The 72,089-nt window shown below is 42.8% G+C and overlaps 1 protein-coding gene across 1 annotated transcript; it reads left to right on the top strand.

The window, feature by feature from the left end:
* The first annotated feature begins 21,068 nt into the window (after positions 1-21,068).
* On the top strand, positions 21,069-24,086 carry LOC139839188 (uncharacterized). The gene is made up of 5 exons (XM_071829235.1): positions 21,069-21,406; positions 21,505-21,678; positions 21,772-21,882; positions 21,966-22,080; positions 24,033-24,086. Exons 1-5 carry the CDS (start codon positions 21,069-21,071, stop codon positions 24,084-24,086), a joined length of 792 nt encoding a protein of 263 aa, XP_071685336.1.
* The last annotated feature ends 48,003 nt before the right edge of the window (positions 24,087-72,089 follow it).

Below are 72,089 nucleotides of genomic sequence, written 5' to 3'. Positions count from 1 at the left end.
TGGTGCTAGCGTCTAAATTTAAATATGAGTACAATCACTCAACTAATTCAATGGCTATTCCATACATCACATATATTCACACAAACTATTCTAAGCGCACAATTAATCTAATTATGGTGCATTGGTTGTGTTGCTTGAGGAGAAATAATTTCCTTTTATTTGATATGTAAATGATAGTTTCCATAGGGTTCTTGACAAATAATTTCCTCTCATTGAAATCTTCTTAAGATTTAATTTCTCAAACAATCATACATGAACTTATATTGACCTAAGTCAAACATTCATTATCATCATTTGAGAAAATGATTTAAATGAGGTAGACCACCTCATACCATTTAATAATGCTACAAATGATTTAAATCTCCAAGTAATTCATATAAGAGAGTTTGGCCAGGGGTCCAAACATCACATGAATTCATTTGGGACAAGATTTAAATGAAGTAAAATACTTCATATGATTTGCATAATAGTTTTGGACAATATCACTTAGATAAACTAGCCATATTGTCCATTAATTAAACTAGGGCATGATCATGCAAAGTGACCACACCAATTTCTTGCAGAAACAATTAGTGTAAGTCAAATGTGAGCTATTGGAGTTGTAATTAACTTAATATCTATTTTGGTTGATTTTTAATAATTATTTGAATAGGGAAAAGTCCCTGCCTTCATATTTTTATCAGATTAATTATACAACAGATCTTGAAGTGGGACCAGTGGCATATTGTAGATCTTTTTAGTAGCTTTCCAACAATATGAAATTTGTTAAATTTGGCCAAGCCAAACAGATTCTATGGATTTTCAAAGTTGGAGCCAGTATTGAATTTAAATGGATTTGGAAATTTCTATTTGAATAAAAAGGGCCGGCGGGAAACGAGTTTGGGCCGAAACGGTTTGAAAAAGGGAAAAACGGCCCAGCAACGCATCCAGTGCGCGTGGGCCTGCTGACAGGGTGGGGGCCACTCGTCAGCGAGTCATAAACACCGAATCGGTATGATTTAACAGGGGGCGTTGGATTAGAACAGAATCGGACGGCTCACGTGCATCGTCGTCTCCGACGAGATGCCGTGGCTTCTCCGGCGAGCCTAGGGGGTTGGAGCGCTCACCGAGGCTCCAGCAAGGGTTGTCAGTGTGCGCGAGGAAGTTGTGGACGACGGCGAAGCAGCCTGTAGCAGTGGTGGAGCTCGAGGCGGCCTGGATCGATGGCGATTCCTCCAGGGCTTCCGTGGCTCCGATCTTCCGATTGAGCTTGCTCCGGCGACGATCGAGGTAGCTAATGGGTTGAGGAGAGGCAGTGGACGATGGGGAACGAGGTGGTGTGCTCAGCTTCGTCCAGGGAACGCTCTATTTATAGAGGCGAGAAGGTGCTGCGGGGCAGGGTTGAGGTCGACCATGGCGCGGCGATTCCGGCGAGCTGTTGGGCTAGGCAACGGTGCGGTGACGTTCTCCTCGTCCAGGCGAAGCTATAGGTGGTGGCGGTACGGTCGGGCGACGTCTGTGGGCGACACATTGCTTCCGTGTCGAGCGGCGACGTCTACGGGATCTTGTCATCGTCTCCGGCGGCGGCGGTCCAGGGTCTCGGTTCCGCGGGTGTCTGGTGGTGTCGTGGTGGCGCAGCGAGGCTCAACGCAGCAAGAGAGGGGCCAGGGTGAGTGCGAGACGGTGGAGTGGCGCGTGGCCAGTGGCGTCCACGCGCGACGCGAGCGGCATCTGGCGGCGATCTTGGCGCGCGATCTCCGGCGAGTGGTCATTGCTTCCTCGACCAGGGCTGGTGTAGGCGTGGCTAGGGTGGTGCGGTGGCGCGGTTTGGCACGGTGGCCAGGGCAGGAGAAGAAGGGAGAGAGGGGAGGTGCGTCGGGGTGGCGACATGGCCGGCATGGCCATGCCCTAGCTTGCCCTCCTCTCTCCTTAGGGTTACTATGGGTCATTAAGGGTGAGAGGGAACCAGGGGACCAAGTAGGATAGTTTGGGGTAGAGTAGAGTAGTGTAGATCACTATTTATAATAGTGTCAAATAGTTCCATATTTGGAATTTGTAAATTTGTCCAATTTTTGAGTGAGTTCAAAAGGTGGCAAGATTTGAATTGTGTGTGTTTAGTTAAGTTGTATTTGACCAAAGAGAATGAGAGGTGGTGGTGGAATTGTTAAATTCAAAGAATTGCAAATTTGGCTAAGTGTGAGAATGTTCCACTTAATAAAATGTTGCAACTTTGGATGATCATAGCATTTGATCTAACACGAATTTGGCATGGTGATCTTTACAAAAGTTGTTCACCTTGATATGCTCTTGGATGAGATGCAAAGGTTTAGCAAAGTTTAGTTTGGAAAATTTGAATTGCAAGGGCTCAAAGTAGTGATCAGACTAAAAATGGCAGATTTGACCATTATCATATGTGATCCCAATTTAATTTTGAAATTCATTTGATTTGTGTTTCTTTGATTCCAAAAGTTGTAATAAGTGTTTAGTAACATTATTCAACTAGTGGTGAAGACCAAAATGGTCTAGGGTCAAAATTTATAAAAAATGGCATAAGCCATATGTGAGGGTTTTAGGGTTTTTTCTTTTATTTGATTTCTTTCTCTTTTTGATTTATTTGGTTGGTGATCTTCACATGATCACATTAGGGTTTTAGGGTATAGCATATACACATAATAACAATCATCATGGCATATCAATCAAATGCACAAGTCCTATGCATGGCACTATATGCAATTTAAAAGTTTTTGTTGGTTTGAAATTTTGCTCTCTGGAATTCTTCTAACTTTCTTTTTATTGAAATTTGGGATGTTACAAACCCTTCCCCCTTACAAAAGATCTCGTCCCGAGATCTAAAAGAAAGTTAGGTACTAAAGAGATCTGGGTACTCCTTCTTCATGAAGTCTTCGCGTTCCCAGGTGGCTTCATCTTCAGTATGATTGCTCCATTGTATCTTCAGAAACTTGATGCTTCGGGTACGGGTGGTTCGGTAAGCTTCCTCCAGAATGCGAATCAGCACTTCGCGGTATGTCAGGTCCTTGTTGATATCCACCGATCGGTGATCGATGTTCTTGAACACTTCGGTCTTCTCAGGGACTTCAATGCACTTCCGGAGGAGTGAGATGTGAAACACGTCGTGCACAGCCGACATTTCTTCGGGCAACTCCAGTTGATAAGATACTTCGCCTTGGCGACTCAGAACTTTGAAAGGTCCGACATATCGGGGTGCGAGCTTTCCTTTCAGCTGAAATCTCTGCATTCCTTTCAAGGGGGATACCTTGAGATAGACGAAGTCTCCGATCTCGAAGGTCATCTCCCGACGTCTCTTGTCGGCGTAGCTCTTCTGTCTTGATTGCACCGTCTTGATGTACTCGTGAATCTTGTGCACTTTCTCTTCGGCTTCACGAAGAACATCTGGGCCAAAAACTTGGCTTTCTCCGACTTCCGACCAGTTCAGGGGGGTACGGCATTTCCTTCCGTACAAGGCTTCAAAGGGGGCCATCTGCAGGCTAGCTTGATAGCTGTTGTTGTAAGAGAATTCTGCGTAAGGTAAGCAGTCTTCCCACTTGGATCCATATTCCAGTACACATGCTCTCAGCATGTCCTCCAATATCTGGTTGACTCTCTCAGTCTGTCTGTCGGTCTGAGGGTGATAGGCGGTGCTGAAATTCAGATGGGTTCCTAGTCCTTCGTGCACTTTCTGCCAGAATCTTGAGGTGAACTATGATCCTCTATCGGACACTATCGACTTCGAGGTTCCGTACAGGGCGACTATTCTGGAGATGTACAATTCAGCTAACTTTGGGCCTTGGTACGTGGTCTTGACGGCGATGAAATGGGCGACTTTGGTCAATCTATCGACCACTACCCATATTGAATCATTGCCTTTGCTGGATTTGGGCAGTCCGGACTGAAAAAGTCCATTCCTACGGAGTCCCACTTCCATTCTGGAATCTGCAGTGGTTGTAGTAGTCCTGCAGGTCGTTGATGCTCTGCCTTGACTCTCTGACAGATGTCACACTTGGCGATGTAGCTTCCGATTTCTCTCTTCATTCCATGCCACCAGAATTGCTCCTTCAGGTCTTGATACATCTTGGTACCTCCGGGGTGGATTGAATAAAGGGTGTCATGGGCTTCTTGCAGGATGACTTGCTTCAAGTCTGAGTCCGATGGTACGCAGAGGCGTTCTTTGTACCAAAGAACTCCGGCTTCATCAAAAGTGAATCCGGGGGCTTTTCCTGCGGCTATCTGTTTCTTGATTCCGTCGATGCTAGCGTTGTCCTTCTGGGCTTCCTTGATCTGGCTAACCAAGGTGGGTTGCAGTTCTATGCTGGCTAGGAATCCTTCACTAACCAGTTCCAGGCGAAACTATTCAAACTCTTGATACAAGCTGGGCTGCTCGGTTGCGATCATGGAGTTCAACTGACACGGCAGTCGACTCAAAGCATCCGCTACCACATTGGCCTTGCCGGGGTGGTAGTGAATCTCCATGTCGTAATCCTTGATCAATTCGATCCATCGGCGTTGTCTCATGTTCAGCTCCTTCTGGGTGAAGATATATTTCAAGCTCTTGTGGTCGGAGTAGATCTCGCATCGGTTACCCGTGAGGTAATGACGCCAAACTTTCAAGGCTAGGACCACGGCTGCAAGCTCGAGGTCATGGGTTGGGTAGTTCTGTTCATGTTGCTTCAGTTGTCTTGAAAGGTAGGATACAACTTTGCCTTCTTGCATAAGCACACATCCAAGACCAGTCTTGGAGGCGTCGCAATATACGTCAAAGGGCTTAGCGATGTCTGGCATGGTCAGGATTGGGGCTGTTGTCAGTCTACTCTTGAGCTGTTGGAAGCTCTCTTCACATTTATCAGTCCACTCAAACTTCTTGTCCTTTTTCAACAGTTGGGTCATTGGTCGAGCGATGCTCGAAAAGCCTTCTACAAATCTGCGGTAATATCCGGGTAATCCAAGAAAAGCGCGGACCTCGGTTTGGGTGGTTGGGGCTTGCCATTCCATAACGGTTTTGATCTTGGCGGGATCTACGGCAATTCCTCCTGCAGACAAGATCTGTCCCAGGAATCCTACTTTCTCCAACCAAAACTCACACTTGCTGAACTTGGCATACAACTGGTGGTGCCTAAGGGTTTCTAGGACTGTCTCCAAATGCTGTTCATGTTCCTCTTCGGACTTGGAGTACACAAGGATGTCATCGATGAAGACAACGACAAACTTGTCCAAAAAGTTCATGAAGATCTTATTCATGAGATTCATGAAATAAGCGGGGCATTGGTTAATCCGAACGACATGACATTGTACTCATACAACCCATATCTAGTGGTGAAGGCAGTCTTTGGAATGTCGGTGGCTCGGATCTTCAGCTGATGATATCTAGTTCTAAGGTCTATCTTGGAGAAAACTTTGGCTCCGGTTAGCTGATCGAACAAGTCTTCTATCTTGGGTAGGGGGTATTTGTTTTTGATGGTGACGTCGTTAAGCTTACGATAATCCGTACATAAACAATTTGCCCCATCCTTCTTGTCCACAAACAAAACTGGGGATCTCCAGGGGATGCACTAGGTCTAATCAGACCCTTGGCTAACATATCATCTATCTGTTTCTTCAGCTCCACAAGCTCTGTTGCGTTCATGCTGTAGGCTCTCTGGGCTATAGGTCCAGTCCCGGGTATTAACTCGATGATGAACTCGATATCCCGATCCGGGGGCATACCGGGTAGATCATCCGGAAACACATCAGGGTAGCGACAAACGACCCTGATTTGATCCAGAGTTGGCTTGAATACACTTTGGTTGCAGGTGAATTTTCTGGGTAGTCTTTCAGAGACATGTTCTACTATGATACCGGTGCTGCTAGTCATGGTGATGGCTTTCTTGGCACAGTCTATCAATCCATTGTGTTTTGACATCCAGTCCATTCCTAGTACGACTTCCAAACCTTTGGTTCCCAGAATTATTAGATTGGCATAGAAATCTACATCATGGATTTTGATGGGTACATTTTTGCAAAATTTTCTGGCTTTGGTGGTTGATCCGGGGATTTGAACTATCATAACATGCTTCAAACTGATGGGTTGAATTTTACTTGTTGATGCAAAGTCTTCAGTGACGAAAGAATGAGATGCTCCGGAATCAAACAACACTCTGGCAGGGATGTGGTTGACAGAAAACATACCCAGTACAACATCTGGTGCTTCCTGGGCTTCTTCGGCGTTCATTTGGTAGAGACGGCCGTTGCGGTTATTGGGGTTGTTGGGGGTGAACTTTTTGCCGGTGGAGACACGGCGTTGCTGCTGAGCAGGTGCAGCGGTGTTGCCGGCGAGCTTGGCGAGCCTCTTGGGACACTCGTTGGAGTAGTGCCCCACTACACCACACTCGTAACAAGTGATGGTGGCCTTGTCCTTGGTTGCAACGGGGATGGCGTTGCTTCCGGTTCTGGGAGCGGTGTTGGTGTTGCTGTTGTTGTTGTTGGGGGCTCTGGGCGGAGCGCGGTTGTAGTAGTTGTTGTTGTTGTAGTTGTTGTGGTTATAGCCTCCTGGCTTGGAGTTTCCTCCACTCCGGTTCTGATAACCGGGGCGCGAGTTCTGCATCGGGGGCTTGTTGTTGTTGTTTCTCGGAGTGAAACCTCCGCTTGAGCTGGGGCGGTACTTCTGGGCATTGCTAGACCCACTCTAGTGCATCATGCGGCGCTTGCGGTTCTCATTGGCTTGGTTCAGCTTGCCCTCCATCTGGATGGCGGAGTCAACAAGGGCTTCAAGGTCGGCGAAGGGGATATTGACGAGGACAGTCTGCATCTCATCATGCAGTCCGTTCAGGAATCTCTCCTGCCTCTTCTCAGTTGTGTCAGTCTCGTCGGGGGCGTACCTTGACAGGGTAAGGAACCTATCGCTGTATTCTACCACCGTCAAGCGACCTTGCTTCAGTTCACGGAACTCATCCCTCATCTTTTTGATAAGACCCAGGGGTACATGGTACTTGCTGAACTTGAGCTTGAAATTCTCCCAAGTCATGAACTGACCTCCGTTCATGGCACGGGTGCTTGTCCACCAAGTGCGGGCTGGTCCAGCGAGATAATGGGTTGCAAACAAAACCTTCTCATTTGCTTCCACTCCGGCTACTTCCAAGTTGTTCTCCATAGTCTGGAGCCAGTCGTCGGTGTCGAGTGGTTCTTCAGTCTTGCTAAACACTGGAGGGTTGGTGTTCTGAAAGTTCTTGAGCTTGGATCCGGGGTGGTCATGATTTCCAGGGCCTTGATTGGCAATGTTCTGCAAGGCTGCGATGTTGGCTTGGCGTTCAGCTCTTTCTGTCTCCCTGTCGGCAAGCAGGGTTTGCAGCAGTTGCATCATCGCATCGTTATTGGTGCGATTGGGTGGGGCCATCTGAAGATAGAGAAGATCATGAGATAAGAGGGAAATTGCTATGGTTTATTTTGAGTAAGTTTGAAAAACACTTGACACTTGTAATCTTTTCATGACAAACATAACATTCGTTCATTCATTCATCACATAGTACAAACTAACACACTCATACTACCATGGTTTTAAGAACCATTCTCATGCTACGATACAAAGGACGGGATACAACTCACACCTACATAAGTGAAACTAGTGCAACTACTCCTCATCCTCGACGTCGATCGGGACGTAGTCGTCAGGTCCTGCCTCCAGGAACTCGTAGTCCTCCTCCTCGGTGAACTCGTCCTCCTCAAAGTCGTCGTCGTCGCTCAGGAAGGCTCCTCCTCCCTGAAGGTCGATACCTCCGTCGTCGTCCTCCATCTCTCTAAGCTGATCCTCCTGGGCCTTGACAGTGGCCTCAAGTGCTGCGATCTTGGCGCGAAGGTGCACAATCGTAGCGTCCTTCTTGGCACGCTGCTGGCGAAGGGCCGTGCGGTCGTTGTTGAGGAGCTTGATCGCCTCACCCTGCTCAATGATGTGAGCATGGGTCTGGTTCGCGTAAGCGCGAGTGGCGTCGAGGTCCTTCTGAGTCTAGTAGAGCATGAAGTCCAGGTGCTCAGCATGGTGCCTCAGCTGCGGGTGCGGCTGCAGCTCCATAGGCACCCCCATGGCATCACGCCTCACGAGATGCGCGAAGCGCGAAGCGAGGATGCGCACCACGTTCTGTCCACAAAGGCGCGCAAGTGCCTCCTGAAGGCCACGTGCGAGTCCGTCGAGCCAGTTGCTCTCGCGGAAGGAGAAGAGGATCCTCTCCGAGGTGGGAGGCTCCATCTTCCCCTCAAGTCGGCAGTGATGATCCACTGCAACTCTCCTCCAGGAGTGTCATCCACCTGAATTCCGTGGAACTCAGGGTGTGGGCGCTCGAGGAAGTCCGAAAGGGCGTTGAGGTCGTGCTCGAAGATCAGACTCCCCCCATTCCCAAGTTGGTAAAACTTGGTGTTGATGGGTTCATTCGGCTCCATCTGAAAGCGAAAAGGATGAGTATAAGTTAGAGAGTGAACAAGTGTGGCAAAGTTTTAGGTAGATTCAAATAAGAGAGAACATGATTCATCAAATTTTGGAAAAGTCTCAAAGACAAGAGTGTAAGTAAATTTTCACAAATATTCTCTTCATTTTGGTTTCAAAGTTAAGTTTTTCAGAACGCCCATTCTAACTAAGGTCTTCTAAGGTCAAACAATGGCTCTGATACCAACTTGTCAACACCCGGATTTTTAAGCCCGGATGCCTATTATGTCATACATCGCAATCCCAGGAATATTGTTGTTGGGAGGCATAATAGTTAAGTATCACAGTCATCATTCATTACAAACCATATTGTCTTACAATTGGAATCACATCATCCATATTACACGAATAGTTGATCTATTGATCAACGAACAAACACAAGTTCATAGCGGAAACGTAAGATACAAGGACTCTCTAGTCCACAGGCCAACGCTTGACGTCGGAAGACTCCTAGTTGTCGTAGGCGTCCTGCTGGTCATCTCCTTGTTCATCTTCATACTCTGGCCATTTGAATAGCCAGGGACAAAGCCGTGGGTACTTCAAGTACTCGCAAACTAATACTAGTGTAAGTGCTAGACATTTCTAGTAAAGTTTGCTAAGCTCTAGTTTATTTGCATAAAGCCAATTTTTGTTCACAAGTATTTGAGAAAAAGCTTATTCATGTGCTAACTAACTCAAGTGGGAACATTAGTGTCATTCCCACCATTCAAGTGGTGATTTCAATTCAATTCACCACTTCACAATTCATTTCACCATCATTTTCAAATATTTGACATCGGAAACTGTATGGCCTTTCCAACCGTCCGTAACCGTGGACGCGGCTATTCGAATAGATTTACACTCTGCAGAGGTTGCACGCTTGTGCCACAACATTTGATTTCATCCGTCGGGATTACCCCGAATCCTCGTAACACAGTACGCGGATCATCAACCATAACCTTTCACTTACAAATCCTAGTATGAGCACCTCTCCCCATGAGCTTGGCCTCCCAGTGAAAACCAACTGTCAACCTGGGAACTGCACAGGGCTTGGCCGTACAATTCACCTCAATTCACATCATTTCTCAACAACGGAGGCAGCCTCAAGCATAACCCCTATGATGTGTGTTCAGAGGGAACCCATACTAAGATGCTTAAAATTCCAGTTAAGCCCTACCCATAATCAGGTATTGTGGGGGTACTCAATATTGGAAAGGTATCGCATTCAAACCAATATCATTTTATCAAAAATCACCATCTTCTCTTGGTCATATTCACCTTCAAAAATCATTCAATGGAATGCTTTCTCATTCCAAGGTTTAAAAATTCAGTTCAAGTCACATTGTTCCCATCTAGAGTAGTCAAGTTTTAATTCATTAGCACTAGCTCTAAATCATGAGGGGTGCTATCTTGCTTTGCTAGATTGAGACTAACTTTACTACTCTAGTAACCATCTTTAACTTAGACCAAAGTTAACTATAAAAGTAACTCTTGGAAAACAACAAGTAAAACTTGTAAGGTAGAAACTTGGGATAGGCTTATGGTAAGAAAAGATAAGAATAATGGTGTCTTGTGATACGCGTACAGCACGCGTCCGTTGGGAACCCCAAGAGGAAGGTGTGATGCGTACAGCGGCAAGTTTTCCATCAGTAAGAAACCAAGGTTTATCAAACCAGTAGGAGCCAAGAAGCACGTTGAAGGTTGATGGCGGCGAGATGTAGTGCGGCGCAACACCATGGATTCCGGCGCCAACGTGAAACCTGCACAACAAAACCAAAGTACTTTGCCCCAACGAAACAGTGAGGTTGTCAATCTCACCGGCTTGCTGTAACAAAGAATTAGATGTATAGTGTGGATGATGATTGTTTGCAGAGAACAGTAGAACCAGTATTGCAGTAGATTGTATTCGATGTTAAGAATGGACCGGGGTCCACAGTTCACTAGAGGTGTCTCTCCCATAAGATAAACTAGACGATTCCCCGCGCGTTGCGGCGGGAATTTATAGGATATAATTTTAAGAAAAAAATTATTTGTATAGTAATGATATCTGAACAAACCGTATGAAGGATTCAACTTGAAACAACTTATCTATCTACTAACTTATATATATACACATAAATTATTTTGTACAACAAAATAAAAAAAGAGTATGGTACATACCCAACAATATATATATGTACATCGAACATGTAAATATGCGATTAAAATTTTACTACGTGTATCGATAGTAAGTATGAAAATTTATGCACATCGGATAAACTGCCCTTCTGCCAGGGTTACCTGGTACAAAAAATGATATAATTAAAATATAATACACGCGGGGAAATTGATAAGAATAACAAATGTCCGAGTAAGTGATAGTGGGAGTATCAAAGAATCACTTCTACATCGAGTAACTTAAGTCAAAAATAATATCTTAGAATTTTGCATCCTTTATATTCAGAACCGGCTCAATTAATTATCACCTTAAGCAAAAGATACTCATTTTCTCAAAACATGCAGTTACCACATGAAAACCTAACTTTCCATTACCATGTGTCATACTCGAACACTAGTGGAAAACAGGGCTTCCGTGGGAGCCTTTTGTCGCGGGCGCGCCTGCACCCGCGACAAATGGCCTGGCCACGTCGCCCCGAAACCATGTGGAGCGCGCGGAGGCTTTTGTCGCGTCCTTTTGTCGCGGGCCGTATTACGACCCGCGATAAAAGGGGTAGGAGCGACGTGGCCACCCCTTTTGTCGCGGGTCGGAATAAGGCCCGCGACAAAATGTCCCCCCTATATATATATATAGAAGCAGCCAGCCACCCCCCCACCTCATTTTTTCCTTGGTGGTGAAGGTGGAGGTGTATGCTAGCTCATTTTTTCTACATGTGCACAAGAGGTGTTTGATGGAATGCTTGTGAGAGGGATGCCACTTGGTTTTATTTGATAAGATTTCTCCTCTTTTTGATCCAAAAAGGTTAGCAACTATTTTCTCGACTATATATATATGCATAGTCCGTACAATATTAATTTTAGCAAGGTGATTGCATCTGATACATATATTATTGTGCTTATGATGCAGATGAGTCATCCATGGATGTACGGTAACCGATGTGCTCCCGCTTTCAGAGAGGGCGTGAATTCTTTCCTGCTTGTGGCCGAGGCCAACAAGTCGAAGCAAGGTTTTATGTGCTGTCCATGTCTAAAATGTAAGAACGAGAAGGATTACTCTTGCTCAAGAGATATTAAGAGCCACCTGCTTCGGTTTGGGTTCATGTCCAGTTATAATGTTTGGACCAAGCACGGAGAAGAAGGGGTTATGATGGAAGACGGCGATGAGGAAGAAGATAATGATGAGAAGTATTATCGATCTATGTTCTCTCGAATGCTTTGATACCGCAATGGACGACAATGAAGAAGAAGGAGGTGAAGAACAGCATCGATGATCCTGTTGATGATGATCTTCGTCGGGCCATTTCTGATGCAAGAAGAGACTGTGACACGGATAAGGAGAGGTTGCAGTTCGACAAGATGTTAGAGGACCACCACAAATTGTTGTACCCAGGTTGTGAAGATGGGCATAGAAAGCTGGGTAGCATATTGGAATTGCTGAAATGGAAGGCAGAGGTCGGTGTGACTGACTCGGGATTTGAGAAATTGATGATAATATTAAAGAAGCTGTTTCCAAGAAATAATGAATTGCCCGTCAAGACATATGAAGCAAATAAGCTTGTCTGCCCTCTAGGAGTAGATGTGCATAAGAGACATGCATGCATTCATGACTGTATCCTCTACCGCGGTGAGGAGTACGAGAATTTGAAGTAGTGACCGATAGGTGTTGCATTCCGGTCTAAGATCAGAAAAGTTGCCCCTGGTGATGTTGTGGGCGAGCCACCCAGGGAGAGGGTTCCTGCGAAGGTGATGTGGTATGCTCCAATAATACCACGGTTGAAACGTTTGTTCAGAAACAAAGAGCATGCCAAGTTGTTGCGATGGCACATGGAAGAACGTAAGAAAGACGCGATGTTGAGGCACCCCGCTGATGGTCGGCAGTGGAGAAACATCGGGAGAGAGTTTCCGGATTTTGCAGGTGAGGCAAGGAACTTATACTTTGGTCTAAGTACAGATGGCATGAATCCTTTTGGGGAGCAGAGCTGCAGTCACAGCACCTGGCCCGTGACTCTATGTATCTACAACCTTCCTCCTTGGTTGTGCATGAAGCGGAAGTTCATTATGATGCCAGTGCTTATCCAAGGCCCAAAGCAACCGGGCAACGACATTGATGTGTACCTAAGGCCATTAGTCGATGAACTTTTGGAGTTGTGGGCCAAACCAGGTGTACGTGTGTGGGATGAGCACACGGAGCAAGAATTTGACCTACGAGCGTTGCTATTCGTAACCATCAATGATTGGCCTGCTCTCAGTAACATTTCAGGACAGACGAACAAAGGATACAATGCATGCACACACTGTTTAGATGAGACTGAAAGTAAATATTTGGGAAAAAGCAGAAAAGTTGTGTACCCGTTCAATCGTCGTTTCCTTCCGCGCAAGCATCCCTTAAGGAAAAAAGGCAAGCATTTCGATGGCGAGGCAGACCGCCGTCCGAAGCCTGTCCCCCGTAGTGGTGCTGATATATTTGACATGGTCAAGGATTTAAATGTTATCTTTGGAAAGGGTCCAGGCAGTCGACCTGTTCCGAAAGACGATGACGGACACGCGCCCATGTGGAAGAAGAAATCTATTTTCTGGGAGCTAGAATATTGGAAAGTCCTGGAAGTCCGCTCTGCAATCGACGTGATGCACCTGACCAAGAATCTTTGTGTGAATATTCTAGGTTTTCTGGGCGTGTATGGAAAGACAAAAGATACACCAGAAGCACGGGAGGACCAGGAACTTCATAAAGGACGAAACGGCAATCATCCAGGGCAGTTTGTAGGGCCTGCCAGCTACGCTCTTACCAAACAAGAGAAGGAGATCTTTTTGAAGCCCTATTCAGTATCAAGGTTCCGTCTGGTTTCTCGTCGAATATAAAGGGGATAGTAAATATGAAGGAGAAAAAATTCCAGAACCTGAAGTCCCATGACTGTCACGTGCTTATGACACAATTGCTTCCGATTGCATTGAGGGGACTTCTACCAGAAAATGTTCGACTAGCCATTGTGAAGATATGTGCATTCCTGAACGCAATTTCTCAGAAGGTAATGGATCCGTAAACTTTGTCGGGATTACAGAAGATGTGGTCCAATGTCTTGTCGCCTTCGAGTTGTTGTTCCCACCATCCTTCTTCAATATTATGACGCACCTCCTCGTTCACCTAGTTGAAGAGATTAGAATTCTCGGTCCTGTATTTCTACACAATATGTTCCCCTTCGAGAGGTTCATGGGAGTCTTAAAGAAATATGTTCATAACCGAGCTAGGCCGGAAGGAAGTATCTCAAAGGGCTACGGAACTGAGGAGGTCATTGAGTTTTGTGTTGACTTTCTTCCTGACCTTAAGCCGATTGGTGTTCCTGAATCTCGGTATGAGGGGAGGCTGACTGGAAAAGGCACACTAGGAAGGAAAGCAACGGTGTGGAGGGACAAGATTTCTTTCAATCAAGCGCACTACACAGTTCTATACAATTCCAGCTTGGTGGCTCCGTACATCGAGAAACATAAGAATGTTTTACGAGAAATAAACCCGGCCAGCCCGAGTCCTTGATTACACGTCAACACATGAATACCTTCGGCGCTTGGTTGCAAAGACATCTCATTAATGACCCATCTGCGGTGGAGCAGCTGTACTTGTTGGCCAGGTTACCATCTTCAAACATATGTACATTCCAAGGGTACGAGATAAATGGGAATACATTTTACACGATCGACCAAGATAAAAAGAGCACCAACCAAAACAGCGGTGTCCGCTTTGATGCAACAGACGAGAATGGGCAGACCACCACATATTATGGATACATAGAGGAGATATGGGAACTTGACTATGGTCCCACTTTTAAGGTCCCTTTGTTTCGGTGCAAATGGGTGAAGCTCAGCGCTATACATATTGACGATAAGTACGGTATGATAACAGTGGATCCCAACAATCTTGCGTACCTGGACGAGCCTTTTGTCCTAGCCAGCGAGGTGGCTCAAGTTTTCTACGTGAAGGACATGTCTAGCAAATCAAGAAAAAGAAATCAACAAAAGAATACATCAATCGAGGAGCCAAAGCGCCACATAGTTCTTTCGGGAAAAAGAAACATCGTGGGAGTGGATGACAAGACAGACATGTCGAAGATTATAATAAGTTTAAAGAAATTCCGCCCTTCACGGTGAAAATTGACCCAAGCATCTTGCTAAATGATGAAGATTCTCCATGGCTACGGCGTAGAAGATCACAACACTAGATGGCGATGTAATAATGTATTCTTCATATATAGTTCCCAAGACAATCTCTACATTTATGTAATAATGAAGATTAAACTGTGCTTGGCTTGTTGATCTGCTTGGAAAGGCGTATCGATGCTCCTTTTATAGGCACGGCACCGCTTCTACTTTGTCTTATTCCTTCGACAGGCCGTCGTGCGCTACATGCTTTATCTCATCGAGCAGTGCGTCCACCCACGCGTCCTTATCCTGCCGACACCTTTAGTCGCGGTTGCAGCCACCAACCGTGACAAAAGGTTACCGACACATCCTTATCCTGCCGACAGCTTTAGTCGCGGTTGCAGCCACCAACCGTGACAAAAGGTTACCGACACATCCTTATTATCCTGCCGACATCTTTAGTCGCGGTTGCAGCCACCAACCGTGACAAAAGGCCCTCCTAGATAAGCCTCCCCCAGTCTTTTGTCGCGGTTTGAGCCTCCACCCGGGATGAAAGTTTCGCGCGCCACTTCGTTCCCGCCTATTTTCTTCCCGCATTCCCGCCATTTTTCCACTATATATATGTAGGCTTGGACTCTCATATCTGCAAACCTCATCACTCTCTCCCATGGCTTCCATCGTATGTCTAACACCCCGGGAGGCGGAGGCGCTTTGCGCCTCGAACTACCCCTGCCCGCCCGGCTACCGCGTCCCGACCGGCTGGTTGCTGAGCGTCGGAGGCGTACCGGTCCCTCCTATCCCTGTAGGTGTGCCACGCGAGATGGCCATCACGAACCACTACTATTTCGAGCTCACGCCTGAGCAGCGGAGGAATCCCCAGTGGCATCCCGACTACAGCCCGACTTGGGACAGCTTCTTCATCAATCGGCGTGAGAGGGCGGTTGCCAGGTACGAGGAGGACGGCCCGCCTCCTTCGAACTTCAACGAGGCCGGCCGTCGAATGTGGTGGCGCGGCCGGACTCTCCGTAGCGTCCTGGCCTATCGTGGCCCCCGCCTGCGCTACCCTCAATCCCAGCCCACGCGTGGTCATCCGCCGTGGTTCGACAACCGCGACCCCGATGCTAGCGACGATGACGTCGGCGACTTTGATGACTACAGTGGCGACGTGTATAGGACTAGGCACGACTATGATTGAATGGCTCCAACATTCGAATCTGGCCATGTATCTTATTTTTCAGTTGAGCTCTGTACTTTAATTTCAGTTCAATCGTAATAAATTTCGTGTCAACCACTTTATTGAACAAAAACAACCGACAACGACTTTATAAACTAAATTTAAACTAATAGAACCGACAACGACTTTATTGAAATTACAATAAAATAGATAAATTACTAGTCTAGTCTCTACTCGTCGTCGGAGGTTGTCTCCGTCCAAAGGTCATCCCACCGAGGGTCGTTTTCGGTCCAAGTTGTATTCGAGTTCTCGAGCTCGAAGGCGGCGACGGCCCGACGGTGGTGCCTGTTGGACCTGCGTTGTGCCCTAAGGTTAGCAAAGAACGCGTCGGGGGACCGCGCCCTCCACCGGCGCATCAACCGCTCGTCGCGCTCGGCGATGGCGATCTGCGCTGCACACAGCGATGCCGGTGGACGGTCCTCGTCGGTGACGAGGCACGGCGGTGGCGCGAGGAACTCCGCCTCCTCTAGCGATTCAACATCCGGGAAGTTCATGTCGTGCCCTGGCCGCCGAAAGCGCCACGCCGCCGCGTCGTAGCGCGCGCCGCCTCTTCCGGCGTGTTGTACGTGCCGAGGGTGAGGCGGAAGCCACCGGCGCGTATCTCGGCGGTGAACCTACCGCTCGGATGCACTCGAACGCCACGGAAACCGGACGCCTCGACGACATGGAGGCATCCCGGAGATGAATGAGCGGAGGTGGTGGCGACGTGTGGTTGCGCCCGCACTCGTCGCTCTATATAGCGCACGCGGGGCATGGCACGTGTCAGCGGTGGCTACACGTCGCACGCCGGCGTCGGCGGGGGGAGGCACGTGTCAGCGGTGGCTACACGTCGCACGCCGGCGTCGGCGGGGCGAGGCACGTGTCAGCGGTGGCTAAACGTCGCACGCCGGCGTCGGCGGGGTGAGCCACGTGTCGGCGGTGGCTACACGTCGCACGCCGGCGTCGGCGGGCGAGGCACGTGTCAGCATTTATATATGCGAGATGCAAATAGTTCTATGGATGTCATATTCATGTTCATTGGATTTTTCTGATCAATTTTCATATATAACACTTTTCTTTTGAGTTACCATTTAAAAGTTATTGAAATAATAGTTTTTATTAAAAAAAACGAGAAAAACAAAAAACAGAAAAAAACAGAAAAACAAAAAACAGAAAAAAACAGAAAAACAAAAACGGTCCAGGCCTGATCCGCGTCCAACGGCTCCAGGCCGTTGGATTCAAACGGCCGGAGCCGTTGGATGCGCTTCACGCGGATCGGCCGCCTCCCCCTCCCACCCCCTTTTGTCGCGGGTCGAGCCACGGCCCGCGATAAAGACCCCTTTTGTCGCGGGTGGGGCTTGACCCGCGACAAAAGGGGGTCTTTTGTCGCGGGTCGAGCCACGGCCCGCGACAAAAGGGGGGTAGGTATAAATACCTACCGCCGCGGGCGGAGCCCCCACCCGCGACTCCCGGAGGCCAGCACTTAGCCAAATCACGCCGCCAGCTGCCGGATCGCCGTGCCGCCATCGCCGCCGTCGCCGCCGTCGATCTGCTGCGCCGCCGCCGTCGATCTCCTCTGCCGCGCCGTCGCCGCCGTAGGCCTCCTCGAGCTCCTCTGCCGCGCGCGCCTCTCTGCCGCCGTCGATTGCCGCCGTGCCGCGCGCGCCGTCGATTGCCGCCGTGCCGCGCGCCCGCCGCCGCCGCCCTGTGCCCGTGCCGGCCCCGCCGCCGCGCCGCCGCGCCCCCTCGATCCGCAGGTACAAACCGGCCGCCATGTGCGCAGGCGCCGGCGCCGGCGCCCCCGGCCGGCCCTCTTTTTTTTTAATTTTTTTTTTCTTAGTTAGATAATTAGTATAATTAGTTAGTTCATTTTTGTAATTAGTTATTAGTTAGTTTATTTTTGTATATAGGCATTTTAGTAATTAGTTATTAGTTAGATAATTAGTATGTAATTAGTTAGTTCATTTTTGTATATAGACATTTTAGTATGTAATTAGTTAGTTCATTTTTGTAAGTATTTTGTTGTAATTAGTTAGTTTATTTTTGTTGTAATTAGTTAGTTCAAATTTGTAGTTTAAATTTTGTAAGTATTTTGTTGTAATTAGTTAGTTTATTTTTGTTAAATGTAATTACTTAGTTCAAATTTGTAGTTTAAATTTTGTCGTAACCGCCGCCGACACACCCCTCTCGCAAACACCCGCCGACACACCCCTCTCGCAAACACACCCCTCTCGCAAACACCCGCCGAGACCCCTCTCGCAAACAACTGACGTCGACTCCCTCCCCCCTCGCAAAAACCAGTCGCCGACACCCTCCCCCTCTCGCAAACACGCGCCCTCTCCCGCTCGCAAACACGCGCCGACACCCCTCTCCCTCTCGCAAACACGCGCCGCCGACACCCTCTCCCTCTCGCAAACACGCGCACTCTCCATCTCGCAAACACGCGCCGACACCCCTCTCCCTCTCGCAAACACGCGCCGCCGAGACCCTCTCCCTCTCGCAAACACGCACCGACACCCCTCTCCCTCTCGCAAACACGCGCCGCCGAGACCCTCTCCCTCTCGCAAACACGCGTCGCCGACACCCCTCTCCCTCTCGCAAACACGTGTCGCCGATTAGGGTTAGGGTTTGGTTTGTGTTTGAACATTTACTTATCGATTTAATTCTTTTGCAGAAACAATGGATCAATTCGAACGGGACTTGGAACAGGAAGACATATTCGCGGACATAATCCGCGATGGTACAGAAGCCGACCGAGCCGGCTCCGGTGATGGAGAAGCCGACGGCTCCGGTCATGGAGAACCCGACGGCTCCGGTGATGGAGAAGCCGACGGCTCCGGTGACGGAGAAGCCGACGGCTCCGGTGACGGAGAAGCCGACGACGGCTCCGGTGACGAGGTATTAATGGATTTCTATATGTACATATGTATTGAGGCATTAGTATAGAGGCATTAATGCAATTCTATATGTATTCTCTTAGGCCTCCGAAGATAAGATAGAGAAACGAGGCCCGGCAAAGAAGTTGACCAAGAAAGACCACTTCACAATTGAAGCTATATCACCGGAAGGCCAACCGGTGGTACCCGAGAATGTCGGAGTGAAGTTCAAAAATCAGTGCGGAGTTGTGGTTAGAGATCGTGTCCCGATCACTGTCAGAGAATGGAACAAGACGAAGAATGTGTCCGAAAATCAGGTTGCCGATAGGTACAAAGACACACTTTTCAGAGACCTGATGGCACATTTCACTTTGCCAGATTTGGGATCGGAGTCTGAGAATGCTAAGCAGCGAGAGCTAGTGAAGAAATGGGCTCTTAAGAAGATGGGGGAACTTTTCCGGGCGTATAAGAACCGGTTATGGAAAAATTATAAGAAAGACAAGAAGCCTCCATTATTCGAGAACTACCTAGCGAAGCAGGAGCATAATCGGGAAGAATTTGTGAGGTACAAAGACTCCGAGGAGGCTGTGAACCTGTCAGCGAAAAACAAGAAGAATGCAAGCGAGAAGAAATATCACCATCATACGGGGCGAGGGGGCTACGGAAGAGCCATGCCTAAGTGGGATGCACAAGAGGCTGAGATGGAGCTGAACGGGATCACTCCAGAACCCACGCGAGAAGGATGGGACATAAGGGCTCGAAATTGGTTCCTCGCGCATGGCTGTGAGTATGACATGAAGACAGGGAACATTGTTGAAAGTGACACCAGGGTTAGGGTACCCAGGCAAAAATGGATTGAAGTGACGACAGATATAAAGGCGGGAAAACTAAAGTTTGCTCCCGATAGAGAGAAAGACTTGCTGACGCTTGTCCTCGGTAATCCTGAGAAGGGAGGACGAACAAGAGGCTTCGGCCCTAGTGTTCCGTGGTCGCTTGGGTTTCCGGCCGACGCGGAGACTTATAGAAGCCGAGCGAGAGCTAAACAACGCCAGCTGGAGGTGCAGAATGACCGGATGGCCGAGTTCCAACGCCGACTTGACCAGCAGCAGCGGGAGCTTCAGCAGCAGCAGCGGGAGATAAATGAACTAAAAGGACAACGCCCGCCAGATAATACCGCTGAAATATCTCAGCAACGAGACAGCAGCGTGGCCGACTCGGAGGCCCCTCCTACACGGATGATGATAGATGCCGGTCCTGGCGACCCTTGGATGGAATCAAGGAGACAACACCTTGTGATCTCCATGAGGTGTTCAGGAAGGTTTCTGTTAAGGTGGCGGTCGGCTATGTCTTACCGGCATTTGGACCTGAAGGTGAGCCGGCAACATGGCATGGCAATCCGATTCCAGCTGGCTATGCTCGTGTCGGGGTGGATTCAGTTGTCCCGCAGTGGGAGACATTGGAGCTCCATATCCCTGGAGGTGATGGGGGGCTTACACTCAGAGAGGTGCTGGGAGAAATCATTCTCTGGGAAAAGAAGAACATCAGGCTGCCAGGCTGGGTAGCACCTAGTACCGGTCGTCCCAGCAGGTCACCATCACCTCCTCCAGGTGATCGCAGGCCACCATCACCTCCTCCTACTGATCACATGTCGCCACCATCACCCCGTGGGTACGACGTCGACCACGACATCGGTAGTCCATCTCCATCTCCAGCGCCGCCGCCTCCGCCCACTAAGACTCGGAATGCACCCAGCCGGAAGCGTTTCAAGAGTCCTATCCCCAAGAGGTCGCCCCTCCCAAAAGTACCAAAGGTTCCTCCCCCCCGTCCTTGGGATCTTACTGTCGAGGAAAATGCGGCCGCTGTTGCGAAACACAACTATGATCATTTCCATAAGCCAAAACCTCCAGCGCCAGAGCCATACACAGAGAAGCAAATAGAATATGCTACTAGTTTTCTGAACACACCATCGCAGTATGAGTTACACGAGAAGAAGGATGACTATACACGCACTCTTGCGAAGGTAATTGACCAAAAGAAGGATGAAAAGGCTAAGGAGAAGGACATTGTCGCACGAGCAAATCATCAGCTAGAAGTGCGAGATGAGAAAAGGTCAAGTTCAACAAGTGCACCCCTCAAGGCCAAGCAAACGACAAAAGGCAAAAAGAGAAAGGAAGTTCCCCTCCTCGGTGCTCAGCCCAAACAATCGATCCCAGCACTCAAAGTGTTTAATGTTCCCAAGGTGTACGAGGAACATGGTGGTGGTGTCAATATGGAAGAAGCTGCAACTCTAGCGGCTCAATGTGGAGTTACCGTGGACGAATTGTTTGGTGCCGCAGATGCTGCACTACCCACTGCTGATATAGCTCCTAAATTTGTCTACGGGGCCGACTTGGTCAGCAGAGAGCAGCTGCATAAACTGCCAACACATATGCGGAATTTGCATCAGTGGTACCTTGATGCATGCAAGGAGAAAAAAATGTACATCGTGGCGAGTATACCATGGGAATATTACTACCGAAAGGAGGAGATCCATATTGAGATGAATGAACTCTGGCAGTTATTCAATCTAGAAGCCCTCGACAAATCTCTCATGAGTTGCTATTGCTTGTAAGTTGTTAACTACATATAAGTTCATTTTCATTCAGTTCATGTTCGTTTTCATTGCATATATATACTCATTATATCTTATGGGTTCTCTTTTGCAGACTGAAGATCAGTGAGTGCAAAAGTAATAATATTATCAATGTTGGGTTTGTTGACCCAGATAAAATACATGTTGAAACGGTGAAGCATAAACGCGAAGAAACGGGGGGAAACCTACTAAGGTTTTTGGGGCAGCAATATTTCTGTGATTCAATATTGTTTCCTTACAACTACGAGTGAGAGTCTTAATGATCTTTTATATATGCACATTCAATTTTTCTTACTCGATGTTAAGTGTAATTCCTGACGTATATGCATAACATGTGCAGCTTCCACTGGATTCTACTAGACATTCAACCTGATAAGGGAATAGTTGAAGTAAAAGACCCACTGAGTAGAGGCCTGGACGGGTTCCAGGACTTGCAGAAGTTGCTCCAAGTGTAATTTCCTTCATCGCCGCGCTTTATCTTTCGTGAGATATCAATTAATTATCCACTCATTCAATCATTCTTTTGCATGGCAGGGCTTGGCAAGCTTTGAAGAATGTTCATAAGGAGATTACCTTTGCAAAGAAGCTAACATTTAATCCTGTACCGTGCCCCCAGCAGCCACAAGGGACAAATCTATGTGGATACTACGTTTGCGAGTCCATTCGCATGTTAACCACTGAGAAGCAGAACAGAAATAAATTCGACGTAAGCAATAACATTCACAACTTTATTTATTATCATCAATATTTCGTTATCAAGACTGATATAGTCATACTCATCTCATTTTCGTATATAGGTCGACTTCATGCGGGACAGACTCCAACCAAAGGAACACGCACTAGGAATCGCGGAGGAACTGGCGGGACTTTTGGTTAGAGAAGTCATAAACAACAAAGGCTTGTTTAGTCCAGATAGTTGTTCTACCTCCAAATAGACGGTCGTTAGTACCGTTTGTCGATCGTGAGCTCCATGTATATATGTAGGGAACCTACGAATATGTGTAAGGGGAATCGACTTCTGCTTCCAATATTTGTTTGATCGATCTATATATATATATAATGAATGAATGTGTACAACTTCTAGTAGCGTACAAATATATGCAACTTTTATTTTCGGACGAAAAAAATGAAATAACAGGCGGTCGGTGGCGGGGGGGAGGGGTGCTGCACCCCTCAAACCCTAAAGCAGAAGCGTTGTGCGCGCGCCACGTAGAGGGCCTTTTGTCGCGGGTGGTAATACCGCCCGCGACAAAAGGGCCTGTGCCCTGCGCGCCCCGCGGCTGCCACGTGGTGGACCTTATGTCGCGGGTCGTAAGTGACCCGGGATAAAAGGCCACCCTTTTATCGCGCCTTGCTTGTCGCGGCTGGCCGCCCGCGACAAAAGGCCCTAACCACCCGGATCAAAAGGCCTGTTTTCCACTAGTGGAAGGCCCAATGATGTAAGTGTCAATTTCTAATTGTTCACTTAACGGAAAATGGGAATATTAGGTTTCATTTTATATCATGAATATTTGGGTTTGAGATGTATACCAACTTGACATGCATAGATTAAATATTCATCATTTTTATGAGTAAACAACAAAACATTAGTGATAACCATTGATTCCGATGTATTCACACGTGTGGTGAGATAATGTAAGAATGGGATTTAAAACATAAGAATGTATAACTTCCAAAAAAAGATGAGAAGGTGCGTTGTACCGCTGACCAAATAATTGAATTTTTCTTACTGATCTTCCAACAATAAAACTCAACTACAGAATTTGGCCCATATACATACGGGATGAGACAGAATAGACAAAATACAGAGCCGAACCACATGGTAGAGAGACAGACGGAGATGTAATCACCATTACATACTCCTATGTTCCAGAATCTTGAAAGAGTACAGCTGTTCCTGTATCGATCCAAATAGTACAAATAATCAATGGGATAGAAAAATGGGAATCGAGAGAGGAACTTACATGGGCATGGTTGCTACATGTGGCCGATCCATTGATGACGGAGCCTTCAGCTGAGCTTGTACGGATCATGCATGGAGATGGCTCGATGTGAAGGGTACTCAAACAATCAGCTTGAGTGGTGCGAGAGCTAGATGAAAGAGTACATCTATATATACAGTGGTGCACAGATGAATGGAAAATAAGAGATGAAGAGGCTGCTAGTGGTAATGATGGTGGTTGAAGTCAAAATCAGACGAATTTAGTATGTCTCCTCATGCATCCATTAATAGCTTGGCCGAGCCTTGCTCCGGTGCTCCCCCCTAAACGGGAAGTTAAAGGGTAATAGTTGGTTCTTTTTTCTGTGTTGTGTCCGCCGAAACCTAATATGTAGCCTATGTATACCCGTATGTATTGATATAGTATATGTACCTCGCGTAAGAAAAAAAAAGGTCACGTTGATCAGTTAATGATCTCATTCGTCTAAGTACAGCCCCACGTCGTACAAAAACGGGATACAACACAACGTGGGCTATACGGACACGTACAAGGTTATATGGACGGTGGACCTACACTGAAATTACGATCGTATCCCCGCTTACAAATAGGTATGGAAAGATTTTCACCGTTATTGTGTTTAACGCATCCAAAAAAAATTCAGGGGAGGAGCACCGGAGTAGAAGTGAGCTTGGCCACTGAAACCTACTCCGCATAAAGGGAAGCACTAAATTTTGGCTTTAAAGGGAAAATAAAAATCCGCATAACCTTCAGGTATGCTTTGGCTGAAATCGTGGAGAGAAATAGAGAGCGCCAATATATACCGAGATTGGCTGAGAAGATGAAGCGCCAATGGTTGGTGGTAAGTGGCTGCAGCCTACACAGTAGAGATAGGCCGTTTTTTCCATTAGATGAGCATTAGACGTACTGTAGGCAAAGAAACAAAACGCAAAAGCATATAAAGGTGAATGCTGGAATTTAACGTGAATTAATTGTTGAGTTGGCATGCATGTTAATGTGGGTGGCTGACATGGGCATACAACTAATGAGAAACTGATAAAATGATGTGGCATGCTTGCATGTTGAGAGAATTCACATTAGTGGGTTGCTCCAATTTAGATATTATAGATAGCATGTTGGGTGAACAAATTACAGTTGGGCAATTGACAAATAGAGAGGGCATGACAATGCACATACATGATATGATGAGTATTGTGAGATTTAATTGGGCATTACGACAAAGTACATAGACCGCTATCCAGCATGCATCTATGCCTAAAAAGTCCACCTTCAGGTTATCATCCGAACCCCTTCCAGTATTAAGTTGCAAACAACAGATAATTGCATTAAGTATGGTGCGTAATGTAATCAATAACTACATCCTCGGACATAGCATCAATGTTTTATCCCTAGTGGCAACATCACATCCATAACCTTAGGGGTTTCTGTCACTCCCCCAGATTCACGGAGACATGAACCCACTATCGAGCATAAGTACTCCCTCTTGGAGTTACAAGCATCAACTTGGCCAAAGCATCTACTAGTAACGGAGAGCATGCAAGATCATAAACAACACATAGATTGATAATCAACATAACATAGTATTCTCTATCCATCGGATCCCAACAAACACAACATCTAGCATTACAGATAGATGATCTTGATCATGTTAGGCAGCTCACAAGATCCGACAATGAAGTATAATGAGGAGAAGACAACCATCTAACTACTGCTATGGACCCATAGTCCAGGGGTGAACTACTCACTCATCACTCCGGAGGCGACCATGGCGGTGTAGAGTCCTCCGGGAGATGAATCCCCTCTCCGGCAGGGTGCCGGAGGCGATCTCCTGAATCCCCCGAGATGGGATTGGCGGCGGCGGCGTCTCTGGAAGGTTTTCCGTATCGTGGCTCTCGGTACTGGGGGTTTCGCGACGAAGACTATATGTAGGCGGAAGGGCAGAGTCGGGAGAGTCACGAGGGGCCCACACGCTAGGGCCGCGCGGCCAGCACCTGGGCCGCGCCGCCCTAGTGTGGCGCCGCCTCGTGGCCCCACTTCGTCTTCTCTTCGGTCTTCTGGAAGCTTCGTGGCAAAATAGGTCCCTGGGCGTTGATTTCGTCCAATTCCGAGAATATTTCCTTACTAGGATTTCTGAAACCAAAAACAGCAGAAAACAGCAACTGGCTCTTCGGCATCTCGTTAATAGGTTAGTGCCGGAAAATGCATAAATATGACATAAAGTATGCATAAAACATGTAGATATCATCAATAATGTGGCATGGAACATAAGAAATTATCGATACGTCGGAGACGTATCAGCATCCCCAAGCTTAGTTTCTGCTCGTCCCGAGCAGGTAAACGATAACAAAGATAATTTCTGGAGTGACATGCCATCATAACCTTGATCATACTATTGTAAGCATATGTAATGAATGCAGCGATCAAAACAATGTAAATGACATGAGTAAACAAATGAATCATAAAGCAAAGACTTTTCATGAATAGTACTTCAAGACAAGCATCAATAAGTCTTGCATAAGAGTTAACTCATAAAGCAATAATTCAAAGTAAAGGTTTTGAAGCAACACAAAGGAAGATTAAGTTTCAGCGGTTGCTTTCAACTTGTAACATGTATATCTCATGGATATTGTCAATTTAAAGTAATATAACAAGTGCAATATGCAAGTATGTAGGAATCAATGCACAGTTCACACAAGTGTTTGCTTCTTGAGATGGAGAGAAATAGGTGAACTGACTCAACAATAAAAGTAAAAGAATGGCCCTTCGCAGAGGGAAGCATCGATTGCTATATTTGTGCTAGAGCTTTGGTTTTGAAAACAAGAAACAATTTTGTCAACGGTAGTAATAAAGCATATGTGTTATGTAAATTATATCCTACAAGTTGCAAGCCTCATGCATAGTATACTAATAGTGCCCGCACCTTGTCCTAATTAGTTCGGATTACCTGGATTATCATCGCAATGCACATGTTTTAACCAAGTGTCACAAAGGGGTACCTCTATGCCGCCTGTACAAAGGTCTAAGGAGAAAGCTCGCATCGGATTTCTCACTATTGATTATTCTCAACTTAGACATCCATACCGGGACAACATAGACAACAGATAATGGACTCCTCTTTAATGCATAAGCATGTAGCAACAATTAATTTTCTCATATGAGATTGAGGATATTTGTCCAAAACTGAAACTTCCACCATGGATCATGGCTTTAGTTAGTGGCCCAATGTTCTTCTCTAACATTATGCATGCTCTAACCATTTCAGTGGTAAATCTCCCTTACTTGAGACAAGATGAACATGCATAGCAACTCACATGATATTCAACAAAGAGTAGTTGATGGCGTCCCCAGGAACATGGTTATCGCACAACAAGCAACTTAATAAGAGATAAAGTGCATAAGTACATATTCAATACCACAATAGTTTTTAAGCTATTTGTCCCATGAGCTATATATTGTAAAGGTGAAGAATGGAAATTTTAAAGGTAGCACTCAAGCAATTTACTTTGGAATGGCGGAGAAATACCATGTAGTAGGTAGGTATGGTGGACACAAATGGCATAGTGGTTGGCTCAAGGATTTTGGATGCATGAGAAGTATTCCCTCTCGATACAAGGCTTAGGCTAGCAAGGTTTATTTGAAACAAACACAAGGATGAACCGGTGTAGCAAAACTCACATAAAAGACATATTGTAATTATAAGACTCTACACCGTCTTCCTTGTTGTTCAAACTCAATACTAGAAATTATCTAGACCTTAGAGAGACCAATTATGCAAACCAAATTTTAGCAAGCTCTATGTATCTCTTCATTAATAGGTGCAAAGTATATGATGCAAGAGCTTAAACATGAGCACAACAATTGCCAAGTATCACATTATCCAAGACATTTTAGCAATTACTACATGTAGCATTTTCCAATTCAACCATATAACAATTTAACGAAGAAGAAACTTTCGCCATGAATACTATGAGTAAAGCCTAAGGACATACTTGTCCATATGCAACAGCGGAGCGTGTCTCTCTCCCACACAATGAATGCTAGGATCCATTTATTCAAACAAAAACAAAAACAAAAACAAACAGATGCTCCAAGCAAAGTACATAAGATGTGATGGAATAAAAATATAGTTTCACTAGAGGAACCTGATAATGTTGTCGATGAAGAAAGGGATGCCTTGGGCATCCCCAAGCTTAGACGCTTGAGTCTTCTTGATATATGCAGGGGTGAACCACCAGGGCATCCCCAAGCTTAGAGCTTTCACTCTTCTTGATCATATTGTATCATCTCCCTCTCTTGATCCTTGAAAACTTCCTCCACACCAAACTCAAAACAACTCATTAGAGGGTTAGTGCACAATCAAAATTTACATGTTCAGAGGTGACATGATCATTCTTAACACTTCTGGACATTTCACAAAGCTACTGAAAGTTAATGGAATCGAAAAATCCATCAAGCATAGCAAAACAGACAATGCGAAATAAAAGGCAGAATCTGTCAAAACAGAACAGTTCGTAAAGACGAATTTCTAAGAGGCTCCAGACTTGCTCAAATGAAAATTCTCAAATTGAATGAAAGTTGCGTACATATCTGAGGATCACTCACGTAAATTGGCATAATTTTCTGAGTTACCTACAGAGAATTTTGCCCAGATTCGTGACAGCAAAGAAATCTGTTTCTGCGCAGTAATCCAAATCTAATATGAACCTTACCATCAACGACTTTACTTGGCACAACAATGCACAAAACTAAGATAAGGAGAGGTTGCTACAGTAGTAACAACTTTCAAGACTCAAATATAAAATAAAGTACTGTAGTAAAAACATGGGTTGTCTCCCATAAGCGCTTTTCTTTAACGCCTTTCAGCTAGGCGCAGAAAGTATATATCAAGTATTATCAAAAGATGGTGCATCTACAGCGGGGTGTGGAGTTTTCTCAACCATGCATAGTATATTGGATACATAAGTTTCAGCGGCTCCCTTTTCATTAGTCTTGGGCTTGCTACTCTCATCAAACAAATTTTCAGGAACAAGCCAAGCATAGTTATTTTCTAGTGCCTCATGCATTGCTAGGAGCTTACATGGTATTGGTGCTTTAATCTCCCCACCATTATTAACATTATTAGTATACTTAATTCTATCCATATCCATCTTTTCAAGTGTTCTTTTAAAATCGGTGATCATACCAAGCCTATCATGCTTACTAAAAACTTTTCTAGCTTCTTTAGCTATATCCGCAAATTCTCGCACTAAGACCTTTAGAACAAAATCTCTCTTCTCTCCCCTTTCCATATCAGAAAGTGTAAGAAACATGTGTTGTATCATGGGGTTGAGACTAATAAATCTAGCTTCCATCATGCGTACCAAACAAACAGAGGCATCTTCATAAGTAGGGACAGCTTTTGCAAGAGGTATATCTTTAAGATCTTCATGCATACTAACGTGGGTGAAAAATTCTTCTATATTATCTCTTCCAATTATAGACCCTTGTCCCACAGGTATATATTTTACAGTGAAATTAAAAGGAAACATGTTGAAATAAGTAAAGCAAATGCAAGTAACTAAATTTTTTTTTGTGTTTTTAATATGGCAAACAAGATAGCAAATAAAGTAAAACTAGCAACTAATTTTTTTGTGTTTTGATATAATGCAGCAAACAAAGTAGTAAATAAAATAAAACAAGACAAAAACAAAGTACAGAGATTGGGATGTGGAGACTCCCCTTGCAACGTGTCTTGATCTCCCCGGCAACGGCGCCAGAAAAAGAGCTTGATACGCGTACATCACGCGTCCGTTGGGAACCCCAAGAGGAAGGTGTGATGCGTACAGCGGCAAGTTTTCCCTCAGTAAGAAACCAAGGTTTATCGAACCAGTAGGAGCCAAGAAGCACGTTGAAGGTTGATGGCGGCGAGATGTAGTGCGACGCAACACCAGGGATTCCGGCGCCAACGTGGAACCTGCACAACACAACCAAAGTACTTTGCCCCAACGAAACAGTGAGGTTGTCAATCTCACCGGCTTGCTGTAACAAAGGATTAGATGTATAGTATGGATGATGATTGTTTGCAAGAGAACGATAGAACCAAAGTATTACGGAGATTGTATTCGATGTTAAGAATGGACCGGGGTCCACAGTTCACTAGAGGTGTCTCTCCCATAAGATAAATAGCATGTTGGTTGAACAAATTACAGTTGGGCAATTGACAAATAGAGAGGGCATGACAATGCATATACATGATATGATGAGTATTGTGAGATTTAATTGGGCATTACGACAAAGTACATAGACCGCTATCCAGCATGCATCTATGCCTAAAAAGTCCACCTTCAGGTTATCATCCGAACCCTTCCAGTATTAAGTTGCAAACAACAGACAATTGCATTAAGTATGGTGCGTAATGTAATCAATAACTACATCCTCGGACATAGCATCAATGTTTTATCCCTAGTGGCAACAGCACATCCATAACCTTAGGGGTTTCTGTCACTCCCCCAGATTCACGGAGACATGAACCCACTATCGAGCATAAGTGCTCCCTCTTGGAGTTACAAGCATCAACTTGGCCAAAGCATCTACTAGTAACGGAGAGCATGCGAGATCATAAACAACACATAGATTGATAATCAACATAACATAGTATTCTCTATCCATCGGATCCCAACAAACACAACATATAGCATTACAGATAGATGATCTTGATCATGTTAGGCAGCTCACAAGATCCGACAATGAAGCATAATGAGGAGAAGACAACCATCTAACTACTGCTATGGACCCATAGTCCAGGGGTGAACTACTCACTCATCACTCCGGAGGCGACCATGGCGGTGTAGAGTCCTCCGGGAGATGAATCCCCTCTCCGGCAGGGTGCCGGAGACGATCTCCTGAATCCCGCGAGATGGGATTGGCGGCGGCGGCGTCTCTGGAAGGTTTTCCGTATCGTGGCTCTCGGTACTGGGGGTTTCGCGACGAAGACTATATGTAGGCGGAAGGGCAGAGTCGGGAGAGTCACGAGGGGCCCACACGCTAGGGCCGCGCGGCCAGCACCTGGGCCGCGCCGCCCTAGTGTGGTGCCGCCTCGTGGCCCCACTTCGTCTTCTCTTCGGTCTTCTGGAAGCTTCGTGGCAAAATAGGTCCCTGGGCGTTGATTTCGTCCAATTCCGAGAATATTTCCTTACTAGGATTTCTGAAACCAAAAACAGCAGAAAATAGCAACTGGCTCTTCGGCATCTCGTTAATAGGTTAGTGCCGGAATATGCATAAATATGACATAAAGTATGCATAAAACATGTAGATATCATCAATAATGTGTCATGGAACATAAGAAATTATCGATACGTCGGAGACGTATCACCTTGCCCCAAAGGGCTTTGCACTTTGCAAGAATATTAGCTTGCCTTGGTGGTTCTCAAAGTTCTCCTCCTCCTCCTCTTGGTAGCAACCTTCTTCCTCCGGGTATTCTCCGGTGCTAGCGTCTAAATTTAAATACGAGTACAATCACTCAACTAATTCAATGGCTATTCCATACATCACATATATTCACACAAACTATTCTAAGCACACAATTAATCTAATTATGGTGCATTGGTTGTGTTGCTTGAGGAGAAATAATTTCCTTTTATTTGATATGTAAATGATAGTTTCCATAGGGTTCTTGACAAATAATTTCCTCTCATTGAAATCTTCTTAAGATTTAATTTCTCAAACAATCATACATGAACTTATATTGACCTAAGTCAAACATTCATTATCATCATTTGAGAAAATGATTTAAATGAGGTAGACCACCTCATACCATTTAATAATGCTACAAATGATTTAAATCTCCAAGTAATTCATATAAGAGAGTTTGGCCAGGGGTCCAAACATCACATGAATTCATTTGGGACAAGATTTAAATGAAGTAAAATACTTCATATGATTTGCATAATAGTTTTGGACAATATCACTTAGATAAACTAGCCATATTGTCCATTAATTAAACTAGGGCATGATCATGCAAAGTGACCACACCAATTTCTTTCAGAAACAATTAGTGTAAGTCAAATGTGAGCTATTGGAGTTGGAATTAACTTAATATCTATTTTGGTTGATTTTTAATAATTATTTAAATAGGGAAAAGTCCCTGCCTTCATCTTTTTATCAGATTAATTCTACAAGAGTTCTTGAAGTGGGACTAGAGGCATATTGTAGATCTTTTTAGTAGCTTTCCAACAATATGAAATTTGTTAAATTTGGCCAAGCCAAACAGATTCTATGGATTTTCAAAGTTGGAGCCAGTATTGAATTTAAATGGATTTGGAAATTTCTATTTGAATTAAAAGGGCCGGCTGGAAACGAGTTTGGGCCGAAACGGTTTGAAAAAGGGAAAAATGGCCCAGCAACGCATCCAGTGCGTGTGGGCCTGCTGACAGGGTGAGGGCCACTCGTCAGCGAGTCATAAACACCGAATCGGTATGATTTAACAGGGGGCGTTGGATTAGAACAGAATCGGACGGCTCACGTGCATCGTCGTCTCCGACGAGATGCCGTGGCTTCTCCGGCGAGCCTAGGGGGTCGGAGAGCTCACCGAGGCTCCAGCAAGGGTTGGCAGTGTGCGCGAGGAAGTTGTGGACGACGGCGAAGCAGCCTGTAGCAGTGGCGGAGCTCGAGGCGGCCTGGATCGATGGCGATTCCTCCAGGGCTTCCGCGGCTCCGATCTTCCGATTGAGCTTGCTCCGGCGACGATCGAGGTAGCTAATGGGTTGAGGAGAGGCAGTGGAGGATGGGGAACGAGGTGGTGTGCTCAGCTTCGTCCAGGGAACGCTCTATTTATAGAGGCGAGAAGGTGCTGCGGGGCAGGGTTGAGGTCGACCATGGTGCGGCGATTCCGGCGAGCTGTTGGGCTAGGCAACGGTGCGGTGACGTTCTCCTCATCCAGAAGAAGCTATAGGTGGTGGCGGCACGGTCGGGCGACGTCTGTGGGCGACGTATTGCTTCCGTGTCGAGCTGCGGCGTCTACGGGATCTTGTCATCGTCTCCGGTGGCGGCGGTCCAGGGTCTCGGTTCCGCGCGCGTCTGGTGGTGTCGTGGTGGCGCAGCGAGGCTCAACGCAGCAAGAGAGGGGCCAGAGTGAGTGCGAGACGGTGGAGTGGCGCGTGGCCAGTCGCGTCCACGCGCGACGCGAGCGGAATCTGGCGGCGATCTTGGCGCGCGATCTCCGGTGAGTGGTCGTTGCTTCCTCGACCAGGGCTGGTGTAGGCGTGGCTAGGGTGGTGCGGTGGCGCGGTTTGGCACGGTGTCCAGGGCAGGAGAAGAAGGGAGAGAGGGGAGGTGCGTCGGGGTGGCGACATGGCCGGCATGGCCATGCCCTAGCTCGCCCTCCTCTCTCCTTAGGGTTACTATGGGTCATTAAGGGTGAGAGGGAACCAGGGGACCAAGTAGGATAGTTTGGGGTAGATTAGAGTAGTGTAGATCACTATTTAGAATAGTGTCAAATAGTTCCATATTTGGAATTTGCAAATTTGTCCAATTTTTGAGTGAGTTCAAAAGGTGGCAAGATTTGAATTGTGTGTGTTTAGTTAAATTGTATTTGACCAAAGAGAATGAGAGGTGGTGGTGGAATTGTTAAATTCAAAGAATTGGAAATTTGGCTAAGTGTGAGAATGTTCCACTTAATAAAATGTTGCAACTTTGGATGATCATAGCATTTGATCTAACAAGAATTTGGCATGGTGATCTTTACAAAAGTTGTTCACCTTGATGTGCTCTTGGATGAGATGCAAAGGTTTAGCAAAGTTTAGTTTGGAAAATTTGAATTGCAAGGGCTCAAAGTAGTGAGCAGACTAAAAATGGCAGATTTGACCATTATCATATGCGATCCCAATTTAATTTTGAAATTCATTTGATTTGTGTTTCTTTGATTCCAAAAGTTGTAATAAGTTTTTAGTAACATTATTCAACTAGTGGTGAAGACCAAAATGGTCTAGGGTCAAAATTTATAAAAATGGCATAAGCCATATGTGAGGGTTATAGGGTTTTTCTTTTATTTGATTTCTTTCTCTTTTTGATTTATTTGGTTGGTGATCTTGCTTCCCTCTGCGAAGGGTCAATCTGTTACTTATATGTTGAGTCATCATCCTTTCTTTGAGCACCTTCTTGAGAGCATAATTGTCATTCTTAGTGTAATATGCTTGTCCCAAAATATAGATAACTGTGGTATAACTTTGATGCTTTTATCTTTGATAATCTTTACTTCCAGTCTTTCCATGAATTTCAGAGGTGCTTGGGCATTTATGCTTTGCTGTACAAATACGGGCAAGCGAGATACCACTTTATCATATCTTTTTATGAGCATTGCAATCCTGCTGATAGATATGTTCCATGATGCTTATTATTAGTTTGTTGGTATCTTTTTCATGATTGACATAACTATTAGATGACTTTATTTGCTTTTATCTTATTATGAATTGCCTAAGTACTCGTCCATATCATAAGAATATTTACATCATATGAACAAATGTGTTCGTGAAAGTTCTTTTATCGCACTCAGTTGTTAACTGAATTGCTTGAGGACAAGAAATAAGCTAAGCTTCGGGGGAGTTGATACGTCCAAAACGTATCTACTTTCCCGAACACTTTTGCTATTGTTTTGCCTCTAATTTGTGTATTTTGAATACAACTAACACGGATTAACGCTTTTTTCAGCAGAATTGCCCTGGTGTCTTATTTTTGTGCAGAAAATCAACTTTCAGGAAAATCCCCGAAAATAATTGCAATGGGCCTATTTTCACAGAAGACTTACGGAGCCAGAAGACGAGACGGAGGGGGGCCACGAGGTGTGATGTCTACGGGTGCTTCTATTCTTGTAGACAGTGTTGGGCCTCCAAGAGAAGAGGTTTGTAGAACAGCAGCAAGTTTCCCTTAAGTGGATCACCCAAGGTTTATCGAACTCAGGGAGGAAGAGGTCAAAGATATCCCTCTCAAGTAACCCTGCAACCACAAAGCAAGAAGTCTCTTGTGTCCCCAACACACCTAATACACTTGTCAGATGTATAGGTGCACTAGTTCGGCGAAGAGATAGTGAAATACAGGTGGTATGAATATATATGAGCAGTAGTAACGACACCAAAAAATAGCTTGATGCTACAACTGGCGTGTGGTTGATGGTGGTAATATTGCAGGCAGTAGAGATGCAGTAAAACAGTAAACAAGCAGCTATTTCAGTATTTGGGAACAAGGCCTAGGGATTATACTTTCACTAGTGGACACTCTCAACATTGATCACATAATAGAATAGATAAATGCTATACTCTACACTCTCTTGTTGGATGATGAACACCACTAATTGCGTAGGATTACACGAACCCTCAATGCCGGAGTTAACAAGCTCCACAATATTCGATATTCATGTTTAAATAACCTTAGAGTGCATGATGGATCAACACAACTAAACCAAGTACTAACATAGCATGCACACTGTCACCATCACACTATGAAGGAGGCATAGATCACATCAATACTATCATAGCAATAATTAACTTCATAATCTACAAGAGATTACAATCATAACCTACGCCAAGTACTACACGATGCACACACTGTCACCATTACACCGTGCAGGAGGAATAGAGTACTTTAATAACATCACTAGAGTAGCACATATATGAATTGTGATACAAAACTCATATGAATCTCAATCATGTAAAGCAGCTCATGAGATCATTGTATTGAAGTACATAGGAGAGAGATTAACCACATAGCTACCGGTACAGCCCTTAGCCTCGATGGAGAACTACTCCCTCCTCATGGGAGACAGCAGCGGTGATGAAGATGGCGGTGGAGATGACAGCGGTGTCGATGGAGAAGCCTTCCGGGGGCACTTCCCCGTCCCGGCGGTGTGCCGGAACAGAGACTCCTGTCCCCCAGATCTTGGCTTCGCGATGGCGGCGGCTCTGGAAGGTTTCTCGTACCGTGGCTTTTCCGTATCGAAGATTTAGGTCAGGGACCTTTAAATAGGCGAAGAGGCGGAGTCGGAAGGTCAACGAGGCAGTGACACCATAGGGCGGCGCGGCCCACCCCCTGGCCGCGCCAGCCTATCATCTGGGGCCCACGGGGCCCTCCTCTGGTGGCTCTCGGGTGTTCTGGAAGCTTCGTGTGATTCTAAGATGCTGGGCGTTGATTTCGTCCAATTCCGAGAATATTTCCTTACTAGGATTTGTGAAACCAAAAACAGCAGAAAACAGGAACTGGCACTTCGGCATCTCGTCAATAGGTTAGTTCCGGAAAACGCGTAAAATCATCATAAAGTATGTATAAAACATGTAGGTATTGTCATAAAACAAGCATGGAACATATATCAGCATCCCCAAGCTTAGTTCCTACTCGTCCTCGAGTAGGTAAACGATAACAAAGATAATTTCTGAAGTGACATGCTACCAACATGATTTAATCATACTATTGTAAAGCATATGAGATGAATGCAGCGATTCAAAGCAATGGTAAAGACAATGATTAAACAACTGAATCATATAGCAAAGACTTTTCATGAATAGTACTTTCAAGACAAGCATCAATAAGTCTTGCATAAGAGTTAACTCATAAAGCAATAAATTCAAAGTAAAGGCATTGAAGCAACACAAAGGAAGATTAAGTTTCAGCGGTTGCTTTCAACTTGTAACATATATATCTCATGGATAGTTGTTAATGCAAAGCAATATAACAAGTGCAATAAGCAAGCATGTAAGAATCAATGCACAGTTAACACAAGTGTTTGCCTCTAAGATAGAAGGAAATGGGTAAACTGACTCAACATAAAAGTAAAAGAAAGGCCCTTCGCAGAGGGAAGCATTGATTGCTATATTTGTGCTAGAGCTTTTATTTTGAAAACAAGAAACAATTTTGTCAACGGTAGTAATAAAGCATATGTATCATGTAAATTATATCCTACAAGTTGCAAGCCTCATGCATAGTATACTAATAGTGCCCGCACCTTGTCCTAATTAGCTCGGATTACCTGGATTATCACCGCAATACATATTTTTTAACCAAGTGTCACAAAGGGGTACCTCTATGCCGCCTGTACAAAGGTCTAAGGAGAAAGCTCGCATTGGATTTCTCGCTTTTGATTATTCTCAACTTAGACATCCATACCAGGAAAACATAGACAACAGATAATGGACTCCTCTTTAATGCATAAGCATTTAGCAACAATTAATATTCTCATATGAGATTGAGGATATTTGTCCAAAACTGAAACTTCCACCATGGATCATGGCTTTAGTTAGCGGCCCAATGTTCTTCTCTAACAATATGCATGCTCAAATCATTCAACTCATGGTAAATCACCCTTACTTCAGACAAGACGAACATGCATAGCAACTCACATGATATTCAACAAAGAGTAGTTGATGGCGTCCCCAGGAACATGGTTATCGCTCAACAAGCAACTTATAAGAAATAAAATGCATAAGTACATATTCAATACCACAATAGTTTTTAGGCTATTTTTCCCATGAGCTATATATTGCAAAGATAAAGGATGGAAATTTTAAAGGTAGCACTCAAGAAATTTACTTTGGAATGGCGGAGAAATACCATGTAGTAGGTAGGTATGGTGGACACAAGTGGCATAGTGTTTGGCTAAAGGATTTTGGATGCATGAGAAGTATTCCCTCTCAATACAAGGTTTAGGCTAGCAAGGCTATTTCAAACAAACACAAGTATGAACCGGTACAGCAAAACTTACATAAAAACATATTGCAAGCATTATAAGACTCTACACTATCTTCCTTGTTGCTCAAACCCTTAGTAGAAAATATCTAGACTTTAGAGAGACCAATCATGCAAACCAAATTTTAGCAAGCTCTATGTATTTCTTCACTAATAGGTGCAAAGTATATGATGCAAGAGCTTAAACATGAGCACAACAATTGCCAAGTATCACATTGTTCAAGATATCATACCAATTACTACATGTAGCATTTTCTGTTTCCAACCATATAACAATTAACGAAGCAGTTTCAACCTTCGCCATGAACATTATTAGCTAAGAACACTTGTGTTCATATGAACCAGCGGAGCGTGTCTCTCTCCCACACAAGCATTTATTCAAACAAAAACAAAAACAAAAACAAACAGACGCTACAAGTAAAGTACATAAGATGTGACGGAATAAAAATATAGTTTCAAGAGAAGGAACCTGATAATTTTGTCGATGAAGAAGGGGATGCCTTGGGCATCCCCAAGCTTAGATGCTTGAGTCTTCTTGAAATATGCAGGGATGAACCACCGGGGCATCCCCAAGCTTAGAGCTTTCACTCTCTTTGATCATATTGTATCATCCTCCTCTCTTGATCCTTGAAAACTTCCTCCACACCAAACTCAAAACAAACTCATTAGAGGGTTAGTGCATAAACAAAAATTCACATTTTCAGAGGTGACACAATCATTCTTAATACTTCTGGACATTGCTCAAAGCTTCTGAAAGTTAATGGAACAAAAAAATCCATTCAACATAGCAAAAGAGGCAATGCGAAATAAAAGGCAGAATCTGTCAAAACAGAACAGTCCGTAAAGACGAATTTCCTAGAGGCACCAGACTTGCTCAAATGAAAATGCTAAAATTGATTGAAAGTTGCGTACATATCTGAGGATCACGCACGTAAATTGGCAGATTTTTCTGAGTTACCTACAGAGAATTCAACCCAAATTCGTGACAGACAGAAATCTGTCTTTGCGCAGTAATCCAAATCTAGTATCAACCTTGCTATCAAAGACTTTACTTGGGACAACAATGCAATAAAATAAATATAAGGAGAGGTTGCTACAGTAGTACCAACTTCCAAGACTCAAATATAAAACAAAAGTACTGTAGTAAAATAAACACATGGGTTATCTTCCAAGAAGTGCTTTCTTTATAGCCATAAAGATGGGCTCAGCAGTTTTAATGATGCACTCGCAAGAAATAGTATTTGAAGCAAAAGAGAGCATCAAGAGGCAAATTCAAAACAAATTTAAGCCTAACATGCTTCCTATGCATAGGAATCTTGTAAATAAACAAGTTCATGAAGAGCAAAGTAACAAGCATAGGAAGATAGAACAAGTGTAGCTTCAAAAATTTCAGCACATAGAGAGGAGTTTTAGTAACATGAAATTTTCTACAACCATATTTTCCTCTCTCATAATAACTTTCAGTAGCATCATGAGCAAACTCAACAATATAACTATCACATAAAGCATTCTTATCATGAGTCTCATGCATAAAATTATCACTCTCCACATAAGCATAGTCAATCTTATTAGTTGTAGTGGGAGCAAATTCAACAAAGTAGCTATCATTATTATTCTCATCAAGTGTAGGAGGCATAGTATAATCATCATAAAATATACTCTCTATAGTAGGTGGCACCAAAAGACTACTATCATTATAATCATCATAAATAGGAGGCAAAGTATCATCAAAGTAAATTTTCTCCTCAATGCTTTGTGGACTAAAAAGATCATGCTCATCAAAACCAGCTTCCCCAAGCTTAGAATTTTCCATATCATTAGCAACAATGGTGTTCAAAGTATTCATACTAATATGTTCCATGGGTTTTTTAATTTTCGCATCAAACCATCCATGTCTTAATTCAGGAAAAAGAATAAAAAGCTCCATGTTGCTTTCCATTATACCAAACTAGTGTAAAACAAGAAAAAAAAAGATGTAATTGCAGGATCTAAAGGAAATAGCTTCGAGTACTTACAACGGCGCCGGAAAATAGCTTAGTAGCCGAGATCCGAAGTGTGAGTACCTTTTACCTTTCCTCCCCGGCAACGGCGCCAGAAAAGTGCTTGATGTCTATGAGTGCTTCTATTCTTGTAGACAGTGTTGGGCCTCCAAGAGCAGAGGTTTGTAGAACAGCAGCAAGTTTCCCTTAAGTGGATCACCCAAGGTTTATCGAACTCAGGGAGGAAGAGGTCAAAGATATCCCTCTCAAGCAACCCTGCAACCACAAAGCAAGAAGTCTCTTGTGTCCCCAACACACCTAATACACTTGTCAGATGTATAGGTGCACTAGTTCGGCGAAGAGATAGTGAAATACAGGTGGTATGAATATATATGAGCAGTAGTAACGGCACCAGAAAATAGCTTGATGCTACAACTGGCGTGTGGTTGATGGTGGTAATATTGCAGGCAGTACAGATGCAGTAAAACAGTAAACAAGCAGCGATTTCAGTATTTGGGAACAAGGCCTAGGGATTATACTTTCACTAGTGGACACTCTCAACATTGATCACATAACAGAATAGATAAATGCTATACTCTACACTCTCTTGTTGGATGATGAACACCACTAATTGCGTAGGATTACACGAACCCTCAATGCCGGAGTTAACAAGCTCCACAATATTCGATATTCATGTTTAAATAACCTTAGAGTGCATGACAGATCAACACAACTAAACCAAGTACTAACATAGCATGCACACTGTCACCATCACACTATGAAGGAGGCATAGATCACATCAATACTATCATAGCGATAATTAACTTCATAATCTACAAGAGATTACAATCATAACCTACGCCAAGTACTACACGATGCACACACTGTCACCATTACACCGTGCAGGAGGAATAGAGTACTTTAATAACATCACTAGAGTAGCACATAGATGAATAGTGATACAAAACTCATATGAATCTCAATCATGTAAAGCAGCTCATGAGATCATTGTATTGAAGTACATAGGAGAGAGATTAACGGCATAGCTACCGGTACAGCCCTTAGCCTCGATGGAGAACTACTCCCTCCTCATGGGAGACAGCAGCGGTGATGAAGATGGCGGTGGAGATGGCAGCGGTGTCGATGGAGAAGCCTTCCGGGGGCACTTCCCCGTCCCGGCGGCATGCCGGAACAGAGACTCCTGTCCCCCAGATCTTGGCTTCGCGATGGCGGCGGCTCTGGAAGGTTTCTCGTACCGTGGCTTTTCTGTATCGAAGATTTAGGTCAGGGACCTTTAAATAGGCGAAGAGGCGGAGTCGGAAGGTCGACGAGGTGGTGACACCATAGGGCGGCGCGGCCCACCCCCTGGCCGCGCCAGCCTATCATCCGGGGCCCACAGGGCCCTCCTTTGGTGACTCTCGGGTGTTCTGGAAGCTTCGTGTGATTCTAAGATGCTGGGCGTTGATTTCGTCCAATTCCGAGAATATTTCCTTACTAGGATTTCTGAAACCAAAAACAGCAGAAAACCGGAACTGGCACTTCGGCATCTCATCAATAGGTTAGTTCCGGAAAACGCGTAAAATCATCATAAAGTACGTATAAAACATGTAGGTATTGTCATAAAACAAGCATGGAACATAAGAAATTATCGATACGTCGGAGACGTATCAAGGTGCGCACACCACATAGCGGCGCGGTGGGCCCCTGGGCCGCGCCGCCCTATGGTGGCGCCGCCTCGGCCAGCCCCCGACGCTCCCCTATGGACTACTTAAAGCCCTTGACCTAAAAACGCACGGGGGTTCGACCAATTTTCCAGAAGACATCCAGAACTCCGCCGCCATCGCGAAACTCCGTTCTAGCACCCTGCCGGGACGGGGAATTGGAGGAGATCATCGCCTTCATCACCACCGATGCCTCTCCATCAACCATCCATGCTTCCCCCATCCATGTGTGAGTAATTCCCCCGTTGTAGGCTGAAGGGGATGGTAGGGATTGGATGAGATTGTTCATGTAATAGCATAAGATTGTTATGGCATAGTGCCTAGTATCCGTAGTTGGTACTTTTATGATATTGTTGCAACTTGTTATGCTTAATACTTGTCACTAGGGCCCGAGTGCCATGATCTCAGATCTGAACATGTTATTGATTCATGATGATATTCATATTTTTATGATCTTACCTGCAAGTTGTATACACATATTGCTGTCTGGAACCCGAGGCCTCAAAGTGACAGAAATTGGGACAACCGGAGGGGAAGGCTGTGATATGAGGATCACATGTGTTCACGGAGTGTTAATGCTTTTCTCCGGTGCTCTATTAAAAGGAGTACCTTAATTACCAGTAGATTCCCTAGAGGCCCGGCTGCCACCGGCTGGTAGGACAATAGATGTTGTGCAAGTTTCTCATTGCGAGCACGTACGACCATATACGGAACACATGCCTATGGTTATTTAGTACTTGGATACTGTTTTATTACTATCTGCAAATGCCCTGCCTTGATTATTACATGAGTTCTCTTATCCATGCAGCGCCCGTTCATCCATCCCTGTGCCTACAGTATTTTAATCCTGCTGTTTACTATAATCACTACTGCTGTCTTTATTACACTGCTGCTTATATTTCGCTACTGCTACTGCTATAAAACTGTTGCTACTGATAAACTCTTGCGAGCAAGTCTGTTCCAGGTGCAGCTGAATTGACAACTCCGCTGTTAAGGCTTACAAATATTCTTTGGCTCCCCTTGTGTGGAATAAATAAATTGGGGTTTACTTCCCTCGAAGACTGTTGCGATCCCCTATTCTTGTGGGTCATCAATAACTCATGTAATAATCAAGACTAGGCATTTGCAGATAATAATAAAACTGTATCCAAGTACTAAATAACCATAGGCATGTGTTCTGTATATATTCGTACGTGCTCGCAATGAGAAACTTGCACAACATCTTTTGTCCTACCAGCCGGTGGCAGTCGGGCCTCTAGAGAAACTACTGGTAATTAAGGTACTCCTTTTAATAGAGTACCGGAGCAAAGCATTAACACTCCGTGAACACATGTGATCCTCATATCACAGCCTTCCCCTCCGGTTGTCCCAATTTCTGTCACTTTGGGGCCTCGGGTTTCGGACAGCAATATGTGTATACAACTTGCAGGTAAGATCATAAAACAATGAATATCATCATGAATCAATAACATGTTCAGATCTGAAATCAAGGCACTCGGGCCCTAGTGACAAGCATTAAGCATAACAAGTTGCAACAATATCATAAAAGTACCAACAACGGATACTAGGCACCATGCCCTAACAATCTTATGGCTATTACATGAACAATCTCATCCAATCCCTACCATCCCCTTCAGCCTACAGCGAGGGATTTACTCACACATGGATGGTTGATGGAGAGGCGTCGGTGGTGATGATGGCGATGATCTCCTCCAATTCCCCGTCCCGGCAGGGTGCCAGAACGGAGTTTCTGATCCCGAGATTGGGTTTCGCGACAGTGGCGGAGTTCTGGATGTCTTCTGGAAAATTGGTCGAACCCCCGTGCGTTTTTAGGTCAAGGGCTTTAAGTAGTCCAGAGGGGAGCGTCGGGGGCTGGCCGAGGCGGTGCCACCATAGGGCGGCGCGGCCCAGGGGCCCACCACGCCGCCATGTGGTGTGCGCACCTCGTGGCCCCCTCCGTCTCGTCTTCTGGCTCCATAAGTCTTCTGTGAAAATAGGCCCATTGCAATTATTTCCGGGGATTTTCCTGAAAGTTGATTTCCTGCACAAAAATAAGACACCAGGGCAATTCTGCTGAAAACAACGTTAATCCGTGTTAGTTGTATCTAAAATACACAAATTAGAGGCAAAACAATAGCAAAAGCGTTCGGGAAAGTAGATACATTTTGGACGTATCAACTCCCCCAAGCTTAGCTTATTGCTTGTCCTCAAGCAATTCAGTTAACAACTGAGTGCGATAAAAGAACTTTCACAAACACGTTTGCTCATATGATGTAAATATTCTCATTATATGGATCAGTACTTAGGCAATTCATAATAAGATAAATGCAAGTAAAGTCATCTAATAGTTATGTCAATCATGAAAAAGATACCAAGAAACTAATAATAAGCATCATGAAACATATCTATCAGCAGGATTGCAATGCTCATAAAAAGATATGATAAAGTGGTATCTCGCTTGCCCGTATTTGTACAGCAAAACATAAATGCCCAGGCACCTCTGAAATTCATGGAAAGACTAGAAGTAAAGATTATCAAAGATAAAAGCATCAAAGTTATACCATAGTTAACCATATTCTGGGACAAACATATTACAGTAAGAATGACAATTATGCTCTCAAGAAGGTGCTCAAAGAAAGGATGGTGACTCAACATAAAAGTAAAAGATTGACCCTTCGCAGAGGGAAGCAGGGATTAACATGTGCTAGGGCTTTTCATTTTTTAAACAGAAGTAAAATTGTTTTGAGAGGTGTTTGTTGTTGTCAACGAATGGTAGTGGGCACTCTAACTACCTCATCAACCAGACTTTCAAGAGCAGCTCCCATGAAGGACGTTATCTCTACCAGCAAGGTAAATCATCCCTCTTCTCTTTTGTTTACACATGTACTTTAGTTTCATTATGGATGACACTCCTCCCAACCTTTGCTTACACAAGCCATGGCTAACCGAATCCTCGGATGCCTTCCAACATTCACATACAATGGAGGAGTGTCTATTTGCAAATTAAGTTGCTTACTGATGAATCAGGGCAAAACATGTGAAGAGAATTATCGATGAAAGTTAATTAATTGGGGCTGGGCACCCCGTTGCGAGCTCTTTTTGCAAAATTATTGGATAAGCGGATGTGCCACTAGTCCATTGGTGAAAGTCTGTCAGGAGTAAATGACAAGGTTGAAAGATGAAACACCACATACTTCCTCATGAGCTATAAGACATTGACACAAATTGAGAAGTACATTGAAGGTTTTAAAGGTAGCACATGAAAATTTACTTGGAATGGTTTGAAATGCCATGCATAGGTATTTATGGTGGACACTTTGGAATAACATGGTTTTCAGGGATTTGGAAGCACGAGCAATATTCCTGCTCAGTACAAGTGAAGGCTAGCAATAGACTGGGAAGCGACAATCAAGAGAGCAATAACTGTCATAATCATGCTTGCGACAAAATAAAATTAACGGAGGCATAAAAGTGATACGAGAACTCTAAAGCAAAGTAAATCATCGAGGCTTAATTGACTTTTGTTTTTCAGTCATATGCATGCATGAGCATGTTCCAAGTCAATTCAAATGAATTATTCAGAGGAGGATACCACAATGTCATACCTATCTATGAATAACAATGCAAGCAAATATTTATGACATGCTACTCATTATTAATAAATTGGAGCTAAACATGAGAGATTGATACGTCTCAAACGTATCTATAATCTATTATGTTCCATGCTAGTTTTATGACAATACTCACATGTTTTATACACACTTTACATTATTATTATGCATTTTCGGCACTAACCTATTGACAAGATGCCGAAGAGCCAGTTCCTATTTTGTGATGTTTTTGGTTTCAGAAATCCTACAAAGGAAATATTCTCGGAATTGGACGAAATCAACGCCCAGGGTCTTATTTTTCCACGGAGCTTCCAGAAGACCGAAGAGGATACGAAGTGGGGCGACGAGGCGCCCAAACCATAGGGCCGCGCGGCCAAGGGGGGGGGCCGCGCCGCCCTATGGTGTGGGGCCCTCGTCAGCCCTCCGACTCTGCCCTTCCGCCTACTTATACTCTCCGTCGCGAAAACCCTATTACCGAGAGCCACGATACGGAAAAAGTTCCAGAGACGCCGCCGCCGCCAATCCCATCTCGGGGGATTCAAGAGATCGCCTCCGGCACCCTTCCGGAGAGGGGCATCATCTCCCGGAGGACTCTACATCACCATGATCGCCTCCGGACTGATGTGTGAGTAGTTCATCCTTGGACTATGGGTCCATAGCAGTAGCTAGATGGTTGTCTTCTCCTCATTGTGCTATCATGTTAGATCTTGTGAGCTGCCTATCATGATCAAGATCATCTATTTGTAATGCTACATGGTGTGTTTGTTGGGATCCGATGAATATGGAATACTATGTCAAGTTGATTATCAATCTATCATATATGTGTTGTTTATGATCTTGCATGCTCTCCGTTGCTAGTAGAGGCTCTAGCCAAGTTGATACTTGTGACTCCAAGAGAGAGTATTTATGCTCGATAGTGGGTTCATGCCTCCATTGAATCTGGGAAAGTGACAGAAAGTTCTAAGGTTGTGGATGTGCTGTTGCCACTAGGGATAAAACATCAATGCTTTGTCTAAGGATCTTTGTGTTGATTACATTACGCACCATACTTAATGCAATTGTCTGTTGTTTGCAACTTAATACTAGAAGGGGTGCGGATGCTAACCCGAAGGTGGACTTTTGAGGCATAGATGCATACTGGATAGCGGTGTATGTACTTTGTTGTAATGCCCTAAGTAAATCTCATATTACTCATCATGATATGTATGTGCATTGTTATGCCCTCTTTATTTGTCAATTGCCCAACTGTAATTTGTTCACCCAACATGCTATTTCTTATTGGAGAGACACCACTAGTGAACTGTGGACCCCGATCCATTCTTTTACATCTGAAATACAATCTACTGCAATCATTGTTCTCTGCTGCTCAATGCAAACAAACATCATTTTACACACCATACATTTAATCCTTTGTTTACAGCAAGCCGGTGAGATTGACAACCTCACTGTTAAGTTGGGGCAAAGTATTTTGATTGTGTTGTGCAGGTTCCACGTTGGCGCCGGAATCCCTGGTGTTGCGCCGCACTACACTCCGTCACCAACAACCTTCACGTGGCCCTTGACTCCTACTGGTTCGATAACCTTGGTTTCTTACTGAGCGAAAACTTGATGCTGTACGCATCACACCTTCCTCTTGGGGTTCCCAACGGACGTGTGCTTAACGCGTTATCAAGCTCTTTTTCTGGCGCCGTTGCAGGGGAGATCAAGACACGCTGCAAGGGGAGTCTCTCACATCCAATCTCTTTACTTTGTTTTTGTCTTGCTTTACTTTACTTTATTTACTGCTTTGTTTGCTTTCTCTAAATCAAAAATACAAAAAAATTAGTTACTTACTTTACTTTATTTACTGTCTTGTTTGCGTTCTCTATATTAAAAACACAAAAAAATTAGTTACTTGCATTTACTTTATCTAGTTTGCTTTATTTACTATTGATAAAATGAGTAATCCTGAAGTTGAAGTTCGTTCGTTTAAGCAACAAGGAGGAGAATGTTTTAAAGATGCTTGGTATAGGATTAGTGATGCTCATCATAGGTTCTTGAAGGAACACTCCACTATTATCCTACTCAGGAACTTTTATGTTGGTATCTCTAGCTGGAATAGGTATGTTCTTGATACTCTTGCGGGAGGTAATTTCCTAGGCACTCCGGCTTTAGAAGCTAGTTGCATTATTGAGAGTCTAGTTGGAATACCACCTGTTAATGAAGCTAAAATTGAAATCTGTCTTGAAGATGTCATGAAAAAGTTGGAGGCCATAGAGAAAAATCTTCCAAGTATTGAGACTAAATTGGGAATATTACTTGATAACACTGATAAACTTGATAAATCTCTAAGTGGAATTAATGAGAGAATTGCCGTCTTAGAAACTTGTGCTACTCATGATAATCAAACCCATAGGATTAGTGAACTTGAAGAAGCTATGGGAACCTTGGGTTCAACTTTTTCTTCTCTTAAGTTTAAGGAGAAAGCTTATGTGGGTAAGGAGCAAAAGTTCATGTATGTTTCTAAGGTGCCTAAGCCAAAAAACTATTACATGCCTAAAATTGACAAAGCCCTTAGTACCACTATGGAAGATGGAACACCTAAGATACCTACTGTGACAAGTTGTGCAAATTATGATGTTGATATTTCATCTCTTGATAATACTTGATACACACTTTCTGCGCCTATCTGAAAGGCGTTAAAGAAAAGCGCTTATGGGAGACAACCCATTATTTTACTACATCAATTTTGTTTTATATTTGAGTCTTGGAAGTTGTGACTACTGTAGCAACCTCTCCTTATCTTTATTTTATTGCATTGTTGTGCCAAGTAAAGTCTTTGATAGTAAGGTTGATGCTAGATTTGGATTACTGCGCAGAAACAGATTTCTTACTGTCACAAATTTGAGTAGCCCCCTCTGTAGGTAACTCAGAAAAATATGCCAATTTACGTGAGTGATCCTCAGATATGTACGCAACTTTCATTAAATTTGAGAATTTTCATGTGAGCAAGTTAAGTGCCCCTAAAAAATTCGTCTTTACGGACTGTTCTGTTTTGATGGATTCTGCCTTTTATTTCGCATTGCCTGTTTTGCTATGTTGGATGGATTTCTTTGTTCCATTAACTTTCAGTAGCTTTGTGCAATGTCCAGAAGTGTTAAGAATGATTATGTCACCTCTGAATATGTGAATTTTTGATTATGCACTAACCCTCTAATGAGTTTGTTTTGAGTTTGGTGTGGAGGAAGTTTTCAAGGATCAAGAGAGGAGGATGATACAATATGATCAAGAAGAGTGAAAAATCTAAGCTTGGGATGCCCTCATGGTTCATCCCTGCATATTTCAAGAAGACTCAAGCATCTAAACTTGGGGGCATCCCCTTCTTCATCGACAACTTATTAGGTCACCTCTAGTGAAACTATATTTTTATTCCGTCACATCTTAGGTGCTTTACTTGGAGCGTCTGTATGTTTTTATTTTTGTTTGTGTTTGAATAAAATCGGATCCTAGCATTCTTTGTGTGGGAGAGAGACACGCTCCGCTGTTTCATATGAACACTGGTGTTCTTAGCTTTACTTTTAATGTTCATGGCGAAGGTTGAAACTGCTTCGTTCATTGTTATTTGGTTGGAAACAGAAAATGCTTCATGTGGTAATTGGTATATTGTCTTGAATAATTAGATACTTGGCAATTGTTGTGCTCAAATAGATCATGTTTAAGCTCTTGCATCATGTATTTTGCACCTATTAGTGGAGAACTACCATAGAGCTTGTTGACATTTGGTTTGCATTATTGGTCTCTCTAAAGTCTAGATATTTTCTGGTGAGGTGTTTGAACAACAAGGAAGACAGTGTAGAGTCTTATAATGCTTGCAATATGTTCTTATGTAAGTTTTGTTGTACCGGTTCATACTTGTGTTTGCTTCAAACAATCTTGCTAGCCAAAGCCTTGTATTGAGAGGGAATACTTCTCGTGCATCCAAATCCTTGAGCCAAAAACTATGTCATTTGTGTCCACCATACCTACCTACTACATGGTATTTCTCTGCCATTCCACAGTAAATTGCTTGAGTGCTACCTTTAAAATTTCATTCTTTGTCTTTGCAATATATAGCTCATGGGAAAATAGCTTAAAACTATTGTGGTAAAGAATATGTAGCTTATGTATCTTATTTCTTATAAGTTGCTTGTTGAGCGGTAACCATGTTTCTGGGGACGCCATCAACTATTACACCTTTGTTGAATATCATGTGAGTTGCTATGCATGTTCGTCTTGTCTGAAGTAAGGGTGATTTATCATGATTAAATGGTTTGAGTATGCATATTGTTAGAGAAGAACATTGGGCCGCCAACCAAAGCCATGTATCATGGTGGAAGTTTCAGTTTGGACATTAATCCTCAATCTCTTATGAGAATATTATCTGTTGTTGAATGCTTATGCATTAAAGAGGAGTCCATTATCTGTTTTCTATGTTGTCCCGGTATGGATGTCCTAAGTTGAGATCTATCAAAAACGAGAAATCAAATGCGATTTATCTCCTTGGACCTTTGTACAGGCGGCATAGAGGTACCCCTTTGTGACACTTGGTTGAAACATATGTTATGCAATGATAATCCATGTAAATCCAAGCTAATTAGGACAAGGTGCGAGCACTATTGGTATTCTATGCATGAGGCTTGCAACTTATAGGATGTCTTATGCATAACACATATGAATTATTACTACCGTTGACAAAATTGTTTCTGTGTTTTCAAAATAAAAGTTCTAGCACAAATATAGCAATCCATGCTTTCCTCAGCGAAGGGCCATTCTTCTACTTTATGTTGAGTCAGTTTACCTGCTTCTTTCTATCTTAGAAGCAAACACTTGTGTCAACTGTGTGCATTGATTCCTACATACTTGCTTTTTTCCCATTCATCATATTACTTTGTGTTGACAATTATCCATGAGACATACATGTTGAAGTTGAAAGCAACTGCTGAAACTTATAGCTTCCTTTGTGTTGCTTCAAAACTTTCTACTAAGAATCTATTGCTTTATGAGTTAACTCCTATGCAAGTCTTATTGATGCGAGTCTTGAAAGTACTATTCATGAAAAGTCTTTGCTATATGATTCAGTTGTTTAATCATTGTCTTTACCATTGCTTCGAATCACTTCATTCACCTCATATGCTTTACAATAGTATTGATCAAGATTATGATAGCATGTCACTTCAGAAATTATCCTTGTTATCATTTACATACTCGAGGGCGAGTAGGAACTAAGCTTGGGGATGCTTGATACGTCTCAAACATATCTATAATTTCTTATGTTCCATGCTAGTTTTATGACAATACTCACATGTTTTATACACACTTTACATCATTATTATGCATTTTCCGGCACTAACCTATTGACAAGATGCCGAAGAGCCAGTTCCTGTTTTGTGCAGTATTTGGTTTCAGAAATCCTACAAAGGAAATATTCTCGGAATTGGACGAAATCAACGCCCAAGGTCTTATTTTTCCACGGAGCTTCCAGAAGACCGAAGAGGATACGAAGTGGGGCGACGAGGCGCCCAAACCACAGGGCCGCGCGGCCAAGGGGGGGCCGCACCGCCCTATGGTGTGGGGCCCTCGTCAGCCCTCCGACTCTGCCCTTCCGCCTACTTATACTCTCCGTCGCGAAAACCCTATTACCGAGAGCCACGATACGGAAAAAGTTCCAGAGACGCTGCCGCCGCCAATCCCATCTCGGGGGATTCAGGAGATCGCCTCCGGCACCATGCCGGAGAGGGGCATCATCTCCCGGAGGACTCTACATCACCATGATGGCCTCCGGACTGATGTGTGAGTAGTTGATGCGTGTGGTTGGCACGTTCGTTGGGAACCCCAAGAGGAAGGTGTGATGCGCACAGCGGCAAGTTTCCCTCAGTAAGAAACCAAGGTTTAATCGGACCAGTAGGAGTCAAGAAGCACGTTGAAGGTTGATGGCGGCGAGATGTAGTGCGGCGCAACACCAGTGATTCCGGCGCCAACGTGGAACCTGCACAACACAACCAAAATACTTTGCCCCAACGAAACAGTGAGGTTGTCAATCTCACCGGCTTGCTGTAACAAAGAGTTAACCGTATTGTGTGGAAGATGATTGTTTGCAGAAAAACAGTAGAACAGTATTGCAGTAGATTGTATTTCAGTAAAAAGAATTGGACCGGGGTCCACAGTTCACTAGAGGTGTCTCTCCCATAAGACGAACAGCATGTTGGGTGAACAAATTACAGTTGGGCAATTGACAAATAAAGAGAGCATGACCATGCACATACATATCATGATGAGTATAGTGAGATTTAATTGGGCATTACGACAAAGTACATAGACCGCCATCCAACTGCATCTATGCCTAAAAAGTCCACCTTCAGGTTATCATCCGAACCCCCTCCAGTATTAAGTTGCTAACAACAGACAATTGCATTAAGTATTGCGCGTAATGTAACTAGTGACTACATCCTTGAACATAGCACTAATGTTTTATCCCTAGTGGCAACAGCACATCCGTAATCTTAGTGGTTCTTGTCACTCCTCCAGATTCACGGAGACATGAACCCACTATCGAGCATAAATACTCCCTCTTGGAGTTACTAGCATCAACTTGGCCAGAGCATCTACTAATAACGGAGAGCATGCAAGATCATAAACAACACATAAGCATAACTTTGATAATCAACATAACAAGTATTCTCTATTCATCGGATCCCAACAAACGCAACATATAGAATTACAGATAGATGATCTTGATCATGTTAGGCAGCTCACAAGATCCGACAATGATAGCACAATGGGGAGAAGACAACCATCTAGCTACTGCTATGGACCCATAGTCCAGGGGTAGACTACTCACACATCACACCGGAGGCGACCATGGCGGCGTAGAGTCCTCCGGGAGATGATTCCCCTCTCCGGCAGGGTGCCGGAGGCGATCTCCTGGATCCCCCGAGATGGGATCGGCGGCGGCGGCGTCTCTGGAAGGTTTTCCATATCGTGGCTCTCGGTACTGGGGGTTTCGTCACGGAGACTTTTTATAGGCGGAAGGGCAGGTCAAGAGGCGGCACGGGGGTCCCACACCACAGGGCCGCACGGCCAAGGGGGGGGCCGCGCCGCCCTATAGTGTGGCCCCTCCGTGGCCCCTCTTCGTCTCTCCTTCGGACTTCTGGAAGCTTCGTGGAAAAATAGGCCCCTGGGCTTTGATTTCGTCCAATTCCGAGAATATTTCCTTACTAGGATTTCTGAAACCAAAAACAGCAGAAAACAAAGAATCGGCACTTCGGCATCTTGTTAATAGGTTAGTTCCAGAAAATGCACGAATATGACATAAAGTGTGCAAAAAACATGTAGATAACATCAATAATGTGGCATGGAACATAAGAAATTATCGATACGTCGGAGACGTATCAGCATCCCCAAGCTTAGTTCTGCTCGTCCCGAGCAGGTAAAACGATAACACAGATAATTTCTGGAGTGACATGCCATCATAATCTTGATCATACTATTTGTAAAACATATGTAGTGAATGCAGCGATCGAAACAATGTATATGACATGAGTAAACAAGTGAATCATATAGCAAAGACTTTTCATGAATAGCACTTCAAGACAAGCATCAATAAGTCTTGCATAAGAGTTAACTCATAAAGCAATAATTCATAGTAGAGATATTGAAGCAACACAAAGGAAGATTAAGTTTCAGCGGTTGCTTTCAACTTGTAACATGTATATCTCATGGATATTGTCAACATAGAGTAATATAATAAGTGCAATAAGCAAGTATGTAGAAATCAATGCACAGTTCACACAAGTGTTTGCTTCTTGAGGTGGAGAGAAATAGGTGAACTGACTCAACATTGAAAGTAAAAGAATGGTCCTCCATAGAGGAAAAGCATCGATTGCTATATTTGTGCTAGAGCTTTGATTTTGAAAACATGAAACAATTTTGTCAACGGTAGTAATAAAGCATATGCATCATGTAAATTATATCTTATAAGTTGCAAGCCTCATGCATAGCGTACTAATAGTGCCCGCACCTTATCCTAATTAGCTTGGACTACCGGATCATCACAATGCATTGTTTTTACCAAGTGTCACAAAGGGGTACCTCTATGCCGCCTGTACAAAGGTCTAAGGAGAAAGCTCGCATTGGATTTCTCGCTATTGATTATTCTTCGACTTAGACATCCATACCGGGACAACATAGACAACAGATAATGGACTCCTCTTTTATGCATAAGCATATAACAACAATTAATAATTTTCTCTTTTGAGATTTGAGGATTATTGTCCAAAACTGAAACTTCCACCATGGAACATGGCTTCGGTTAGCGGCCCAATGTTCTTCTCTAACATATGCATGCTTGACCATATGGTGGTAGATCTCTCTTGCTTCAGACAAGACGAACATGCATAGCAACTCACATGAAATTCAACCAATGAAAAGTTGATGGCGTCCCAAAGGAACATGGTTATCGCACAACAAGCAACTTAATAAGAGATAAAGTGCATAATAACATATTCAATACCACAATAGTTTTTAAGCTATTTGTCCCATGAGCTATATATTGCAAAGGTGAATGATGGAATTTTAAAGGTAGCACTCAAGCAATTTACTTTGGAATGGCGGAAAATACCATGTAGTATAGGTAGGTATGGTGGACACAAATGGCATAGTGGTTGGCTCAAGTATTTTGGATGCATGAGAAGTATTCCCTCTCGATACAAGGTTTAGGCTAGCAAGGCTTATTTGAAACAAACACAAGGATGAACCGGTGCAGCAAAACTCACATAAAAGACATATTGAAAACATTATAAGACTCTACACCGTCTTCCTTGTTGTTCAAACTCAAAACTAGAAATTATCTAGACCTTAGAGAAACCAAATATGCAAACCAAATTTTAGCATGCTCTATGTATTTCTTCATTAATGGGTGCAAAGCATATGATGCAAGAGCTTAAACATGAGCACAACAATTGCCAAGTATCACATTACCCAAGACATTTATAGCAATTACTACATGTATCATTTTCCAATTCCAACCATATAACAATTTAACGAAGGAGAAACTTCGCCATGAATACTATGAGTAGAAACCAAGGACATACTTGTCCATATGCTACAGCGGAGCGTGTCTCTCTCCCATAAAGTGAATGCTAGGATCCATTTTATTCAAACAAAACAAAAACAAAAACAAACCGACGCTCCAAGAAAAAGCACATAAGATGTGATGGAATAAAAATATAGTTTCAGGGGAGGAACCTGATAATGTTGTCGATGAAGAAGGGGATGCCTTGGGCATCCCCAAGCTTTGACGCTTGAGTCTTCTTGATATATGCAGGGGTGAACCACCGGGTGCATCCCCAAGCTTAGAGCTTTCACTCTCCTTGATCATGTTGCATCATACTCCTCTCTTGATCCTTGAAAACTTCCTCCACACCAAACTCGAAACAACTCATTAGAGGGTTAGTGCACATTATAAATTGACATATTCAGAGGTGACACAATCATTCTTAACACTTCTGGACATTGCATAATGCTACTGGACATTAATGGATCAAAGAAATTCATCCAACATAGCGAAAGAGGCAATGCGAAATAAAAGGCAGAATCTGTCAAAACAGAACAGTTCGTATGGACGAATTTTAAAATGGCACCAGACTTGCTCAGATGAAAATGCTCAAATTGAATGAAAGTTGCGTACATATCTGAGGATCATGCACGTAAATTGGCTTAATTTTCTGAGCTACCTACAGGGAGGTGGACCCAGATTCGTGACAGCAAAGAAATCTGGAACTGTGCAGTAATCCAAATCTAGTACTTACTTTTCTATCAACGGCTTAACTTGGCACAACAAAACACAAAACTAAGATAAGGAGAGGTTGCTACAGTAGTAAACAACTTCCAAGACACAAAATAAAAACAAAGTACTGTAGGTAAAAACATGGGTTGTCTCCCATAAGCGCTTTTCTTTAACGCCTTTCAGCTAGGCGCAGAAAGTGTGTATCAAGTATTATCAAGAGATGAAGTGTCAACATCATAATTTGTTCTCATAATAGAATCAAAAGGTACCTTCATTCTCTTTCTAGGGAAGTGTTCCATACCTTTCTTGAGAGGAAATTGATATTTTATATTACCTTCCTTCATATCAATGATAGCACCAACAGTTCGAAGAAAAGGTCTTCCCAATATAATGGGACAAGATGCATTGTATTCAATATCCAAGACAACAAAATCAACAGGGACAAGGTTATTGTTAACGGTAATGCGAACATTATCAACTTTCCCCAAAGGTTTCTTTGTAGAATGATCAGCAAGATTAACATCCAAATAACAATTTTTCAGCGGTGGCAAGTCAAGCATATTATAAATTTTCTTAGGCATAACAGAAATACTTGCACCAAGATCACATAAAGCATTACAATCAAAATCTTTAACCTTCATCTTAATGATGGGCTCCCAACCATCCTCTAGCTTTTTAGGAATAGAGGCTTCACGCTCTAGTTTCTCTTCTCTAGCTTTTATGAGAGCATTTGTAATATGATGCGTGAAAGCCAAATTTATAGCACTAGCATTAGGACTTTTAGCAAGTTTTTGCAAGAACTTTATAACTTCAGAGATGTGGCAATCATCAAAATTCAAACCATTATAATCTAAAGCAATGGGATCATCATCCCCAATGTTGGAAAAAATTTCAGCAGCTTTATCACAAAGTGGTTTCAAAGCAGTTTTAGCAAGCTTTCGTGCAGTTTTTCGCGCTTTGCATTCGAAGTGGAAACATTGCTAACACCAATTCTTTTATTAGTATGAGTAGGAGGTGCAGCAACATGTGTAGCATTAGCATTACTAGTGGTGGTAATAGTCCAAACTTTAGCTATATTCTTTTCTTTAGCTAGTTTTTCATTTTCTTCTCTATCCCACCTAGCACGCAGTTCAGCCATTAATCTTATATTCTCATTAATTCTAACTTGAATGGCATTTGCTGTAGTAACAATTTTATTATGATGATTCTCATTAGGCAAAACTTTTGATTTCAAAAGATCAACATCAGCAGCAAGACTATCGACTTTAGAAGCAAGTATATCAATTTTCCCGAGCTTTTCTTCAACAGATTTGTTAAAAGCAGTTTGTGTACTAATAAATTCTTTAAGCATGGCTTCAAGTCCAGGGGTGAACTCCTATTATTGTTGTAAGAATTCCCATAAGAATTACCATAGCCGTTGCCATTATTATAAGGATATGGCCTATAGTTGTTACTAGAATTGTTCCGGTAAGCATTGTTGTTGAAATTATTATTTTTAATGAAGTTTACATCAACATGTTCTTCTTGTGCAACCAACGAAGCTAACGGAACATTATTAGGATCAATATTAGTCCTATCATTCACAAGCATAGACATAATAGCATCAATCTTATCACTCAAGGAAGAGGTTTCTTCGACAGAATTTACCTTCTTACCTTGTGGAGCTCTTTCCGTGTGCCATTCAGAGTAGTTGATCATCATATTATCAAGAAGCTTTGTTGCTTCACCAAGAGTGATGGACATAAAGGTACCTCCAGCAGCTGAATCCAATAAATTCCGTGAAGAAAAATTTAGTCCTGCATAGAAGGTTTGGATGATCATCCAAGTAGTCAGTCCATGGGTTGGGCAATTTTTAACCAAAGATTTCATTCTTTCCCAAGCTTGAGCAACATGTTCAGTATCTAATTGTTTAAAATTCATTATGCTACTCCTCAAAGATATAATTTTAGCAGGGGGATAATATCTACCAATAAAAGCATCCTTGCATTTAGTCCATGAATCAATACTATTCTTAGGCAGAGATAGCAACCAATCTTTAGCTCTTCCTCTTAATGAGAAAGGGAACAATTTTAATTTTATAATGTCACCATCTACATCCTTATACTTTTGCATTTCACATAATTCAACAAAATTATTAAGATGGGCAGCAGCATCATCAGAACTAACACCAGAAAATTGCTCTCGCATAACAAGATTCAGTAAAGCAGGTTTAATTTCAAAGAATTCTGCTGTAGTAGCAGGTGGAGCAATAGGTGTGCATAAGAAATCATTATTATTTGTGGTTGTGAAGTCACACAACTTAGTATTTTTAGCGTTGGCCATTTTAGCAACAGTAAATAAAACAAACTAGATAAAGTAAATGCGAGTAAACTAATTTTTTTTGTGTTTTCGATATAGCAAACAAGATAGCAAATAAAGTAAAACTAGCAACTAATTTTTTTTGTATTTTGATTTAGTGCAGCAAACAAAGTAGTAAATAAAACTAAGCAAGACAAAAACAAAGTAAAGAGATTGAGAAGTGGAGACTCCCCTTGCAGCGTGTCTTGATCTCCCCGGCAACGGCGCCAGAAAATAGTCTTGATGACCCACAAGTATAGGGGGTATATCGTAGTATCTTCGATAAGTAAGAATGTCGATCCCAACGAGGAGCAGAAGGTGTTGACAAGCAGTTTCGATGAAGGATTCACTGTAAATGCTCACAGACAAGTATTCAGGGGGGGTTTGATGTAACAGTTGAATAAAATACGAGTATGTAAAGTGCGAGAGTAATAATTGCAGCGAGTGGCCCAATCCTTTTTAGCACAAAGGACAAGCCGGTTTGTTTACTTATAATGACCAAATGTTCTCGAGGACACACGGGATTTTAGTCTAGTGCTTTCGCTACATACGGCTAAATAATCTTCATTGTTATGATAAGTGTTGTGTGGGTGAACCTATGCTAATGTACCGCCCTTCCTAGGACTAATACATACTTGTGATTATACCCCTTGCAAGCATCCGCAACTACAAGAAAGTAATTAAGAATAAATCTAACCACAGCCTTAAACTACGAGATCCTCGCGATCCCTCCCCGCATCGATATACCAACGGGGGTTTAGGTTTCTGTCACTCCGGCAACCCCGCAATTAGCAAACGAATACAAGATGCATTCCCCTAGGCCCATAAATGGTGAAGTGTCATGTAGTCGACGTTCACATGACACCACTAGAAGAATAACACCACAACTTAAATATCACACCATTGAATATTACTCAACCATAGTTCACTACTAACATTTAGACTTCACCCATGTCCTCAAGAACTAAACGAACTACTCACGAGACATCATATGGAACATGATCAGAGGTGATACGATGATGAATAGCAATCTGAACATAAACTTGGTTCAATGGTTTCACTCAATAGCATCAACAACAAGTAGAAATCGATACCGGGAGAGTTTCCCCTATCAAACAATCAAGATCAAACCCAAATTGCTATGGCGGTGACGGTGTCCAGCGGTGATGACGGCGGTGATGATGGTGGAGATGATGATGATGGTGATGGCGATGATGTCCAGCTCGATGACGGTGACGATGGCGTCGATTTCCCCTCCCGGAGGGGAATTTCCCGGCGGATTCCTGCCCGCCGGAGAGCTCTTTTCTCTCTGGTGTTCTCCGCCCCGCAGAGGCGGCTGTAACTCTTCGCGAGGTACCCTCTGTGGCTTAGGTCTTCGGGACGAAGGGTTTGGCGAAGAAAAGGAGGCGAAAAGGGTCGTGGGCCCCCCAGACCATAGGCCGGCGCGGCCAGGGCCTGGGCCGCGCCGCCCTAGGGTGTGGGCCCACCCTGGCTGCTCCTGGCTCCTCCTTCTGGCTTCCTTCGTCATCTTGAAAAATAGGATTTTTGGTATAATTTCCTTCCAGAGTTGATCTTCCGAAATATTGCGTTCTGACGGCGCTTTTTCCAGCAGAATCCTGGCTCCGGTGTTCGATCCTCCAATAATGATGAAACATGCAAAATAGATGAAATAACATAAGTATTGTGTCCCAATATGAAATATATCAATGAATAACAGCAAATTATGATATAAAATAGTGATGCAAATTGGACGTATCAACTCCCCCCAAGCTTAGACTTCGCTTGTCCCCAAGCGAAACTGAGCTCGATAGGCATGACCACATGTTTATGGAGTGAAGAGTCGATAAATAAAATACGGACAAGAAGCATCATATTCATTCACACAGGACATTATAGTAAACAACCTCTTATAACTCATATTGAAACAAGTATAAGGTAATCACAAGTAAAGGTGCATGAGAAATCATGACTGGTGATGGCAAACTTCGTTCTTGGTCAGAGAACAATTAACAGATTATATTTATCTCATTGAGCAGCGCTCTCATGTTAAAGTTTATAAGGCACAACTTGCATACTCAAGCATAATGGTCTTCTCATAATCATTGATAACTTGCAAAGCTATATTCATTCAAATAAAACTTGTACTAAACAAAGAAGAATAAAAGACATGATGTAGCAAATCACAATATAATGGTTTGATCACAACTACTCAAATGCTTGCTTGAGATGGAGGGAAATAGGTTTACTGACTCAACATAAAGTAAAAGATAGGCCCTTCACAGAGGGAAGCAGGGATTAAATCGTGTGCTAGAGCTTTTTCAGTTTTGCAATCATATAAAGAGAATAAAAGTAACATTTTGAGAGGTGTTTGTTGTTGTCAACGACTGGTAGCGGGTATTCTAACCCCCTTGCCAGACAACCTCCTAAGAGCGGCTCCCATATTATTTTCATTTTGTGTGGCACTCCTTCCAACCTTTCTTTCACAAACCATGGCTAACCGAATCCTCGGGTGCCTGCCAACAATCTCATACCATGAAGGAGTGCCTTTTTATTTTAGTTTTATTATGATGATGACACTCCCCCCAACCTTTGCTTACACAAGCCATGGCTAACCGAATCCTTCGGGTGCCGTCCATCAATCACATACCATGGAGGAGTGTCTACTTAGTTTAATTAATTTGGGACTGGGAATCCCATTGCCAGCTCTTTTTGCAAAATTATTGGATAAGCGGATGAAGCCACTAGTCCATTGGTAGAAGTTGCCCAACAAGTTTGAAAGATAAAACACCACATACTTCCTCATGAGCTATGAAACATTAACACAAATAAGAGATACTAAGTTTTGAATTGTTTAAAGGTAGCACATGAAGTATTTACTTGGAATGGCAGAAAACACCATGTAGTAGGTAGGTATGGTGGACACAAATGACATAGGTTTGGGTTAAGGTTTGGATGCACGAGAAGTATTCCCTCTCAGTACAGGTCTTTGGCTTGCAAGGTTAATTAGCAAGCATAAGAGTCGAGGGAAACAAACAAACATACATATGATAGAGACAATCATGCATCTTCCTTGTGGGCACAAACAGTTTTAACTTCAGAATAATAAGCTATGAGCTAACAAGAAAGAAAATGAAACATCTACATGTATTTCTCTTTTCTATTTAAACCTCAAAGTGTTGTTGTTATTGACCAATGCTAAGTTTGCCAAAACCAAATAAATTTATTCAATGCTCCCAAAGTGATACCAATACTAACAACAAGGTGAATCATATAGTAGAGATTGCAAACTAAAATAAGATATGCAATATGTAAATGATAAGACTTCTCATTAATATTCCATAACGATAACTCACACCAAGGGATACATAGATAACCAACTAAAGGAGAGATACTTCCAAACGCAACCCATCTCATACGATAACTTCCCTACTCATGATATGACACTACTTGACAATAAAAGTAAAAGGTAGTGATAATGTGATACCGCGGCACTCCCCCAAGCTTGGAACAAACCAAGGGGATGCCAATACCGATGATGAATTACTCCTTCGGCGATGGTGGTGATGAATTCCTGACAAGCTTCTCAATAAGCTCCTGAAGCTCGTCAATCCTGTATATGAGATTGCGAATCATCTCTGAGTTGTGCTCAACGCGGTTAAAGAGTCTGTCTGATGGCGAGTCCCAGCTCTTGGAGTTATTTCCCCACTCTTCAGCCTCAGGCTCCTTCTCTCCTGCAGTGTTAGAGCGATCTATATCCCATTGGCTAGGCAATGCTGCCTTGGGAGTCCCTTCAATTTGATTATTGAAAATTAGATTGTGGAAGGGGTGATGAGTGCCTGACGGAGATGTTCTCGGAGCTAGGTAATGACGTGGAACCGCTCCTCCCGTGCGAATTCTTGCGCTCTTGTTTGCACTAAAAGGGTTGTCCACCACCTTGATGCTTGCGATGGTAGCACGCGGATGTGCGCGCGAATCTTCCTCCACCTCTTCTTCATCTTCTTTCTTGACGTCCTTGTCTTCCTCTTTCCACCCAAGATCTCGATCATCTTCATCCGGAAACTCCTTGCCCTTGTTTTTGGAGACCATGGTGCTTCTAGACCGAAAACAGATCCTGGCAGAAACAGCTCGAAACAAAACACGTCGAAAACACGATATACGGACCTCCAGGGGTCCGGGGGATTATATAGCAAAAATTTTCACGACAAACGGAAAGTATCAGGTCGAACCAGAGTCGGAAAGGGGCGACGGGGCGGCCAAACCATAGGCCGGCGCGGGCCCAGGTCAGGCCGCGCCGCCCTATGGTGGCACCCCCTCGTGCGTCCTTTCCACTCCGTTTCGAACTCGTAATTTCTCATATTTTCCAAAAACAGCAAAAATATAGTTCGGAAAGTAAATTGCGTACTTTTCATTACCAGTACTGTTACCTATTCAAAGTCGAGTTCTGGCAGACTGTCAATTTGCCCTTTGATGAAAGCTTCCGGTGTTTCCACTTGAATAATATCAACATCAACATTATAGGAATCACCCGAGATATAATGCTTGAGTCTTTGTCCATTCACCACTTGCGTAGCATTGCCTTGGAGAGAGCTAATTTTGATTGCTCCTGAACGATACACCTCCTCGACAACATATGGTCCTTCCCATTTCGAGAGTAATTTCCCTGCAAAGAATCTGAGACGAGACCGATACAATAGGACTTTATCCCCAATATTAAATTCTCTTTTGATAATCCTTCTATCATGCCATTTTTTAACTTTCTCTTTAAAGAGTTTAGCATTTTCATAAGCTTCACTTCTCCATTCATCTAGAGAACTCAATTGCAACAACCTCTTATCACCGGCAAGTTTAGGATCTTTATTTAATTCTCTAACAGCCCAATAAGCTTTGTGCTCTAGTTCTAAAGGTAAATGATAAGCTTTCCCATAAACCATTTTATAAGGTGACATTCCCATGGGATTTTTATAAGCAGTTCTATAAGCCCAAAGTGCATCCTTTAATTTACTAGCCCAATTCTTTCTAGTTTTATTAACGGTCTTTCCCAAAATAGATTTAATCTCTCTATTTGATAATTCTACTTGACCACTAGTTTGAGGATGATAAGCAGAAGCAATTCTATGATTAATACCATACTTAGCAAGAGTTTTTCTAAAACCTCCATGAATAAAATGAGAACCTCCATCAGTCATAATATATCTAGGTACTCCAAATCTAGGAAAAATAATATCTAAAAGCATTCTTAAAGAGGTCTCACCATCAGCACTTTTTGTAGGTATAGCTTCCACCCATTTAGTAACATAATCAACAGCAACAAGTATATGAGTGTTACCTTCCGATGATGGAAAAGGTCCCATAAAGTCAAATCCCCAACAATCAAACGGTTCAATAACAAGAGTATAATTCATAGGCATTTCATTGCGTCTGGAGATATTACCAACCCTTTGGCATTCATCACAAGATAAAATAAACTTTCTCGCATCTTTGAAGAGAGTTGGCCAATAAAAACCTGATTGTAAAACCTTTTGCGCGGTTCTTTCTCCGGCGTGATGTCCTCCATAAGCACTACCATGACATTTACTCAATATCTCCTGTTGTTCATATTCAGGGACACATCTTCGCATAATACCATCCACTCCTTCTTTATACAAGTGTGGGTCATCCCAGAAATAATGCCTCAAATCATAAAAAAATTTCCTCCTTTGCTGAGCTGAAAAGGTTGGAGGCAAGTACTTGGAAACAATAAAGTTAGCATAATCAGCATACCAAGGACTGTCTCGCGAGCTCACCTTTATTACAGCCAATTGTTCATTTGGAAAACTATCATTAACAGGAACAGGATCATAAGCAATATTTTCCAATCTAGACAAATTATCAGCAACAGGATTATCAGCACCTTTCCTATCTACAATATGTAGATCAAATTCTTGCAAAAGAAGTACCCATCTAATAAGCCTCGGCTTAGCATCTTTCTTTGTCATTAGGTATCTAATTGCAGCATGATCAGTATGAATAGTAACTTTTGAATCAACAATATAAGATCTAAATTTATCACAAGCAAAGACTACAGCTAATAATTCCTTTTCAGTTGTAGCATAATTTCTCTGAGCAGCATCAAGAGTTTTACTAGCATAATGAATAACATTCAGTTTTTTATCTACTCGCTGTCCAAGAACAGCGCCTACAGCAAAATCGCTAGCATCACACATAATTTCAAAGGGTAAGTTCCAATCAGGAGGTTCAACTATAGGAGCAGTTGTTAAGGCTTTCTTAAGAGTTTCAAAAGCTTCCTTACAATCGTCATCAAAAACAAATGGTACATCTTTTTGAAGAAGATTAGTAAGAGGCTTTGAAATCTTGGAGAAATCTTTAATAAATCTCCTATAAAACCCAGCATGACCAAGAACACTACGAATACCTTTAACATCCCTCGGATAGGGCATCTTCTCAATTGCTTCAACTTTAGCTCTATCAACTTCAATACCTCTCTCAGAAATTTTATGTCCCAATACAATTCCTTCATTAACCATAAAGTGGCATTTCTCCCAATTAAGAACAAGGTTAGTTTCTTCACATCTCTGCAAAACTTTATCAAGGTTTCGCAAGCAACTATCAAAAGAATTCCCATAGACGGAAAAATCATCCATGAATACCTCTACAATACTCTCACAAAAACCATGAAAAATAGCAGACATGCATCTTTGAAAAGTAGCAGGAGCATTACTGTAATATCCCAGGTTTAGAGGCAATAAAATGAGAGAACACCAAAGTGTGCATTGCATTCATGCATAGAAAATCCGGGGAATTTTCGCGCTTCAAATAAAACTTACCACAGTAACTGAAGTTTCACTTGACTTGCTGGAATTGAAGTAGATCATCAAGTCAAGCGCTATAAACTTCACTGTGATCTTTGCTAAAACCTTATTTTGGGTAGAGATGATTTGATCTATGGATTAGATCAAAGGGAATTAGTTTTACAACAAACAACACCTTAGGTAAGGGTCAACTATAAGATCTTATAAAGGATCTCAACATGACATTCCTTACAACAACACATTCTTTAAGAATCAAACACTAACTTATTAACACTTCAAAGTTAGCAACTACTTTTGTGTGTAATTTAATTCACTTCTAAACTTATTAATAAATAAGGTAAATCACAGGGTCTAAAGTGCATAAAGGCTACACATTCTTAATTAAATCATAACTTATTAAATATATGGAATATCATAAAACTAAATCCATTTACATTATGAATTATAGTTCAAACTATTTGAATAAAATTAACTATGAGTACTTTGAAACTCATATGACCATGCCTTGGTGAAATCAAACAACAACTATCCAAATTTGAGGAATAACCTTCAATTTTAATCTTTTCACCAATATTATAATATAAATCCAATCCAATATGATATAGTGACTCATCAACAATAATAAAACCATCCACAAGATATTTAGTAGCAAATGCCACTTGGCTATCCAAAAATAAATCATATGAGGGGATAAGGATCATGCCACATGAGATGAAAATATCTACATGACTTGCTTTCCAAGCTTTGCCACCTCATGCTCAAAGGATTGCTATGGATGAGGGCATGACAACCAAGCACCTTACTCATCAAACCAACCCAAGAGTCACCACTTATGTGTCATGATACTAGAGCTTGCCCAAGCCTATAAATAGAGCCACACCCTTCATCCATTTGATCACCTTGTAGTATGATACAAGGAAGAAAACACATAGAGCCACTCCATGTGAATTAGCTAGGATCAAGATGAAGAAGCTAGGAGGTGGAGGCATACCACAAGATGCAGGTTTATTCAGATTTCCTGAAGAACAAGCTACAGAAGATACCAAGGTAGAATTCCTAGGCAAACCATCTATTTAGAGGATCATATCATCATCTCTTGAGTAGGACCTTAGGATATTCCAAGACATTAAGAAGTGAGAGGAGTTATGATACTAACCATAGCCATGTTCATACAAGAATATTAGAGAAGTACTAATCCTAGTTGTTCAAGTCAATATTTGATCTTAGAAGTGAGGACCCTATTTCAATAACAATACCTTAGCAAACCAATTCTATAATCATCACAACTTAGTATTAATTATAAACCCTAAGAATCTAAGTGAGTGTGATGAGAGGAATGATAAAGAGTGATTAGTGAGGAATGAGTGGATCTTGTCTAATGCATGATCTTACTTTATAAAATGAGATGATAAGTTAAACCTATATGTGTGATCCATAGATCTCATACTTCTCATGAAATAATAAATATATCACTAGTAGTTCATCCAGGCCAATCCTCATGCCTTGTGTAGAGGAGTAATCCTAGTCAATTAAACATAACCCAACTATTGCTCACATCCTAAACCTAGTGGTGTATCACATTGGTGATCACTACTAAAACCCTAGACCAAGTCTGAAATCCAACCCATGGATTACTTTGGATTATAAGTAGAACCTTGCCATGCATCATGCCTATTTCCTACTTCAAATAGTGAAGTATTCTCAAAACCATAAACCTTGTCATATAGAACCAATCTACATAGAATATTGTTTCCTAACTTGTGTATCATGTATCACAAATAATAACCCAAGCCATATATACCTTTAGACTAGATTCCATTTGGTGAGTATAGTGAAACCAATAACCAATTCCACTTTGATTTCCAATCACCTTGTTTAGTTGCCCAAATGGAATATTGTGTCATAATTAAACCAACACTTTAACAAGTGAAGTCAACCATATTCTTAAACCTTTGGAAACAATTCTTCACATAAAATCATGATCACATTTCCATCCTCAATTTCACCACTACATAAAATACTAGCCATAATTAATTTATATGTGAACCTCACTATTGTTAAGTAATAACAAAACTTAATGACATGTTTACTATGCACTGGTTATAAACTTCAAATCAGTCAAAATAGGTTTGGTTCCCAAATTTAAAAGAATTGAGATAAACCATTAAACTATATCTACTTTATTTATACTTCACCAAAGCGTCAATATAATCAAATATTAAATATTTGTTTGAACAAAACAAATATGCAGCAAGTAGTACCATCAAGTTCTATTAAGATTCAAATAATTTAGGACCTGCAAAATAAGATAGAGTTCAAATTTGAAATCAAATAGTAAATTCAAACCAGAAAATAAAACAGAAAAATTTAAAAAGGAAAAAGAGAGGGAAAACTTTACCTGTCCACCGAAGCAGGCCGAGCAGCCCAGCATCGGAGCCCACGACCCACGCCAGCTCCACGGCCCAGTCCAGCCCACGGCCACTTACCGTTTCGTCGCTGGCACAAAACAAGACGAGGGCGTCGTCTTCCTCCACGGCGTCGACAGCGCAGCGAGGAGCGGCGGCCACGTCCTCGAAGCCGATAAGGATGCCCCGGACGCCAACGAAGCTTCCAGAACTCTCCCTATACCTCTCGCGTCCGAGCCTATCCGTTCGCATCAAGATTCACGCCCACACTCAGCTCACCGTCGCCGTTGCATCTCGGCCAGTACCGCCGGCGAGCCAACGAACTAGACCTCGCCTTGCCCTATAAATATGCCTAGAGCACCGCCAGGAAACCCTAGCACCTTGCCGCCCATCCATTGCTTCTCAGACATCCCCTATCTCGCGTGCTCTTCCACTCACTGTCGCCGGCGACGAGGAAGAACTCGACGGTAGAAGCCACCCCCGGGCTAACCAAGCAGTCTTGGTGATGCGCATCATCACCAGAAGCATACTGGAGGAGTACAACATCAAGCGGAGTGAGGAGGAGGGAGAATCTTGGCGTTCCCTTTCTCTCGGGTTCGCCGGAAAACGCTCGATTGCCATCGTCTCCGACCACCTCGAGCATCGGCAAGTGGTTCATCAGCCTCAGGTCAATCGTGCGCATCTCCAGCATCTTTTATTCCTTCCTAAATCGTCTTCTATGGTCCGATTGATTCATCGCCGGAGTTCACCGCCGCGGTAGTGCTCGCCGGAGCTTATTCCGGTGACCGTTTCGTAGCGGTGCCACCTCTAGCATGCTCAGTACATCGGTACGAATCGTTTGGTATACTTCGCGCACCCGCGGGATGGCCGGAGCGTCGTCGCCGTCGCTCACCGGCGCGTCTCCGGCGTAGTCGACGTGGCTGGTGGGGTCCCTGGTGCGTGTTGACTGGTCGTTGCCCGCGTGGCAACTGACCCAGTCAACAGGCCCACCAGTCAGTCTCTGAGGGTATAAGTGAACCGGTATCTTTAGCATTTTCGTTTTATTTCAAATTCCAGTAAATGTCTGAAACTTTGTAAAATCATAGAAAAATAATTTCAACTCAGAAAAATATGAATAATATATCAAAATGCTCACAAAAATAAACACTATTCAAATAAAATATAAAACAAAAATGTGTGCCAAAATAAAAATTCACTTATTTTTAATTTTATTAATTATGCCATTTCAATTATTTAAAATACAATTTGAATTCAATAAATTGTTAAGTGTAAAAATTAAATTTTAACTATTCAGTAACTAAGTAAAATGTTAGGATTACTTTTATTTACCATATTTGCATTAACTTAATTATTAGTAGTAATTCATAAACCCTAATTTGCAATTTACTATTTTCTATTTTCTTTAAATAGTAATAATCAAGAAAATATTAAAAGCCAAGATTATTTTGATAACTCAAATTTTGTAACTTAAACATTCTTTAATTAACAAGTTAATTATTTTAAAACCTGATCACAAATTGTTAAACCCTAATTCTCAATTAAACCTAAATAAAAGTTACCCTAAATATTAATTCTTGTAAAAATTAATAAAATGTTAAACCATTATTAATTTTGATTCAAAGTAATTAGTAACCACAACTCTATTACCAATTATAATTTTAGGAGATGTACCATAATTTAGAAACCCTAGTTTCAATTTGAGTAAGACCTTGATCTCATTATTTCATGTGATCACCCTAAATTAGAAGCAACTCCAAAACCCTAGTTATGTGTTACATGTGATCATGTGAATTTCACCTTACATAGAGAACCTTATTATATGACCAACAAATACAAGTCATGATCCACCAACATAGAACCAATTCACATGAGTCATCATTTCATGTCTTTATCCTTGAATAAAACTTGTATAACCAATTAGTGCCACCTAGGTATAAACCCTAACTTGTTAATATGTTAGCACCATTAATACTCATACTTAGTATCACACCATTAGAACCAACCTCAACCATCAAACCCTAGTAGCACTATGATGATAAACCCTAATACCAACCTTGTGTAGCAAATCACATCACATGCTTCTATTCCACTAAACCCTACTTAGGAAATGATAAGCCCTTAGCTTAGAAACCATTAGAGATTATTTAGTGAAGCAATTGTGAAGCAATAGTAAACCCTAGAAAGCCATAGCTCCTATGTATAGTAGTTCATATTCTTATTTAACCTGTTCTTCAAAAGTTATTCTTTTGAAGTACAAATATCAATCAAACCATAGAAGCCATAGTTCTTATTTGAAATACTTATTATCACTTAAACAACATGTTCTTCAAAAGTTATTCTTTTGAAGTATAATATAAATAATCATCAACCATGTCCTGTAGAACTTAAAATTGACAACTGTTCCTTACATATTATTCCACCACTATTCTTTATGTATATGATTGTTATGATGTCTTATATCACTTGGTTATGATGCTAATATAACCAAACCTTAATAAGAACCTTGTTTGAGAACCATTCTAAAAGTGCAACCAACCCTAAAGAAATCATTACAACTCATACATCCTAAATCATCAAGGTTAGGTTACGCTCGGGACGATTGCATCTCATACTATGCATTATAGCATCTTTGCCAGTTCTTTAAACATTGTCCTTACCGGACGATGATGGTATTTCAGCATTTGGAGTTCTCATGTATCGAAGCTTTTGCCTGCATAATCTTGCAGTCAAGAAAGGCAAGTTCATCGCTTGCTCATGTCATTTGATTATTTTTATCAAAACTATATGCAAAGTACTATACTTATCACTCATGCATTGAAAAGCAAAATATTATTTTCCAATTATGAATATGACTATGTGGTGGGCAATGGAACCATGGTATGTGTTGATATGGTGGAGGTTCCATTGTATGGGTTATATTAACCTAGGATTAACTACCAATGCCGTCCAGTGATTCTAGCGCCGTACAAACCGCGTTGACCATGAGATCTATAATGGCTCTGGGAAAGCCAGCCGTATCTTTTCCCTTCTGCACGCCAACGGATCGGAGAGACGGTGGGGTCTTTGAGGCACCCCTGCCGCAATAGGTTGGGAAATCCTTTTAAATCCCCATCCATTGGTGATGTTAATCTCTTCCGATCTATGAAGGATTGTCCAAAGTACACCATGAGTAAAGCCGTATTATCGGGGGAAAGTCTACTGGAGGTGTGCGGGTGGACAAAAGGGTGGGTTTGCAGTCGCGGAGAAGGCGGTGTGGGCTTGGATCTTACACCTGGCCTCACACCAAAGGAAGTGTGGACGAGCATGCTACTCGGTTGGCAACAAGGATAAGTTCTCTTATGGGAAAAGTAACGCACCTCTCACAGAGGATACTGAATTGTGGACTGTCACTCCCCTGGTCCGGGAAGGGAACTGCGAACGCGGCAGGAAAGGAACTCCACGAAGTTCTAGTCAACCTGTGAAGACTGACGGGCATAGTTTTCAGAATAAAATAAACCTTTTGAAGAAATGTTTATGAAAACTTGCATTGGCCTATGACTTTCTGGTCTATGGCTGTAGCTAGTGCATGATACACATATTTCCTAATATGAACTTGCTGAGTACGCTCGTACTCATTCTATCTCGTTTGAACCCCCTTCTTAGAGCAATGCACCGAAGGAGAAACAACCGTGGAACTCGAAGACAAAGGAGTCAACTGCAACAAGATGAAGAATCCAATCAAAGAAGTCAATGGAATCCACTTTTGCATCAGCTATAATGGAAACCTAGCCTAGTAATAAAAGGGAACCTTTCCCTAATCATAGCACCTAAGTAGCTAGATTTCTATACAAGCCAAGTAGCTCTTAAACTTGAGTTAGCAATGAGATAGACTACGAGTCGTTCTTCTAGAGCTTTATTTGAAGTTTTACCTCACTGTAAAGTAGGAGGTTGTGTTGATCTTATGTAAACAGTTCGTGTGTACTTCTATAGACATACCTTGGACTCGCATATGTTTCTGTTGTACCACTCTGAGAGATGTAATACTAGTGGAACGGTGTTTCACTTGTGTTATGTCAACGACTTGTGTACTACACCATGCAGTGGTACGCTGGGTCATCACAATTACATAAACCAAAAGGCATGCGTCTATAGGCATAAGTTCCATAAGGACAAGTAAAGGTGGTTTTCTCTTGATCCTTAGCTTTAACAGCAATTTGTGAAAACCCAGAATAACCATCAAGAAAGCAAAAATGAGTATTTTTAGACAATCTTTCTAGCATTTGATCAATAAATGGTAAAGGGTAATGATCTTTTTTAGTAACTTTATTAACTTTTCGAAAATCAATGCACATTCTATACCCTACAACTACTCTTTGAGGAATGAGCTCATCATTATCATTAGGCACAACAGTCATACCTCCTTTCTTGGGAACGCAATGCACAGGACTAACCCATCTACTATCAGCAATAGGATATATAATACCAGCTTCAAGGAGTCGTAATACCTCATTCCTTACCACTTCCTTCATCTTTGGAATTAGACGATGCTGAGGTTCAACAACAGGCTTTGCATCATCTTCCATATTAATAGCATGTTGGCAAATAGAAGGAGAAATCCCCTCCAAATCATCAAGAGTATAGCCAATAGCGCCTCGATGCTTCTTCAATATTTCCAATAACCTTTCTTCCTCAATCTCTGAAAGCTTAGAACTAATAATAACAGGATATATTTTCTTATCATCAATATGAGCATATTTAAGATTATCAGGTAAAGGCTTTAAATCAAAAACAGGATCTTCCTTTGGTGGCGGTGTTGTACCCAAATCTTCCACCGGTAAATCATGCTTGAGAATAGGTTGGCGAAGAAAAATTTCCTCAAGCTCATCTCTTTCTTTCCTAAAAATTTCGCTCTCGCTATCCTCCAAATGTTGCTGCAAAGGATTATTAGGAACAAGAACAATAGATGCACATTGCTCCATTTTAAAATCATTACTAGGCAAATCAGCTTTATAAGGAGTTTTAGTAAATTTAGAGAAGTTAAACTCATAAGATTCACCAGCAAATTTAGTCAAAATTTTCTCTTTCTTGCAATCTATAATAGCTCCACAAGTATTTAGAAAAGGTCTACCAAAGATAATAGGACAATAATCACTAGCAGCAGAACCAAGTACCAAAAAGTCAGCAGGATATTTAATCTTACCGCATAAAACTTCTACATCTTGAACAATACCAATTGGAGAAATAGTTTCTCTATTAGCCAGCTGAATAACCACATCAATATCTTCAAGTTCACAAGAATCAATTTCGTGCATAATCTCCGTGTAAAGCTCATACGGAATAGCACTAACACTTGCACCAATATCGCATAATCCATAATAGCAATGATCACCAATTCTAACAGATAGCATAGGAACACTAGCTTGTTTGGGTTTATTAGGATGTGAAACAATATTAGAAGCATCTTCACAGAAAATAATATGACCATCCTCCACATTTTCAGTCACAAGATCTTTAATTATTGCAACAGCAGGTTCAACTTTTATTTGTTCTTCAGGTTCTACAGGTTTCTTTTCACTTTTATGAACCGCACTATTTATAACAGAGTACTCTTTCATTTTAGCAGGGAAAGGAGTTTTTTCAATATAAGCTTCAGGAATAAAACATTAGTAATTATAAGCGCTTTCCCGAACACTTTCCCGAACACTTTTGCTATTGTTTTGCCTCTAATTTGTGTATTTTGGATGCAACTAACACGGACTAACGCTGTTTTCAGCAGAACTGCTCTGGTGTCTCGTTTTTGTGCAGAAATCCAACTTTCGGGAAAAACCTCGGAATTTATGCAGAAGGCCCTATTTTCCCAGGAAACTAACGGAGCCAGAAGGACAATTGAAGTGGAGGCCCGAGGGCCCCACACCATTGGGCGGCGCGGCCCAGGGGGGGCCCGCGCGGCCCTGTGGTGTGGCCCCCTCGGCCGGCCTCCGACGCCCTCCTTCGGACTACTTATTCGCCTCGACCTAAAAACGCCAGAGGAGAGGTCGAAGTCGCCAGAAACCCTCCAGAACGCCGCCACATCGCGAAACTCCGTCGCGGGAGCCAGAAGTCTCCGTTCTGGCACTCCGCCGGGACGGGGAATTGGAGGAGATCATCACCGTCATCACCGCCAATGCCTCTACATCAACCAGCCATGTTTCCCCCATCCATGTGTGAGTAATTCCCCCGCTGTAGGCCGAAGGGGATGGTAGGGATTGGATGAGATTGGTCATGTAATAGCATAAGATTGTTAGGGCATAGTGCCTAGTGTCCGTAATTGGTACTTTGATGATATTGTTGCAACTTGTTATGCTTAATGC

Source organism: Lolium perenne, chromosome 4 (genome assembly GCF_019359855.2).
Source record: "Lolium perenne isolate Kyuss_39 chromosome 4, Kyuss_2.0, whole genome shotgun sequence".
In the NCBI taxonomy this organism is placed as follows: Eukaryota; Viridiplantae; Streptophyta; class Magnoliopsida; order Poales; family Poaceae; genus Lolium; species Lolium perenne.
The sequence above is the reverse complement of the archived record's forward strand: the minus strand, read 5'-3'. Positions and strand labels throughout refer to the sequence as shown.

Excerpts from the sequence above, each read along its gene's own strand:
- LOC139839188 (XM_071829235.1), top strand. The coding sequence starts at position 21,069 with ATGGAAGAAGCTGCAACTCTAGCGGCTCAATGTGGAGTTACCGTGGAC. Across the intron at positions 21,883-21,965 it reads TTGCAGAAGTTGCTCCAAGT|GGCTTGGCAAGCTTTGAAGA; the intron begins GTAATTTCCTTC and ends TTTGCATGGCAG. Across the intron at positions 22,081-24,032 it reads CAAATCTATGTGGATACTAC|GGGAGGAGCACCGGAGTAGA; the intron begins GTTTGCGAGTCC and ends AAAAAAATTCAG.